The following is a 72,089-nucleotide window of genomic DNA, read 5'->3' on the forward strand; positions in this document are numbered from 1 at the left end:
TCTCATAATTTGACCAAGTCCTTGTACCCAGGAACGAAAAATATTTTAACATGCGCGCTGTGAAGTATTAAAGAAACGGCAATTAAATTATCACTGACAAAATGATCTCTCTCTTGTTTATAGCTATTAGCAGTATTATTTATGTATGTAGTATTTACTTACAGAAACAATCAAAGGTACATAAATGTTTTGCAGCACAGCAAATTCAGTCTTTGCTTTGAATGTCCATAAGAGACATGTCCATAAGATTTATATCTTGGCACAGAGAATGACTTGCTAAAGGCTACAAAAGAAATCTCAGAGCAGGGAATTAGCCCCTGGCTTCTGTATCCCAAACTTATTTTTTTTATTACCTTATTTTTGATAGCATTTGCTAATTTCCAGTATCTGTAAATTAATAACAACTTAGAGACTCATCTTTGCCAATCTGAGTAGTCGAACTGTATTTTTCATTAGGTGTGAGTGTGATCAGAAAAATATTGCTACAAAATATAAGGCTACAGGTTTTATCTTATGAAGTCTAACAACTTTCATAAAACTTGATGATTTTGTCACCTGGTGGGCAAGCAACCCTTATATATTAGACAAAACATTAATCACTATTAAATAACTCCTTAAAACTGAACTCTACAGCACAGTGCTCATCTTTAAATAAAATTTGAACTGTTGCAAAAAACATTATATTGATTTTCCTAGCGTAATTTAAAACTACAAAGATATAAAATAAAGCTTATTTTGAGGCTTTGAGACCACAAATGTCACCAATGATGCAATTAGAGACAGCACAGTGTACTAGATGATACCTGCCATATCCTAAGTCCACCTAGTTTGTCTAAAGGATGGTTGGTTAACCACATAGCCCTATGGTTTTACTCACTGATAGGACTGAAGACGAACTTGTTCCACTTTATCACCCAGACAGCTAAACACCGATTTCTATTTACTTTTCTCTTCTCTTATTTCACGGGAATTTTTTTATTTATTTTTTTTTTCCCTTCTGTTCTAGTGATATTGATGGCAGTCCAGATACACATAAAGGACACTACTGCTCAGAAAGATGTCCTTGGACAACATTAGATTATACAACTAGAACTAGGTATCATGCAATAATAATATTTCTGATTATTGTATTCTTACTAATGATAAAATTTTTTGAATTATCCATGGTAAGCAACCATGTTACTGATAATGTAATATCTTTCAAATCATACACTGGGAAAAATTCCCAATTGCTCAGTAGCCAACCTTTTACTTACAGATTATTTCTATTTAAAGGATGCTGTTCTGTAGTACACCTTTATATCATAGAATCATAGAATCAGGAAGGTTGGAAGGGACCTCTGGAGATCATCTAGTCCAACCCCCCTAGCTCAGCAGGGTCAACTAGAGCATGGCAGACAGGGTTGCATCCAGGCAGGCCTTGAATATCTCCAGAGAAGGAGATGCCACAACCTCTCTGGGCCACCTGGTCCACTGCTCCGTCGCTCTCACAGGGAAGAAATTCCCCCTCACGGTCAGGCAGAACTTCCTGTGGGTCAGTTTCTGCCCACTGCCTCCTGTCCTGTCACAGGGGACAACTGAAAAGAGTTTGTCCCCGTCCCCCTGACACCCTCCCTTCAGGTACTTGCACACACTGATAAGATCCCCCCTCAGTCTTCTCTTCCCCAGGCTGAAGAGGCCCAGCTCTCGCAGCCGTTCCTCAGAGGGCAGGTGCTCCAGCCCTCTGATCATCCTTGCAGCCCTGCGCTGGACTCTCTCCAGCAGCTCCATGTCTCCCTTGTACTGGGGAGCCCAGACCTGGACACAGGACTCGAGAGGAGGCCTCCCCAGGGCTGAGTAGAGGGGCAGGATCACCTCCCTCCACCTGCTGGCAGCACTCTTCCTAATGCAGCCCAGGAGACCATTGGCTTTCTTGGCCACAAGGGCATAAAGCTACTTAACTCAGACTCTGTGATGTGCTTTTTATAGCAGACATCTGAAATTTCTTTGCCACACTCTGCTCTGCAGCGGTTACCTTAAGACAGGCAAATTCATTACAGAAACCCTAGGGATATCTTAAAAAGGTATAGATCTTACAATTTTCTTAAGTATCACAGAGAAGTGAAGATCCTCATACCCACAAGCAGAGGCAATCTTACGTGCATGTTTGAGAAACAGCTCTCATTTGCCAAGGGGTAACAGCAAATTATGATATTAGCAAGTATTAGAATCCTAAGTGCTCTTTAAAATTCACCTGTGAACTAAACATGTGAATCTTTACAAAGCACTGGCCCATGACTAGCCATAATTTTTGTCATACAGTTACAGTGAAGTTTACCAAAGACTATGCCTTACAGGAAAGCAATAAAGCTCAGTTTTCTTTCTATTATAAAAGTTCAATATATCAAGCACGAAGTAAATGTGTGGATTCATTTAAAGACTGAAAAATACCATTAAAAAAGGCTCTGAGTAAATAGCAGAAAGTCATTATCAGGCAGAGTCACTTAGTTTTCAAAATCAACTTGAACACGATAATACGTGTCATCTTACAAAATTTGTTTCTGGTAAAAATTTGTTTCTGGCTCACTTAAAATTGTAAGCGAGTTTCAAGTGTAATGCAAATAAGGGAGACATTTAATCTTTCATTTGTTTAAAGCGTTAAAAAGAGTAACATTTGTCAAATGACTTAGCCATGTATTTACTTAATTTCAATTTGGAGAAAATGCACAAAATATACAGACAATATACAAAATTCATTACTATGACAGACTAAATATTTCTCTGAAATTCAATTATAGAGAATTCATTTAGGCAACTTAGTATTTGACAAGCTACAAATAATTTTAATTAATGAGCTAGTTTTATCAATGAGGCTAATGCCCCATTTTGCTTTTGTCAGATCACGTTCTATCTAAGCAGTTTTACTAAGCACATCATTACTATGGTATCTGAGCACCTATTTTAGAAAGCACTTCTTAAAAGCAATGTAATTTTGCTCAATTGCTTAGAATGATAAGAATATGCACTTTTAAAATGAGAGTGATTACAAATTGCTTCCAAGCTAGCAAAGCAAATCATAGCAGCTCAGGAGCTAATCTAAAACTGCCTTCTTTACATTCACTTCAGAGATCTCTACTTCTGTACCAATTACAGAATTGTTGATTACTGAACTTTAACAAGTGCTACCTGGATCCAGCCTTGGAAATCATTCTATTTGGGAGACTTCGCAATGCATTTTGTGCTTATTTTGGAAGTTGCTGAAGTGTATTAGAGATAACAATTATAAATTGGTCAATCACTCTAAACTGTATTTTCCTCTAGCAGCTTTAAAAAAAGAAGGTGAGCTGGAGAATACAATTTGCAGAAATCATTCCTCTCAGCAATTATCACTGAAACCTAAATCCCAACAGATTAGTCATTTTTAATAAATCTGTAAACTAACTAACACCAGAGCCTTCAAAAAAATACATCTGCTGAATCTTAAATGATCAACACACTCAAGTATTCAATGTATTTCAAATATTACTTGAATTTCACAAGCATAATTCATATACATAAAGTTTCTCTAAGCTACTCCTTGCTTTACTTTTAAATGACAAAACATTGGTGAGCACTACTCCATTTCTAGATGTTTTCCTTCAATCTTCTTCTCCACAATGTGCAACCCCACTCAAGACCATATCATTGCAAATAAAACAGAGGGCTGAATTGTTGTGGGAGTTACAGAGAGGTACAAAGAAGATAAAAGAGAGATTAACTGAGAGGTTTAAGAATTGCTACTTTAATTTTTGAATGTGTCTATGATAACTGAGTAGCTCTAGGCTGCAAGTTTTGGTTTACAAAAATATTTGCAGACCAAAAATTTCAATATTTTCAATGTTTTGAAAGGGCATGCTTTAAAACATACTAACAATATCCACTTCAAGGGGAAAAAAAAAAAAAGATCCAGAAATATTTGTTGCTGATGATGAAATCCTATTTGTTGATGATACCATGTAATTCTAGCAGTTCTCTTCCCTTCTAAGGTTCTAAATACATCTATATAACATTATAGATGATTTTCTGTTAGCCAAGAGTGCCAAGAAAAGAAATTCTGACTCTGTATTCAGCTATGTGAAGCAGAAAAAAATTTTTGTTTTAAAATATTTTAAAGCCTCTTTTTTTAAAAAAAAAAAAGTGATTCTTTTTCTATTCATAAAATGGAGCTTTTGAAACAGATAACACATTATGAAATATCAAATATATAGAATAATTCTGGAAGTCTCAATCTACATCACACAAAATATGATATAAATACATAGTTGGGAGCAGTCTCTTAAAACTGTAAATTTTCACAGTGGGGCAAGTTTAGAGTGTTACTGCCTTTGCCTACGCAGCTGGTTCCAGATCAGGATTTGGGAAGACCCCACAGTCCTCATGTCCCTTTGAACTGTGCAGTTTCATTCCTTCCAGGTTCTTTGTCAGGTCCCATGCGGGAATTTTTAGGGGAAAGCCTGAAACGTTCATGCATTTTCACTGAAGAGAGCTATGGCAGCTGTGATCCTCTGATGTTTCTTCTCTTTACATGTGGGATTCAGGGCCTATACAAACTATTTAACCTGAAAGATCATCTTGTGAGATGATTCCTCCCTTGCTTACCTCTCTAGTGACAACAAAATTAATAATATAAAACTGTTTTTTCTTCTGTTATAAGATGTTCACGTGTATCTGCAGGGAGCATGGAAACATGCTTGTTCTCTTTCAACTGGCTAAAAAATTTCTTGTCATACCTCAAAAGATAACAGAGGAGGGATTACAGACCTATGAGATTCTCAGAATTTCAGAGCTGACCTAATTATACTCATTAAAATCAGTTTTAGAACTGACTTCCAAGAAGTTTATGGTAAGTAATTTTGAATTTACCCCCTCAGAAACACATGACATCTTTTTCTATTTGCTTCCTTTGGGAGGAGAAGAAACTGTGCCAAACCAAATTTTAGCACCCTTATCTAGACATAATTTCCAGTGATTTAAGAGGAAGCTGTGTCTGAATATAATAAAGGAATTGAGGAAGGATCTCAAGATTTCATCCTCTGATTGAAGAAAAAGAAGAAGAAAAGTCATTTCTTTGGTATTTTCAATCATTTCATTTCCATCCTAAAACTACAGATGGAAACAAGCAGGTGTCACAAAAGTGTCTGAAGACATGTTATGTAATTAAAAATATATTCATATTATAACATTAAAAATATGTTCATATTTTTAAGTTCATGCTTTTAAGATTTGCACACAATTACCCCTAAAATCCTTCATCTACCTGGCCCATACTCCCTAAAACATAAAATGGCCTGTGGAAACTATAATTATTTTTATAACTGAAAATTAACAACTAGAATACAGAGATAGAAAATTACCAGGGAGATCATTTCATAGATTCAATTTGTGGAATCCACAAAATTCTTTTTAAATATAGATACCCTTTCACTGGTAGTACTAAATGACATCCTTTTTCTTAGAGCTGCCAAAAACACATATGGAGCAGCGTAAATGTCTAGGAAACTGTAATTAACCAAGGCATTTAAAGTCAAAGCCATTAGGCTCTGACAACTTTTTTTTTTTTCTTGACATATAAGAAGTCTGAATAAAACCACTATGAGGTTAAAATGTAGATCAAGAAAACAGGGCTGCCTGGGTAGAATTACTGAAATAGAAGAGTACCACAATATTGCATCTACTAACACTCTATGTTAGAAGAAAATATTCCAAATTATAATTAGCTGATTTTGTGTTTAATATATTTAAGTTTTCAGTTGCATAGGGATGGGCATAGCACAAGCTCTTCTTTATGTGGAAGTGAATGAACATACTGAGTTCAGTAGCTGAGCTACTAAGCATCATTTCGTGATTTTAACTTATTTTTTGGCTGTGAAATACTGATGTTTCAACATGTCATTTTTTCTGATGTCAACAAGCTGCTATATGTGAAGATATCGTAAATGAAATACTATGAAATACTTAAACTCCATACACCTCGAATCTAAGAGTGCTGCGGGAAGCACTGAAGAGAAGTGCCCTCTTTCGTATCACAGGCAGTCTAAGGCATTACACACTGCTGACAACAGTAAAGGAGAACATTTTGCCAAATTATTACACAACATGCCATAAAGTATTTTCGTCTTTTTTTATTATCTCTGTTCTTCAGAGTGATTCTGCTTAGAGCAGAATTCTTTTTTCAGAGTTGCAGACAAATATGTGTCTAATAGTTGGGCCTTTTTATGTGCAGTGACTTAAGGAATCTTCTATTGATTTCATATCTGCACTTAAAGATTTCAGTCTTTTATGTGAATCTGAGAAGATTTCTTCATTATATGCTGTTCAAATGGGGCTTTCTTTTTAAGTGTAGCAATCCATGCATGATGTCTGTAGACAGGTGGCCTCAGAAATTTGTGTTTATTTACAGTCAAACTACTACTTATGGATCACTTGTTAAGTATAGAGAAAGATCAAACATAAGATGATTGAATGTACAGTTTAGAGGAAGAAAGAACCACAAAAGATCAACTCTCTTCTCTACAGGTGTCTACAGTCCATTACAAGCAAAACATTCTGCTATTCTTTAACAGTATTTAGCAGAGCAAGAGCAGCAATATGCATCCTCAAATGAAGGTACAATATTAAGCTGCTCTTCGGTAGGACTGAAAGGTCAGTACTAACCTGGCTAACTATTAGTTTCAGCCACTGAAAGGACACACATCCTGCCTGTCAAGGATGCTCCTTTGGCTCATCCTATAGCAAATTAATCTTGTTGCATGAGGAAGCGGGCTAGCAGCCATTAATCAGTGAACCATGACATTTCTGTACTCTGCATGTAAAATAACTCACTCAACAGAAGCCTGTAATGCAAAATTTGTAGCAGCCACAGGGCCTGCACTGAGCAGATTACCAAGCTTCTACCTTCCAACAGAGTTAGGAGAACATGATTCCCTGAAGGAACTGGGAGAAAGCAGGCAACCAGCACTCGAGCTGCTACGATGCCTAATCTTCAGGAGGTGTAACAGCTGTGCGCTTGTCTATCTGGAAACTTCAGGTGGTCACCTCCTTTTAGGAGGAGACTTGTACCTATTCAGGTGACATCAACAGTCCCAAATTAGCATGTCACACTGAAATTTCTATATTCAGTCAATCTTCAACTTTTCTATCTTCTTAAGAATTACAGATTACAAAGGGTGTCAAAGTTGTATCTTTAATTAGGTGTGGCTGACCTGCAGCTATGAGAAACTGCTGTATTTTCACTTGCACACTGGTAATAGTAAAAACTATTTTGATTTATCAGTTATGAGCTGTTCTACTGTGAGCAGTTTTTTAGTTCTATGGCATGGCATCTGCAAAATGTAAATGGTATGAGAGTGAGTCTTACTCCTACCCTGAATTATATAGGGGAAAAAAGCATTATTTCACGACTCTCAAAATACAAGAGGAGCAACACTGGAGGGTGAAACAGGTGAGGAGGGAAGACTGCAGACATCTTTATTTTAGTATTTTTTAAATTTTAAATTTGTAACCATTCTTTAACACTATATTTTATAGGAAGCACTACATAATTCATTGTTCCATTAATACCAAATGTACCATGCAATTCATAATAATATTTAATAACATAAAAACGCATACCTTATCTAGTTGTGTCTGATAGCACGCAATTTAAATCTTCCTGGCTCTCCCATGGAGTAATCTAAGCAGAAAATATGAAATATGTAAATGAGATAATTAAACTGGAGATGAGACAATTGAGGCAGATGTACATCTATGCATAGAGATTTTGGGGGCAAGGAAAAGGCCATGAAGTACTTTTCCTTAAGCCTCTAAGAGCTGCACTACAGATTTATTAAATAGGAAGAGGCTTTCAAAACAATGGCTTCATTGCAAAGTCATTAAAATTTGCATTACACTGACTTAAGTTTTGAATAGCCATCAGACCTACAGATGATTCTTCAGACCTTAACACCATAATGCATGCAAAGTATATTTGTATGACTGCATGAAAAAACGTACACCACAATGTGCTATGGGATACAAACACAGCAGATATATATTGAAATATATTGAATACAGCTCAAATTTTACCTTCAAAATCTATGTCTAACTTATGCGCTTAGATGTGTTTTACTCTTTAAGTGTGTTTATATGTGGGTTACAAACTGGATCAATTTATCACAAAACAATAATAGACCAATAGCATAACAATAATGACATCAGAGCTTCTAAATGCTGGATTTGGCCTATTATTACAAAAATGGAGTCCAGACTTGCCAAGTCTCCCTATCAATTTAATTATGCTGCCGCTGAGATAAGGGAGTGATTTCAGCGGTGCTTACCAGCAGCCGTTGGCTGCTGCGTCAGCCCGGCGCCTGCGCCCGCCCGCAGCGCTGCCCGGGAGCCCGTGGGATCGGGACCGTGGTGCCAGGCTCAGCTCAGCACCCACGCGAACACGGCACTGTCAGGGCAGCAGCTCGGCAGCTCGGCCTCAGGCACTACCAAACACGCTGGCAAAAGGCAGCGTTGGCTTTAGGGTCTTATTCCCCACTGGTGAGAGTCTGACATGAAGTATTAGAGAAAATCGCTGTCATACATTCTCTTGCCTTAGCCTGAGCTGTGGCTGCTTACAACAATATAATAATTAAGATAAGCTGTTAAGTAGGCTCAAATTAAAACACAAATCCACTACTGATTCAATTTAGACTTTTCAGTTTGAGTTTTTCACTTGTTTGTTGCCACTTTTGTGCTGGGTTTCCTCCAGGCTGAACTCTGTGGAACAAAGGCATTCCCACAACATTACAACGCGTTTCTTACACCACAGATTGTACTTTGCCTTTAACTCAGGTTTTAGAGCCGATTATGTTTCGCCGTGTGGCTTGCTGCAATAAGGGAACACCAGGAAGCTTTCCTTTTCCCAGCTATTTTACCCGTATTCAGAACATGCGATGAAAGTGTGTCCCACCGTGCCTCAAGATCAGTGAGAGATTACTGCTTTCTGAACTTAAAGGCCTTTGGTTTTCACTGCTGCTGGTTCTCAACAAGGGAGATTTAGAAGCTTCTTTGAGCTGTATTTTCCATAACAAATACACACTTCCACAGACCAGCTGCAATCTGATCCACTGTCTTGATTTACAGTTTGTACATTTAAAATACTAAGCCAAAATTTCAGCTGGCACAAAGCAATGTCACATAACTGACAGAGGAAACTCTGTGCTAATGCAATAGGAAGAGCAATGAATGTTTTTGCTGGATTATTATAAACACAAGAATTACAGAGCAAGCTGAGTATGAAAGAGAAGTGTAACAGTATAAATGGTTCCGCTGATCATTTAAACAGTAAAAAGCAAAATAATACCAGAGAGCAGTGTGAAGCTAGAGCCTGTCCACCACACACGACTGTTAGAAAAGCATCTAGTAACCCACAGTCAATGCCTCACAGCTGGAGATAAGAGACGAGGTGTAGGAATCAGATCAGTATTTCATTGGGAATGCACAAGGCTGCCAGCAAACGTGCCTCTATTACTCAGGGTTAGTCCATTTTCTGCTGCCTCCCTGATAAAAATCTACAGCAGTGTAATGTAATGCTATGTGTGCATCATTAACTACCGCCGGTGCACCTGCAAAAGCACGACAGAATTGCTTTCCAAGAAAGACAAACAGTTAATTCCAATGATGGTAGGCCATGTGGTGTAACTTACAGTCTCTCTGTACAGCACCTTTAATACCATACCACTCTCACACGTTATCATTACAGCCAAGCCACCTTTTTATCATCATTTGGCAGTTCTGAATGTATTTATAAAGGAAGAATTTAGCTAAAAAAATCTAAACCACAAAAAACTACAAAAATCAAGCTAGAGTTCTCCAGAGTTTTCAAGCTTGCATCCTTCTACCATTATCTGACCACAGTGAGCTGAGGCTTATACATGTATCATCATTTGTCACTGTTACGAATGAAGACAGTGATTTGAATAGTCAGTTCTTCCACAGAAAAGTTCAAATCAAATGAGAAAACTTCATTCAGGAGCTTTCTCTATCATCATGTATTCATTTCTCAGATATTTTTCAGTTCTTAGAAACCATCATTGCCTACTATCCTCATTCTAGGGAGAAAACACACAGTCAGCAATATTCAGCAGCATCAACTGTGCCCCAAATGTTTCTTTTCTTAGCAGAGTCTTTTTAATCACCAGAGATGTATTTCTGCAATATCCTTTGATCCAGATTGCATCACCGAGCCAAGACTAATGAATTATTTCTTTTCATTTTCCTTTTATTTTTCCCTAGTTCCCACCACATGCTTTCCGCCATTATTAACAATTTACACTTGCTTACATTTTCTTATTCCTTTCCCCTGATTTCCTGCTCAAGATAGACTGGCCCCTCCACTCAGCTGGAGACTGCCTGCTCTGAAAATAAAATCTGAAAGGGACGTCACAGCACAAACCAGAATGGTTCCTGCAAATTAAGCTGGCATTCCTAGAAACACACGAATGGAGAACGTTAATACCGATAACAGTAGGTTTGGGTGGCTGTGGAAGCAATGGGAGCTAAAACCATGAACACATAAGTGGCTTCAGCACCTATTTTCTTAGCTTTCATACTTAGAGATGGTGCATAGTTGAATTTACAACGCTGGTAAAATCATATATAGTTACCATGGTCTAAATATCACCGTAGTCACAGCCTCTGTGTTCCTTTTATTACATACTTAACAGATCAGAAACATTAACTTTGGGAGACCTTGGACAGGTGTGTGATTTTAAGTTACTTAATACTGGTGTTTAAACCCAGCAGAGAAATCTGCCTCCTGATGTGACATTGCTTCACCTAGATCCAATTTTCATCACTGTACCGTGTATTCTTGATGTATGCAAAATGGATTAGTTGTGCAACGCTACCATCCTTTCTTGTTGCCGCTTCGCAAATAGGTCATGCTCCCTCTGCACAGGGGTTAATGACTATGCTGAATAAAATGGGGCGAAAGGAGAATCAGAGAAAATAACTTGATGAGGAATTTCATGATCTGAAGTTATGTCAAAGTGCAAACCACGAATGCTCACAGCAAAATACTAAATACTACAATTGTCTGCTCTAAAGTCTGCCCTCAGCTGCAGTTCCCACGCTCTCAGGGTGGTATCTTTGACGTAATTTGGTCTCAAACAAGATATTGCTAACTTTAATCTCCCGGTAATACAATGTAACAGTTACAATGTTATGAATTACAAAGTAATACACTGTGGCAGTTATTAACACTCCCTATCTCCTTTTTAAAAAACAGGTTCTACGCATGTAGCAGTGGCAGAGCACTACGAAACAGCGGTGTACACTGCTCCGAACACAGAAGACCAAACGTGCCTTCCTGCCTGCGTAACTCCCAGCCTCAAATTGCATCGCATCTGACCGCCAGCTCCCAGAGACCGTTTCACAGAAGCGGCTGTTCCCCCGCGATGAGGAACTTAGGTGCCTCGGTCACCTGCTAAGCCAAGCTTCTCCCATTTGAAACCTCTTAGCAACATTGCCTTCATTCTGGAGGTCTAAAACATATATTTTAACTGACACATTTAGGAGACAGTCATCTCATTCAAATATGTGTGGTTTGTGCCTGACTGTCTATATGCATAGTGTGCAATGTGTATAGTAAGCAAAGAAAATGGTGACCTGCAAAACGTAGACCGTGATACACAGTAATACTCCCTTTCCAACTGCCAAGCTGGAGACGGTGCACACCACTCTAATGGATCTAGTCTCCACTCCATATTAAACTGAAAACTGAGTTATAACTGCTCATTTTGGAAAATGTTACAGTTATATTGCAAAGATTCTTAAGGCTTTCTTTTGGACACAAATTTACAATTACAATGAGGCCTCATGTCTGATTAAAGAGTGCATTTTACTCGATTTTAAAAGCCTGGGGGAGAACAGCATGGAAAATTTATTGTGAGTGCAAAGAAATGACCATATTATTCTTCCTTTTAGCTACAGGCATGAATACTTCCAAAGCTGCTGAAAAGTTTTAATGATACTAAAATACATGTCAGAAAATTAAAAAAAAATATAATCATAAATAAGGCAAGAACTCATTATTTGCCTGGTAAAATAACACACAAGTATGTTTAGATAATTTATGAGACTGAACACACAGAATGTGCATCATTTGATGATACCAAAAGGGAAGACTAGCTTTAAATGGGGAAGAGAGATTATTAATTAAAGTTGGTACCAATTAGAAGGTTTTCTCCTTGGAGGAGACAGAGAGGATTCTGGAAATCCTAGTGATAATGAAACCCCACGAGTGCGTCAGTTATCAGAGAAGCAACGCAGCAAGGCGCCCAGCAGTCACCCACGGAGCAGAGCCGAGCCGCTGCCGCAGGCGCAGGGATGGGACCGCCAGCGAGCTCTTACTTCGCCGCTATGAACTGCGCAAGCAGCCGAAGCGAGTGGGCATCAGCTGCCACCAGAGCGGCTCCGCTCATGGCCCCGAGCGCAGCGCCCCGAAACCGTCCCCCACGCCGCGGCCGGGGCCGGCCCGGGACGCATGGACTGCCTGCCGCAGTGCTCGCTGCACTGCACAGGCTGAAGTCAGGCGAGCTTAAAGCGTTAGAAGTTACGTTGCGATTAGATGATAACGATGACGAAAACGATGATGAAAACTCTGAGTAACCACGGTTTGGATTGGAGTTCCTTGGTCTTTAGTTTGCAAAGGGCACAATCCTACGCAAATACGTGCAGAACTAAAATAATTGCTTTTTTATTGTAAAAATACCATTTCTCACTCAAAAGCACAGGACTGAACTCACACAGTAGGTATAAACCCAGTCCTGAGGAGTTTATTAATCCAGTGTTTTAGTTCTGTTGAAAGAAACTCTGTATTTTTGCTCCTTCTTAATTACCCTTAGTCCCAGCTTGCAGCTTATCATAAGCGAAATGGGCAAACTGATTTGTCATAAATATGTCCGGTTCGTCATCTATGTATGTGCGCACACATGTGCACAAACACATACGCACAATGGGTAATTTTAAGCCCCTTGTATGCTTCTGAATACAAACGAATGTTAGGTCACCGTACCCCACGACCGACGAAAACCTCGCAATTAATACAAAAGGATATGAAATAGTTTTTACAGTTGGCCTCTAACCTTGAGTTTCTACATGCACTCATAAGATAAATACAGTATCTCCCACTTTTCCCTTTAAGATCCTTTACAAAAAGTAAATGAAGAATTCCTGCAAGTAGATGAATCCCACAAACTTAAGAAAAGTAAAAGAAAGAAAATAAGTAATTCTTCCTATTTTTATATACTTCTGAGATAGTCAATTGCCGAATGGATGGGAGCAGAAACTCTCCATTTCTCTTTAGTGGATCAATACCTCAGTATTACGCTTCATAACACAAATATATTTATTTGTTATTTATACACTTAACATGTTCTAAGTACATTCACATCAATTGGAAAATAAGTAATTTTTTTTAAATTTGTTTGGTTAATATTTATCAATTAAGATTTAAAAAATAACAATGTGAGATTGAAATAATAAAACTATTACATTTTCAATTACTAGAGACTTACACTGACCATCTCAGTATTAGTATTCACTAATATTCATTCACAATCTTACAGTAATATGTAGTGACTTTACCAGAAAGAGACCTCATTACTTTAGGCAGAGACCGCATGTGCAACAAGAAAGCAACTGTGCTCTAGAGAGGGAGCACACGGAGCATTTGCATTAAGTATTCAGCAATACCAGTCATAAAACTAGCAAAATAAGAACTATCTTTTGAAATAATGGGGTCAGACATAAGGGGAGAGAGAGAATGATATAAACTCAGCTATTGCACTGAGATGTCTGTGTTCACCCTTAGCTTATCTCATGGGTCATTATTTTTTCTGATTTAATAATCTTTATATATGTAAGTACTTCTCTCAAACATATTAATAAAGATGTCATGCCAAAATACATCCTAGAATTATGCACTTGGATAAGGATCAGGAATCTTTTACAAGATTGTCTAATGTAAGTGATTAATATCACCAGAAGACTCTTCTTATCTTGATTACATAGTATCTTTTCAAAATTAAAGAGCAGCAGGAAGAAAGAACAATAACACTTTGGGAATAATTTAATAATAGAAGCTTTTCAGACCTAAAGCAACAATGATCCAGCTAATTTATTTTATTTTCCCTCTCAGTTTGCTGGGTTTGATTGTTTTGACAGCCCTGGCCTTGTCCCTCTCTCTCCCCCTCCCCTTGAAAAGTGAATCTGATACAGAAGCATCCCCAGGAACTTCTCTGAATCCATCATTTTCCACCATCCCATTCGTCTTCCAATAAAATAGACAACAATATAACTAAAGAACTTAATGCTATTTATTACTCATTCCTCCCCACAATTACTCCTTCCCATGACAAAATGGCAACATCTTTCAGCAAAGATGCTGTTTTGCCTTGTTACATTCCTCTTCCCCTGAAGATAAATAGCTGCACTCAAAGCACAAAACACAGCACAGAAGCACATTTCAATGCTGCTTTAATTCCTGCTGCCTCTGTTTAGATGAGAAAGTTCCCATACCGTCTAATCTTCAAAATGCATCTCTGCAGTGTATGCACAAAGCATTTTTGCTAGGGTGCAGTCAAAGGGACTAGACAGTGTAAGCCGAGAAAAGTCGAAGTTTAACTCCCAGCTTCATAAAAGGAAAATGACCTTTCTAACATCACATCAGCTTCGTGGAGCTTTAAATTGGGCTTTAACTTCAGGAATAGTTATGAATTGCTCTTTCACAGATTTGGAAGATGCTACAAGACATCATAAAATCTTTAATTATGATGTTCATATGCTGTCTCACTGTCTCTATTTCCTTTCCTCTTATTTATTGACCTCCATTTTCATTCATGGAATTTAGCACAGTTTGAGCTACGTACCATGACATTCTGCAGTCTAAAGCATCTACATTCTCAGATTTTTTCCTGTAAAATGGTTTTTCCCTTTAACCATAGCAAAACCACTGTATCATTGGAAAATTTACCTGTTCCTTCTCTTATCCAACTGCTGGTTTTGCTAATATTGGTAAAGTTTCTTTCCATGTATTTTTTTCGAATATGTTCAAATATATTTATCTTCTTGTATGCTTAAAAGTCAATGTAGAAAGAAAAAGAAACTATGCTATTTTATGAAAACCATGGGAAAATGTAGAAAAGTAACGTCAATTGATTGTCTTAAGTATGTGTGATCCAAATACAATAATTAGGTGCTATTTTTTAAAAATAGCATTATCTATTTCTCTGTGGAAAAAAATTTCTCTGCCCTTTTGATAGACATATATGTATTTTTTCACTGTATACAGTGAAACCTTGCCACCTTCTAAACCCTACCGCTCAAGGACTAGCGTCTGTCAGAGGATGTGCATGTCTCTCCTTGCCTCTTTATTCCATGGCCCACGCCAAGCATTGGGCAGCTTCCCAGTACTCTGAACTCAATGTGAACATGTCCATTGACTTCAGTAGCAGGGGTCTGGCCCTTAATATATAACCTTATTTTCTGCCTAACACGTAAAATGTTGGCAACATTAGCAAAGGATGCTAAGCTAATCAATTCTATTCCACTTGTAAATTTGATTTATTGGCAACTATAACCTTGAAGAATACCTTAAGTCAATACAATACTGCAAAGTAGACTTTAGAAATTTAAAATAAATGCATTAGAATCTCTAAAAATGCAAATGTGTACAGTATAGTTCCATATATATTTTTAAAGGAGTCTGTAAGTTTTAACTCTTCTGAAGAGTTGAAATTCTGCACACTTTTCAAAACAATACAACTGACTAAATCTGAAGACACCAGAAAAGAGCAGAGATTTTTTTTTAACTTGAATTAAATGAAATTTTCATTAGCTAAGAACCTGGAAATTTTAAGAAAAAAATTCTTGACCTAGGTACATACATTGAGATGTAAATCTTCAGGAACTTTTTCCTAACTCATTAAAGTTAATTCATGCTTCACCTACATAAAAACCATGAGGCTAGTACCCAGCTAATCAAGAGGGCAACCTGCGATACCAGTGGAGGTCACCAACCAGCTGGGCAGTTTTGCACAAACGGTAGCGCCTCCAGAGCTGCGGTCATACGTGGTGTAAAGAGCCTTCCCTTTACGCTGCAAAACACTGACCTCTCTGCCCTGTGCAGGTGGTGGTTCAGAGTCCCGCAGTAGCATTTATTCAACTTGAGCTGTCAGATAGAAAGGGCAAATGTACCAGCAGGTAAGTGAATTAACCACTGTTCAGTAGTTAGCAATATCTAATTACTCCTGACACATTTGTCATATGCTGTTAAGAGACATTAAAAATGCTAATGTCTTACCACTCTATTCAGTAATACATCAGCTGAGAAACATATCCACAGTAGGTGTGTAATCACGATTAGGTGATTACTTTTCTGCTTTCTTCTCCTCACAGAAAGCATATTTCATAAATTTATTTCTTTCCGAGTGGACTGTAGCTTCCTTTACTAAAATGTAACAACTAAACCTCAGACAGAAAAAAAAGCAGAATAATCAGTGTTTTGAAAAATCCAGGGTTGCTTCAAGGACCAATCTAATAATGCACTCTAATGTCTGCTACTTGTAATCCAGTCAGTGTTAGACCACTGCTCTGTACCTTTTCAAAGCCACACATGGTAGGCATTTTCATTTTTGTTATTGCCTATTATTTAGCATTCTTTCTGAATATTAAACTAGACTTCTGCTAAATTCCTATAAAACAAACAATCATGATTCCATTACTGTAAATGAGATGAAAGTTTCTCACATCTGTATGAAATTAAACAGTAAGAGGAAGAAGATATACAGGTTAGACTTGCAGAACCCAGCCCTGAAATGCTTAGCTTTGGAAATGACCCTGATAAGAGCCTAAAATACCTGCAATAGCATATGGTATTTCATTTCTAGAAATGAGCAAGTTTAAATAACTTATGCTGCTTTTCACACTTCAGTGGTAACAAAAGGATCTCGAAGGCAAAGCTGTTTTGATCTGAAATGAAAGCGCAAATATTTCTGAGGCTGTCTCTGACCTCCCTAGGGAAAGGACTAGAACATCTGTAGAGAGCTGACCTAGTGCCAACCGATACAGCTACAGTACTACAGAGTTACAGATGGAGCTTATGGTCACCACTAGCTCTACTTTTAATTTGAATATATTTATGAACGCCTTCAGTACAAGGATTGTTTTAGTAATTTAATAGTACTGATATGTGCCTGCAAATATAATACATCCTATATGCCCTTATCAGGTACATACAAAAGAGGGTTCTCTCTTCCTCCTGGCAGTTAAGTGTCAAGCCCAAACAACTCAATCATACAGATCTTTGCTGAACTCTCTAGAGTTCTTTTGACTTAACAAGTCTAATCAAATACTAACTGAACTCACGTCAATGGGAATACAGATGCTGAACGCCTCTGGCTGCCGTACCACCACACCCATGAGCGCGGCTCGCAGGACCCGCCGAAGCAGCCGGTATCTCACCCTGCTCAGACAAGGCTCAGTCCTGGGGGTACTGACTGATCACAGTCAACTGCACTTGCCTTAGAGCAAGCAAATGGCTTTTGAGTTTAGGCTTGAAAAATGCAACTCATCTAAGGAGTGCACACTACTTCGAGTACATATTTACCCTAAAGAAACTCCTGTACACTGTTGCAGTCTCCATCCTCCTCTGTTTTCCAAACCCCGAGGAGCCTGGTGTGAGCTCACAGCTGACCTTGCTTTGAGAATGGGTTGGACAAGAAACTTCCCAAGGTCCAACCCGAATTCCAACCTGAATTATCCTATGGCTGCTGCAGCTTTTCAGGATTTCGGAAGCATAGGAGTAGAGAGGGGAGATATATTTCCCTATAAAAAAATCACTTAACATGCTAACTGCTGAAAAAAAAGAAAAAACACATGTCAATTGATTCTTCCACAGCATAGACTCTACAGTGAAACTTTAGACAATATTGCAAAATATTAAGTCCTTTGTAAGGAGAAGACTGATTTTTTTTTTTAATACTGCAACTAAGCACTCAAGAATACAAGCATCTTTGATGCTCATGCACACACAACCCCCTTTAATATTAATGAAGATTATACATCCAGACTAAAGTAGAGGTTACTTTCAGTCTCAGCATTGCATTAAATCAGGTTCTCTTTAAATAAATCTCTTGAATATGACTGTTCATAGATTTTCCCGAATAGTTAATTCAGTTAAATGGAATTTGTTGTATACCATAACATCAGGAACATTTCTTTACAAATTCTCCAACATTACCCCACAACAGAACTCTACTTTTCTGAGTTTATTTACTTGAACTTTTTCAACAAAGCAGAATAGAGTTTCTTTTGAAGTTCTGTGATTCAAATTTAGAACTGTTAAATCTTAGAAAATGTATCCTGAAATGGACTCTACAAATGGATTTTTTTCTACATGCGAACTAAGAAGGAAAGGGGTGTGTGTGAAAAGGACGTACTATGAAAACAGTGTAATTCAATAAAACTAAATGCAAAAATTTGAAGTTGCTGCAAATAATGACACAATATATGAAAAAAACAGTATCAGTAACAACATTACAGAATCTCTATATTTAAAGAATAGGCAAAAATACATATTCATCAATATGAATGTCTGTTAAGAAGATACACTTTAAGCAAAATCTTGCAAGTCTGCAAGTCAAAGTTGGACACAGCTCAACTGTGCTTACAAAATATAATGTAATACAACGTCTTGTGAGTCATTTCTATTCACCATGAGCCATTCTCTTGCTACAACAGGGCAAAGGCTTCATCTGTACTTGCCCTGTCCATCCTGCTGCACAGTTTGGCCAGAGCCCCAGCATGTTGGCAATAACCAGTTGGCAAGATCATGACACTGTCATTTAAATCTGTCTCCTTGGTGACCTTACCGCCAGCACTGTGCCTGACAGTCATAGCTGTCCCCAAAGAAATCAGAGACTGCTCTTTGACTGAGCTATTTGTTGTCAGAATACAGATAGACTCAGTCGGTTTTTGAAGCTATCGTTCTGCAGAAAGCTACTCACGGTATTCTAAGCTTGTCCGTGATCGTAACGTATCAGGCAGATGCAGCCACAATGTGAATGAGCGGGATGGAGGCAGAGGAGAAGGGAGACTAGACAGCACTCTACAGCCATCCTGTGCGATCAGATGTGCCACATCTGATGGAAGGAAAAGAGGACTAGACTCTGTGAAACCCTCCCTCTCAGTATAAACACACATTATTACCTATAAAACACATAGATATATTCACCTTTAGACCATATGAAAATTTCCCATCTACAATTTTCTAAAATTGATCAACAGAATTTTTTTTTCATTGCTGAGTCTTGCAAGCCATAAGCAATCTCAAAACATAAGGAAAAACATAAGCAAAATAAAATATAAGCAAAATAAAAAACAAAAGAATGAGATTAGAAAGCACTGTCAGACCTCAAAGAACAATAAAAATTTATATCTTAGCTCTGAAGGATTTATTGTACTTTGATTACTATTCACACTGAGGCCTACCTTCTCATTTTCAGAGGTCTAGAATAGTCTTTCAGCTCTACTGGATACTCTCAAGAATTTTTCCAAGCAAAGTTACAATATAATATTAAAAGCTCTAAATGCATTGATTAAAATTTTCTCACGGCTTGCACGCGTGTTTAAACAGGTCCAAGTACTGATCTTTATTTCACTATAAAGTGTATTATTACAGGGTCTTTGAGATACCATTCTACTGTGCAATATCTAGGTGCACTAAGTACTAATTCCTGCTGCCATATGATCTAATTAAATGATACCAAGAGTAAGAGGAAAATCACAGTGACAAGTAAGTGTAGTCACATAGTAAATCACTGGCAGAGATGCAACTAAAGTATTGATATCTTCACTGTTAGTTGAGTAACTCATTCCTACAGGAAACTGATATTCTTATTATTCTCAATGTGATATCATAAAAAAAAAGTCTCACTCATTTTACTTTTTAACGGTAATACCACATGATTTCCTAGGCCAGAATGAAAAAGCAGCAAAACAAACTCTTCAGAGCCTTGCAAGCAATGACTCACCTGACCCACCTGCTCATTACACTTCTCCCTTTCATCTCACCCTCCTCTTTGCTTCAGTCTTTGCTTTACTTCACAATTCCACATTCTTCAGCATTTAATAGCACACGATTAGACAAAGGGAAGAAAATCATCCCTCCTCCTCTGTAAAGGCGAGAATTTTGTCCCTGAGTCCACAAACAGCTGAGCTTTAAAAAACAGGCCAATATTCTGTCACTCCAGCCATAAAAGGTGAAAACATTCAGCTTCTGACCCTGTGTAGCCTTGTAACTCAGTAAATACAGTGTTACCTTTGCTTGTAATAGACTACAGGTTTTCTGTTACCAGCACAGGCCTTCAGGCTTTGACTGGACTAGCTTTTGCCTGCCTTAAGTTTTGCTTAATCTCATTTAGTTGTAACACCAATTATATAACAACCAGCTGACTACTATTTGATTTGTTTAAATTTCTGCTTACTTCATACAACTATGTTGGGCAACGCTTACTGCTACAGAATTGCCCAGAATGAAAATCCAGCACAGAGGCATCCAGGCATAAGGTGATAGCAGAGGCCTTGAAAAGTATGGACACACGAGGCCCCATAGCTGTAAACAACTCACTCATGATTAGATATTGTCACCAAAGGATTGCAGCCTTAACAGCGGGGGAGGAAGTTTTAGAGGAAATAAAGAGAACAAAACCCAACTATCTAACATAGGTAGAACATCACATATAGTAAATTCAGATATAATGTAGGAATGCAGATCATTGAAGAAAGAACTTAGTGTAGACAACGTTAACAAACATATGAAAATAACTCCATGTGGACATAAGACTGAGAAGGAAGAAACCATCAACATCACAGGAAGACAGAACTGCTGAGGCTGGAAGGTACCTCTGGAGATCATCCAGTCCAACCCCCCTGCTCAAAGCAGGGCCAGCTACAGCAGGTTGTTCAGGTTTTGAACGTCTCCAAGGATGGAGACTCCACCTTCCATTTTCCTTTCTGGTCTAAATGTTTTCTTATGCTTAAACGGAATTTCCCTTTATTCTAATTTGCACCCTTTGCCTCTCATCCTGTCATTGGGTGCCTTTGGAGAACAGAGTCTGGCTCCATCGTCTTTACTCTTCCCACCACCAGGTATCTATACAAATTCGTAAGATCCCCTTAAGCCTTCCACAGGCTGAACAGCCTCAGTTCTCCCAGCCTCTCCTTGCATGGGAGATGCTTCAATCCCTTAATCATTTTTGTGGTCCTTTGCTGCACTCACTGCAATATGTTTTAGTCTCACTTGTACTGGGCAGCCCAGTGCTGGACCCCACACTCCAGATGTGGCTTCACCAGTGCTGAGCAGAGGAGAAGGATCACCTCCCCTGACCTGTTGACAACAATCTGCCTAATACAGCCCAGGATGCCACTGGCCTTCTTTGCTACAAGGGCACATTGCTGGCTCATATTCAACTCATCCACCGGGATCCCCTGGTCTTCTGCAAAGCTGCTTTCCAGTCAGTTGGCCTGCAGTCTGTACTGGTGCCTGAGATTATCCCTCCCCAGGGGCAGGAACTGGGACTTCCCTTTGCTGAACTTCACGAGGTTCCTCTCTGCCCGTTTCTTCAGCCTGTTGAGGCCCTGTTGACTGGCAGCACACCCCTCTGAGGTACCCACCACTCCTCCCAGTGTTGTATCATCTGCAAACTTGCTGAGGATTCTCCTCCCAGCAAAGGACTCCATTTGCTGACAACTCACTGTAACCCCCCTTCCATCAGACTGGAACCTCTGATCTTACGATCCGGAGGGATAGTGGGAGGGTGAGCATAACACCAGAGAAAGAGGTAGACACTGCAAAGTCTGTGTAGTTAGCGCTTTAACTGCATGTAACTTGAACTGTGTTAGTATCCCTGTAACTGTCCTAACAGTAATTCTTTGATTAGACTAATGGTCTAATCAAAGAACCAGTTAGACATCAGTTGGGCTAACAATAAATTCTTGGCTTTGCATATACAGTGTGTTCCTTTTGCCCATATATGACTTTCTGTGTAACAAGTAACCTATCTGGTAATTTCTGAAATGAAAAACTGGTAATTCCTGAAAGTTCTGATATATTGGAAGTACAAAACTAAGTAATTAGATGTTGATATAAATTATTAGTTACAGTTTTCTAATGTAGTATTTACCTCCTGGAATTTGCAAGGTTTGACCCTTCATAAATAACAGTATGTGGCCTCATTAAAATAAGCTCAATAAAGTAAAAATCTCTGGAACATATTATATTGCCGATATTCTTCTTTGTGTTGATCTTAAGCTACAAGAGGTTTTGCTTAGCAGGATTATTTCTACTTCAACAGCTGTTACCTATAACAATTAAAATTATCAAATTTTCTATGAAGCATGTGATAAATCTAGATTACCCAATAATTTAGGATAAATATTTGATCAGTTCTTACAAATAATTTCAAATAGCTTTGGATATAGTCTGCATTGTCTGCTGTCCTATACCCCCACCAGCTATAGGTTCTTTTCGTAACAGGAAATGCATGCACATAATCTTACAGTTACTGTGTTTACAGCATGCTATCTTTTGTGAATGTTTCGTATGTATATCATACATACTCTCTCATGTTTGTGTTATATATTTATAACCACTATTTATAACTATTTATTTTTAACTACTGGCCAAAGAACGAGGATTTCTGAGAAAGTTAGTATTCTCTAAAACAATTTTTTAGATATCACAGTGGAAAATTTAAATAGAAAAAAAAATTCCTTTCTTGTCTTTCTGCTTAAGAACCACTAACCAAATGTTTCATTTGCTGTGACATACAGAGCTTTTTGTACCAAAAGAAAAAAAGTAACCAAACAAACTCTGGTTTCCTGATAACCTATTGTTAGTGTGATTGTCTGGTTAATGGCTTGAACAAAACGTTCCCCTGCTCCATTTGATGCTTGGTGAAATGAAGCAACTTTGTCATACTTCACTGCACATTTAGACCTAACAACATGTCAAATTCTTCTGAAATAACCTGTGGACCATTGGCTGAGACAATTTCCTCTGGCAAACCATATGCAGTGAACAATTCCCTTACGATTTTATTTATTTATTTTATAGCAGTTTGGTCTATATTGCACTACTGCAGCTGCTGTGAAGCTGCTGAGCTTTGAAATGCAAGGTATAAAGACCAGTCTTAAATGCCATTGAGGTAACTTTCTAGTTGTCTTCTTTGTAACAACTATATGGAGTGCCCAATGAACTTTGACTACTGCTTTCCTATTTTGTGGCATTCTTGAATCACTGAATAACTTCATATCCTTCCCTTTAAATGAGGATAAGCCTTTGCATGAAATCACAGCATCTCCTTTTTTTCTTCTTTATATCCAATAGCACAGTCTGTTGAACTGCTATGTGTTCTGCATTCTATTTTATTTCTTACAACATTTCTTAGTATGACAGCAACAAAACTGGCTCTAAATGAACACCCAGATGCTCACAATTTATAGTATAGTTTGTGGGAATTCATACTCATAGAACAGATTCAATGTCTTCCAGCAGTGACTTGTAAATCTGAATGTATTTTTTAAAAAACCCAAAATTCAGGACATATGCAATTTAGTTTTTTTTTTTTTTTTTTTTTAAAAAAAGAAAACCTAAATACTGTCAGTTGTCAAGTCTTCCAAGTTACTGTCTTTGCACCTCTTTTCCAGTCTCAAAGCTAGTCAATAAATTTACTTCGGGGTAAATAATTATGCAGGTAGATTAATATGCAAGTGTAAAGTGGTTTATAGATTTAACTATCATTTTCAAGAAACTTCATCTCTTAGGAACTTAATTTTCATTACAATTAAATAAAATGTGGCTTCTAAGTTCTCCAGCTAGGAACTTTAGACTTCATTTTCTAAAACACAAAGCTTAAATTCACGGATGCATGCGCTTGATATTCGGTATGTTTATCAAAGCTTAAACCCACTGGATTCCTGCACATATTTCAGTTGCTCTTCTCCCTTTGGTCTTCCAGAAAGTTGCCTGTCTTAAACCTGTCTTAAAAATACACAAAATCACATCATGAAATGGAAAGAAATAAGTTCAATCCTACTGATTGTATCCCATTTTATGTAAAATGTCAATGTTCCTGTTAACTTTCTTTTCTTCGTTTACTTGTTGTGAAACTTTTGCTGTTTACTTATCCTGTTGGTACTAAAAGAACAAATAGTAGTTCTAAATAAAGGAAGGAATACTATCAAAGAACATGGGTTTCTCACAATTCCCAGCAACAGGACTAGTAAGAATCAGGGTTTATCAAGTTGCCCCAATTGCATGCTTCCAAAGATTTTTCTTCCTGTTGTGATGTACTTGATGCATCAAGAAAAGAGAGATTTGGCTTATTCAAGACCGAAGAAAAGCAAAGTTCCTGCATTCAGTCCATCAGGGACTAAAAAAGCCAGATGGACCAGAATTAAAGCCTTGCACAGCTCCCACACAAGGAGATGCTGAAGATGCTGCTGCTCACCGACAAACAAAGAACTCCAACACTTAGTACTGTACCCAACACCTTTAAAGAAAGTGACAGGCTCCAAAGGGCAAGGGAGAAGACTGAGCAGAGTAATGATGCTGCCTCATCACTTCACAACTATTGGTTTACGTTTTTATAGCTTTCCCTGACAGTGTGTATATAATTGGTTTATTTGTAGGGATGTGTTTGGGAAATGGTATTCTTCCCTGATTTCTGTGACACTGCCTGAGGGTCAGTATACATCTGGCACTCTTCCACTGAGATGTTTGCCTAGTAGATCTATGCAGCCCAGGTAAATGATTTCAGCTCTACTCTGCCTCAGTTACTCACCTATTGCACAGAGAACTCCTTGCAGCACAGGACCTTTGTTCTTAGCAAAAATAGCCCCATCTGATAAGATCTTTGCATCCTTTATTCACCTTCAATACCAGTTACCCTGATTTTCAGCTTGATTTTATTTTATCAAGTAGCTGTTGCAGTAGTTCTGATGTTTAATACAACCGACAGCTGTGTGTTAGTTCCTTGTAGCTTCAGTGCTATTTACAAGGGTACAGAATGTAAAAGTTCCGGACTCCATTCTGCAGATCTTTGTTAAATTCCCTTTGTTCATATAGACTGCAGTAAGCTTTATGGTATACTAACCTTTGTCTTTACTGACCTCTTTATTATAGCTTCATGTTTAGGTCTGCAGCACACTTACTCCCTTTTCAGGAATAAACTCAATAAATTATTTTTTATTTCTTTTAAAGCATATTTAAGCTCTTAGTTTCTTCCCCTTCAATACAGAACTTCCTTTATCTCTTAGCAGAATCAGTTTGGGAACCTGATCTCAACTTATACAACAGTATTTGCTTTTGCTCTGCTTAACAATTCAGTGTTTTCATGAATATAGAGTAGGTCTTTACCACACACTTAGCAGGTTGCAACTGCATAAGCATCTGTTCCTACCTTGCCTTTTGAATCTCAATGGCAGACTCCTTCCCGACATACAGTAACCAAGAGTGCCTTTATCGTTTCTAAAATATATTTGCTTTCCACAGCAACGTGGTTTAGTTTATTTGGGCCTGGCAGAATTAAATTCTGAACTGAAAAAGTTGCTCAGTTGTCACAGATTTTCCTTTCTTAGATGTGCCATAGGAACTTTGCCTGACTGATTATTATGGTCAGCTTCTTAGAAAAACGCAGTCCCATGCGTAGCACAATCTGGTTATCCTGCTGTGTGAACTGCAGCTTCCCATTAAAGTTAATAGAAATCCATGGGACAGTAGCAGGACTACTGCAGTACTAGTACAGTTGATAAGCATGTTGCACATTGACCTTGCTTTTCAAAAACCTGATGTTATGTTTAAAACACACAGTAAATAGTCAGTATTCTTCATATTGACATACTGCTGTCACACTTCATCACAGAATCATAAAGGGACCATAATTACTGTTTGATTCTGTGAATTACTGTTAATAAGTCTTATAAAATTCCCATTTACATAGCTCATTCTATCAAAGACTGTTCATTGCATTTTTAAAGGTTCATTAACACCTTCTTGAAGCAATGAGGCTATTGTTTCAGCCACTACAGAATACCCTTACCTCTAAAGTAGGGCTGAAAAGCAGCTTTTTAACAGCATTACTTGTCAGGCTAGGAAGTGAACAACATGCACAGTTTTGCTGCAATTCAACATCTCACTAAATTTCCACTGACAAGGCTGGGCACTGAACAGACTGAATATAGTTCTTCAAGTACTTATACCGTATTTCCCAAAATGGAATTTTATTTCTGCAGAAGAACATAAAATTTCCCACTATTTCCATATCAAAAGTTTCACCTAATGAGTTAGATTAAATGGGGCAGGTTCCAAAAGCTGCTCCCTAGAAATACTGCACTGGTTCCTGGCATATCTGCCCAAAATATTTTATATACCCGGTCAAACTGTTCAGTTTAATCATACTGCTCTCAGAGTCCTTTGCATCAGTTTCAGTCTTTCGTATTAAAATCTCAGAAATATGGTTTGAATTTTCTGGCTTATGGTGCAGCTACAACTCAATATGTTCACCTTCAGTGCCTATTGCCTATTATAAGCTTATTATCATTATTACTCAGGAACATGTTTTTTCTTAATTTTGTAGCTCTTCAGAAGTCTGAAGAGACTCTTGCTTATCTCAGTCCTTACATGATGGGATGGAACAGGCTAGAATACTTTAGTATAAAATAATAATTTATGTCACCACTTTGTAGAAGTGATTTGGAGCTAACAAAAGTTATTTATAAACCTGCTTGAGAAAAGTCAGAGCTATGTGTTGATGTTCTAGTCCACCACTTCCTCATTTTTTATGATGGTCTCCAATTGCCCTAATGCTGCTAATGAACGCATATCCTAGTGCATCTCTCTTTTTGCAGCCTCGTAACTAGTGTCAGTCCATTCCTCCAGCAGTCTTCTGTCTCACTTTTGATATCATGCAACTTATGGCAATCTCTTAATTTTGCAAAACTGGTCTTGACTATACAAACCATTTCTAGACAAAGGAAAATCTTTATCAGAAGGCAAAAATAATTATAATAATTATTGCTTTTATTCAGAATGAAAACATTAATCAAATTCATTTAAAAATGAAACTGAAAAAACTCTACAGCTGAAAACACACACATTTCTGAAGCTATTCTCTCAAATACCTGTACTCTTGCAATACATGAACTCCACACTACATATTCTAATTCTCTCTCTTGAAATCAACATTAGTCAGGGAAATTATAAGAGATCAGACCAGCGCTATAAACGAAGGCAGACTGACTCAAGAATAAAACAGGAACAAGCCAATCCCTCCTCTATTCTCCCCACTGAGAATATCAGAGTATCAGTTTTTCTAACAGATGGCTTTGTACAACTCTCAAAACTCACTCTGTCAACAGCAGGAAGCAGAACACTGGCTGAAATAGCAATTCTAAGGATATCTTTCTTGGATTTTGGAAACTCTGGTGAGGGAAACAGTGGTATCATATGGGCTGCTTCAAGTAAGTGAAAAGCGTAAGGTGATCTTACATTAATCTTTAAAATTACTGCAAAGAAAATCCCATTTCAGATAGATTTACACACTGTGAGGTGCAATTTCCAAAACAAGAAGGGTCAGATCAGTAGCTAAATTTGCAACAACGACTTGTGCTGAAAAGTCAGAGTGCAATTTTTGAGATCAAGGACTGCCTGGCCTCCACAGCCCCTCCACCTTTGGCTCTTCTAGCTAGAGGGAGAAGAGCTGGCAAAACCTTACACGAGCGTTGATTCCCTCTTCTTGTAGGGGCAAGAGATGGCACAGAGATCAGTCAAGTAAATAGCTGCTGAATTAACGCAAGAGAAGAATTCAGAGTTCTATTTTTCAATGTTTAAAATACCCTTTCCCCGCATAGCTTGCAAAATCCTATGTCGAAAGCATTTGTTATTTTTCTGAGTACGGGGCTTAATTCATCCCTGGAGTAGTTCCACTGAAGTCAGTGGAGTTGCCTGAGGGATAAACGTAGGGATGTTCAGATGACTGCAAGTGATCAAATTAGTGCACTTTATGATATTACGCTCTCGCCAGAGATGCTCTAACAGATTGTGTGTGTTTCTAACTCAATTGAAAAGAACCAACTAACTTAATTGAAAGGAACAAGTTTGGCTCTGCAGCCTGCATTCACCCTCATTTTACCGGTCTAGCAGCAGACCCTGAGCACCTCCCCAGCACGCCCACCCACTCACAGGTCCTCCTGGGGAGAGGGCCACCGTAAGCCTCAGCAGCGGTGGCCATTCGCAGGCAATGCTTTCTCAAGAAGCAAGCTTGTGCACTTATGATTGCGTGAACGCACATCAGTCAGAAACTGCTTTCAGCCTGACTAGCATGAATTCAGAATACATCTCTCTTGTACTTAGTATCCTGGCACCGCTCCTGTTAACAAGACAATCTTGAAAAATACATTTAGCTTTCTCTCTTATTCTAATAACATGGTTGTAATTCTCCTGTAGCTAATAACATTTCATAATTCCTTGTATGTGTATACATAACACAGATTAGATTTGGTCACAGACATGCAATGCACAGACACAAATCTTTCTTAATATTGTTTCAGTTGGTTTGAGAAGGCATTTCAAAGAAGTATACCCTAGGCATTAGGAAGACAAAAGCTAAATTCCCTGCATGGAATACAGAAACACAAAGTTTGGTGTGTTTGTTTGCAGTCATATTTTCTGTGGTCAGTCCAGGAGACTCTTGGAGCTTTCCTTGGACTTCCAGCTACAGCTGCCCAGTAGTTTCACAGAGTTTTCTTTGTGCTTTAGCAATTGAAGATGAATGCCAGACAGATGTCTTTGCAACAACGCAAGGAGAAAGGTCATTACATTTTTAAACAGTACTGTTTTCATCAACTGTCTGCAATCAGAAAATTCTTCCTGTAGGCTTTCCTAGCTTTTTGTGTATGTGACAAACAGCACAATATCTGTGAGGGATAATATTTTAAGCAGGAGTATACCCTCAGGGAAAGAATGTAAATCTATCTTCTTACTTGTAATAGAACATCTAACAGTAGAAAAATGATTTGTATATTCAGAATAAGTAGATCCACACTGGGTGGGAATAACCTGCATTGCTTTATGTAATTATGTAGATTAACGAATATAATTTTTGAAACCTCACATGTCATAATTTAAAAGAACGATTTCCTTAGCTTCCATATACAAAACTTTCCTGATTTTCACTGTGCATATTTACCAGGTCTCTGAAATAAGAGAGTCTATTAAAGACTATTCAGCTAATTTATTATTTTTTTTATCCACTCCTATCTAATATATTTTCCCCTGTGGATTAATAAAGTAAGTCTCAGACGTCAGATAGTGACAAAGCATGAGTCAGTTAGGATGATTTATATTTCAGCTGAGGGTGCTAACCCAGATTTAGATAAATATGCCAATCAGTGTAAAGCTGTCTCCTAACGATGACAGTGAATGTTACTGATAGCTTCTCAAGCAAGAGCTGCTGGCATCCAAGAGTTAATAATGGCAGAAAAACACAGTCAAGGGCTCACAACTCAGTAGCTCTTGGAGGGTTTTATATTTGCATCTAAAAGAACATGACTAGAAAGAGGGAAGTAGGAATATGAAGTGTTGTATCATCTTGTTTTTCAATTCAGAGAAGCATTCATCAGAACAAATGCTTCTTAATATTCTTGGTTGTTCTATAGTTCAGGAGTATGGAACTCCTTTCAAACAGAAATACTTAAAATAATTCTGTAAGATGCACAAATAGTGTTTGAGTGGAAAAAGGACTTTAGAAATAGTTAATGCCTTCAGGAAATTCACCTATAAACAGAAAGCCACAGTCAAGATCTAAAATACTTAAGGATGTGACTCAAAACAAAGTATGTTAAAAACAAGTATCTACAGAGAATATGACTTAATGCAGTATTAACAAATACTCACTAAGGAGCCACATTCGATGGAAAAGATTTATGGCCTTTTGGGTGCGACAGCTCTCCCCAGCAGAAGTTTATTTGCAGAGGGGCATCAAGCCACAGGGACAAGACAGCGCTCCATGGGAGGAGGAGAGGTCTCCATGGATGGTGCTGAGGGGACCTGAGCTGGTGACCTGCCCCTGCCACAGCTTCTGGCCCTGGGTACTGCTGTTGTGTCCAATTTGCCTCCAGGTAGAAAGTAATGGCCCAGGACAACACCGTTTACACAATAATAAATTAGAGTGCTTTGGACTATTATTTTAGAACATTAGAACATTTTTATACCGATCTGAAGCTCTGTTTCGTGTCCCTGATGTAGGCTCACAGAGTGCCCCTAGCTATAGCTATGGAGGGGGATGCGGGCAGGATTGCTTTTTGCGTCTAATTACTACCCTTTTGCTGAGACAGACTATTTTGGGGACATGATTGGTGACTTCTGGGGCAAAAATCTGGGGGAAAAGACAGGTATTTTAAGATCATACATTGAGTAGGAAGCATTTAGCTCCACTGATGCACTAATGAGCAAGATAACTTTTCGTTTAAGGACATTTCTGTGAAACAAAACAAAAACCTTGCATCCTTAATGACAAGAACTATAGTAAATACGAAAAAGTGGCTTGTAAATACTTCTGTGGTACTCCCTTAATTTGATAGACCGATAGACCTAAGTTTAGAGTCAATTTTTTTATTGTATCCCCAGGAACTTACAGAAGTTTTATTTCACCGTATGTTTCGAGTTCAAAAATCTGTTCCGTCACTACTTTTTAGAGAATATAGATTTTTACGTAAATCCTATCAGCTTCAAAGATATTCAAACGAGACCTGTAACAGTTATTGTATCACATTTGATTTCACAAATAATATTCATTTTGTAAGCACTTTATAGAGTTTTCAATTCACGTAGCCTTGAAAATCATCTGATTACCTGATTAAAAGATAGTGCTTCAAGGATTTGAGAGCCTAAACTTATACATTCACTTCAATGGGATGTCTCTAACCTGCTGTATTGAAAGCATGCTGGTGACATCTGAAATTATTCTATTTGAAAGCTTGCTTTTATTTAAATTGATTTTAGAAGATACATATGTGCACCAAAATTAGCACCTACACAGCACACAGTAATGAAAGTCTGATCAGTAATGGGCAACAACGACTGAACGTCCCCACCACATGCTGACTAAAGGACTGATCACTGCACCCTTATGCCTTCATTGGGAGCAGGAGTACATTTGGGTACAAACCTGTTTCGGCAGGAGCTCATGAACTCTTGCAGCCTCAGCCGTACAGTATCTGTTCTTGCCTATTTTACTTAAAATGTTCAAGTCTTCTATGGAACAGCTCTAGCCGCAATTTTGTCTGTCCTGGGCTGCTCAATGCCTAGAACTAGGGAAGTACAGAAAATGTTTTTTACTTTAATCACCATTAGCTGCTGAATATTAGCAAAGAGGATTTTTTTTGTTTGTTTGTTCATTTTGTTTTCTTAAATACTAGTTTACTATTGGCAGGGCAAAAGCAGGGATTTATCCAGAATGGAAAATGAACAGATGCTAAGGCTTAAGTTTAATTATTCTCTCATAAGCACTGGTGAGGACAGCACGCGCAGGCCACTGCTACATGGCTGCACAGCTCCTGTTGCTCCGTCATATTCGGCCTCCCTACAATGCCTGAAGTCTCAAGATGACGCCTAAGTTTTGCTTCTACAGCAGAAGAGGGCTGCTTGGCTTGCTTCATTTGTCCTCCATTCTGTACCTAGAATCCAACACTCCAAAGCTTAATGCTTGATTCTAGTTATACTTTCTAAGTATGCAGGTGCAATAATTACATAAAACTCTTTTGCTCGATCTGGCTAGGTAAACTACATATTCCTTAACGTTTTCTTGCTTAAAAAAAATGAATTACAGCAGCTAATAATAATGTCAGCTTTAATAAAAATTCATCTATTATTTGACTACATCCACACCCTGAGTCACTCACATTCTTTATCTTGCATTCTTTATCTTTTGTATAACAGTAATTTGTGTTTCTTACAAAGGTGCACATTTAAGTGTAGAGGGAATGGCAGCAATCACTACAATCAAAATTACAGTACTAGTTTTATTTTCAATTGCTTAAAATTTTGAATAAAAGGTATGATATTTTCTGAGGTTAGTCTGAGCTTGAAGGTGAATATTTTAACAGTTAATCAACTTACTGAGAAAAATGTACATTTTCTATTTTCTATTATAAAATTCCACTTGTGTTTTTTTTTGTTTGTTTGTTTTTTGAAGAGCATTATAGCTGAAGCAGAAAATAATTTAAAGCTGAAGTTTACCATGGCAATAATTTTTCAGTTGAGAATAGTTTCTTTTTTCTGAAGGATATTGGTTTGAATTTGACTAAGTTACAAGTATAAGGCTTTGCAAATCAGGTGCTATTTCCAAAGACTGTAAATCATGCAGTTAAAGCCCGATCCAAAAACCCAGTAGGAGAGATCTTTCTACTACCTTCAGCTGACCTTGGATCAAGCATCTAAAGAGTGATTTGTTATGCATGTGTTTGGAATGAGTTAGCTGTATAGTACGTATCAAGAAATAGAAAAAAATCAGTGGTTACACTGGATTGTAAGGATATGAATAAGTAAAAATTTTAACATGAAAAAGGGCTAAAATTTGTCCTTTGTATCTTTCCCTTGCCAACCAATCAAGCTGCATGCCCGCCAGGAAACCACCTCTTGGCAGAGATGCCACAGGGGTGTCTTTGCATCGCAAAGATTCCTTCCCTACAGCAAACCCACAGGTTATGACTTTGCCTCCAACTGCAATATTTCAGTGAAGAAAAAAAAAAAAAAAGTAAATGGTTGTCTTTTGTCTTTAAATCTAGGGGTGAATATCCCAGATTAAAACAAATAAACAACAAAAAAAGAATCTTTTGTGAATGATACATTTCAGCTTTTCAGGCTTTCTGACATCAACTTACGTTCAGGATTCAGCAAGTCTATGACAATACCACATCAACTATTGATTTCTCTTTTTTAAAAAGAACAAGTATTTACATTTATCAGTTTAAGTGTACCCTTCTAAAGTTCATTAAATCCTTCTTCTGTTCTAGAAATTGAGATCAATGGTACATAAAAATTATTACCTTTTCTATAGCATTACTTGTTTTTATACATGTTTTATCCTCTGCTGTTTTTTTTTCCCACAAAAGTAAGTACTTTCAATCTTTTCAATCCCCTTCATATGGAACACTTTCCTTATCTCTAATCATTTAATCATCTGAATGTGAATCTCCTCTATTCATGTTTAGGAAAGGGTTTACTGTGAATCCTTGGACTTTGGATTGCTATAAGCTATGCTCTCTGCCTCTGCTTAAGAAGTCTGTAAATCCTTGCTTCTCAGAAGAGCATGGTATGTCAGACTGAATTTTCTAACATTTCATATTTTTGGGTTTTACCAAGGAAGGGGAATGTCAAGGGCACTGCTGTTCCCAGAGCCAAAGAAGTCAATGAAGACCAGGAAGGAGCTAGGCAGTGTTCTTTTCCAAGCAGAGAATGTTAATAGTTTGTAAAGGGTTATTTCAGGGTTTTGTGAAACACTTTATCAGGATGTACACAATTTAATCAAGGGTAATTACAAAAATTGTTTACAGAGAGAAAACTGAATTGGCTAGTAAAGCTGCCTGTACAGAGGAGAAGCTATAATGTTTTGTTTGCCCTGGTTAAAAGCAAGCTCCGCTCTCTGGTCACTGCATGGAGGATCTGCACATTTTGCACAAGCACATTTCATGACTGCTGTAAGGTTCAAAGGCCAGTATTAACTGCATCATGGGCAGATGTTATCATAGCAACCTGCAAAAAATGCAGTTTAATGCACATGCTTGTTGTTTTACAAAATAAGTTACTTCTGGCAATAGTAAAATTAGATTCTGTCTGCATTATAATTAACAGGTTTAGTAAAGCATTCCTTGTGTGTCTTCTGAAATAGTCTACTCTGTTCATATTTGTAACAGTGTATAGATTTGTTCCATTATCATTCCAGCTTGAGATATATTTAGCGTTCAGTCAATTCCAACATCCTTGATAGTACTACAATTTGCAACACAGCTCTCGCTATAAGTGGAATGCACAAGCTTTCCAAAATCCACTGGTTGATAATAAACATTTATTAGCCAAACTAGTGGTACGTGATCTTCGAAAATTGCTTTCATTTTGCCCTCACCACACTGCTTTTTGCAGATTTGAACCCCAGCTACCGGTTTAGCTGGAAAATGAACTTCACACATTTGAATTCATGCATGTACTAGAGTCACGGCTAACGCGATGCTCTTGTAACTAAACCTCAGAAGCTGGGAAGGTCAGTTTCTATAGCCACAAGCTCTATGATAACAGAAGCTTGTTAACAATGACAGTGAATAACTGGCACATATAAGAGTCTCTCATAAGCATTTATTTTACTGTTCTTCAAAACTGTTCCAGAAGATAGCAAACTACATCACTTCATTAAATAGAGGAACCAAAATAATGCTGCTTTTCAAACCTAGCTGTCTAACACAAAGCCAAGAGTGACTATCACCTTTCTGGAAGTCAAGGTGTTTATTTTAGTGACCAAATGCAGGTATTTGTATCTAAATTTAAGGCTCTGACTCAGAAAATCTGGACTTTCATAAGCTGCCCTGAAGCTGGTGACAGAACAAGACGTTCTACTACAGCAGCCCAGACTCCAACCAAACACAGCTCTGAGGTCAGCTGTACGCCGGCAACGCACAACGCATTGTACTGGACAGGTAACCAATGGTTTGGTTTTGGTGGTACCTCTGCAAGTATAATTTACCATCCTGCCACAGCCAGACTATTTCTCATTAGAAACTCACTTAACACTAGCTCTGTTATATCTCCAGTACACCACAACGCAGACATACCCTCAGATGTTAGATCACATCGGTCCATTTTTCAAAATGATCTGCCCAGGCAGATACCTGCATTTACACAGCTCAAAGGACAGCACCAACACCTTTCTTCCTATCTGCTTAAACTTTATTTGCTATCCATTCTGTTTAAATATACAGCACAAATATGAGGTGAAGTTAATAGCGGTCACTGTAGCTTTATGCTGCAGTGTATAAAAACCTCCCTAATGAAAAGTTACTGTAAACCCTCCAATTATTTCCTTCCACTGCCTTTTACACATAACTCTCATTGATATCAGAGCACAGAGCAGGAGAGGACCTTCTCTAGTAAATTCATCTTTGCTTTTGGCATGTTACTTTAAAAACTACTCACTCATTTGTTAAATATTTCCTTCAATACTGAGAGACATATAAAATACATATTTCTTATATATAATGTCTTCCATTCTTCCCTTTCGTTAACTCGGTCTGTAAACACAGAGACTGTTCTGACTTCTCCGCTATGCCATCTCATGTCACTGCAGTTTGGATCTTTATTTCCGCACAGAATTCAGTTCCCTAATGACAGCTTAATGAATCCAGCCTCCTCCCCTCCCCGATGATAGCTCTACAGCAAAGGTGAAGTTTGTTGTGTATAAATAAAAGGCTATTAAAATGTCTGGCTCCTGCAGCCATTGCCATTCAGTTCCTTGTAACATTTTTTGCAGTACTACACCTGCACACTTTGACTGAGGTATTTACAACATAGAACCAAGTTTCCCCAAAAGGCCTCTTTTTTGTTCTTGCTATTAATCTTGTTTTTTTATCAAAATTTGAAGAACAGATTAGAAAAGTTGCGTATCATATAGTTGCAAGTAAAAACACACACATATTTCTGAATATTAAAAGTTGTCAACAACATTTACAAAGTTGGGTATACAACTTTAAAAATTACTTAGATGTCCTTCTGAACAGTCAGCATATAATCTACATATCTGAAGCAAAGACAAAAAAGAGGAAAACTACAAGACACATTTTTTGGCTAATCAGTCTGAGTCATACATTCTATTTGGAAATTATACTACAAGCTGTTTTTTTTTTTTTTCAAGTGGGACAGATACGAGTTTGTTTAAGAGAGTATCTCTTACAGATAATGCCTATGCAACCACTAACATGCTGTCTCTACTGCTGCAGCTTGATTGACCAATTATCTTTTATAAAACAAAAAGCTCAGCTTGCTTTCATCTTAAAATTGAAATAAACATCAGACCTCAGGTTGATGCTTGTACTTGGACACTTCAGTCACAATCTGTTGAATATCTTTGCCTCTTTGCAGCTAGATATCTGTTGTAGTGCTTAGTTTACATTCCTGACATGAAATGTTCTTCCATTCTTAATAAATCATAAAGAGTAATTTTAGTGACACAGTTATTAAAGCAGATAGTGTTTAATTCAATACATTAAAAACCTATCATATTCCTGCATCATAAAGGGATAATAATTGCTTTATTATTAAAACATGCCTTTCATTCTGACAGTACTTTAATGCCTTTTCCAAAATCAGTGCAGCACAATAATATTGACAGGAAAGCTAAAGGTTATATGGAAAGCAAAATGTTATGTGCTAGTATTACAGAGCATACAAAAGATACCCAGTTATAGATTTAACAACTGGATTTTTGTTCAAAATACCTAATCTGTCCTCTTTATTTGAGGATCCTGTGTTGAGAATCCTTCATTATCTTTAGGAAGATTTGAGCTGTGTAATGCGCTGCCATTCAGTCAACATTATTTTAGCTTTCCTTGAAATAGTTCATCAAAAACCGAATTCAAAATGATGAGTTTTCATTTTTTTTTCTTTTTCCTTTCTACCAGTGCCTTTCTTAGATTAAAAGTCTGACCAGTAATATATCCCATACTTAAATTGCCTTTGTACATAGACAAAACTGTCAACCTGTAATCATCCAGGAAGTAGAGGTTTTAGTTTTTCTACATGTTTCAAATACATTCATGATAAATATCCTACCATTCATTTACAAGTGAAGAACAGTAAGAATGTGAGCAAGGTGACTGATTCTCCTAACAAAATGAGCCTTAAATAAAAAAGCATTTTTGAGGTCACAGTGTTTTTCTAAAGAAAGGTTTTTGTCCAGCTAGGTGACTGCAGGCATTCTTCTATGACCTTATTGCCTGTTGAGTAGTACAAAATAAAGAGACTTGACGCAAAGCTACATTTATATCCTTCCACAAACTAGTGTTTCAAGAAGGATGAATTAGAGCTTATTTTGTAAATAAAGAAGATGAAGGTAGCTTATTTTTAGCATTTTTTTGAGAAATGGTATCATATCAGCCTACCAAGTATAAATAACCCTAGCAAATAACATTTGCAAGTGGCAAGCAAGAAGATTAAGGGGAGAATCAGAAGGTCCGCTCACTAACCTTGTCCTCATATCCAGCCAGGGCCAGTCAGCAAAGTGCCACTGATTCTTGTGGAGGTACGCCGGTTATACAGCTGAGGATTTGACCTACCATAGTTACATTTTAATTTAGTTGAAAATGACTCTGTCATACATCTGAAATATAAAATCACTAATTTGGTATTACAAAGTCTAAATAGCACAAACACATGCACAATACAGGACAGCTTAGATAGACCATGGCAAGCAATTTTCAAAATAAGTACACAGAAAGTGGATTAACAGGTAAAATTACCAAGTGTCTTAGTGAACCAGGAGACTAAACTCACTTCAAAAATTGCATGGATGATTAACTTAAATCCTGCTGGCTGCCAATGTGATTTAGGTCTTTGTTACTTTTAAAAATGCTTTTTTCTACTTATGAGTTATATGCAAAAATAGAATGAAGGTACTGGAATATTGAGCTCAGATGGGCAGATATGTCCTTGCTGTCTATTGCAGCCCACAATCTCACTCTACTTATCCATATTCAGAAAAAATGAACAGGAAATTATATGCCTACAAATAGCTGAATGATCTTGAAAGCCAGAACATTTGAGCACCACTGTTTTAGTTTACAGAGTAATTCTCTCCAGCAGTGGCTCACAGGCCACTCTGAAATCATGAAAAGGTTCACAGGACATCATACAACTATAAGTCAAAATGTCCGTCTTTGAAATGCTCCCTTGCCTGAGATTTCAGAAAGTTTCAAAAAGACCTCTGACATTTCAAGAGCAGGTAAGTGAAGCATATTCCCTGGAATACCTAAAAGACCTGATGAATCCTGAATACAGCCTTTGACCGCTGCATTGTATTTCATTGTGCTCTTTTTGAAAAGGCTCATACAGTGCCCAGCTGCTCAGAGAGCAAGCGGAGATATAAATGTCGATTAATACAGGCTCTAGAGCTCTCTTTCTCAGGGGTTACTTAGGATCTCACACCACAGGCTGGTAATCGCCCTAGAAGCTAAAACATATAATAACCACAATCTTCCTCAGAGGCACCTTTCCCCATTCCAGTTTGTGACCAGTTCGTAGTGAAGACTTGACACAGGCACTTACAACTCTAGCCACGTGAATCTAGTCTATATCCGAAATGTGAGCAGGGGTTAAGTCCAGCCTGGTGGTTGAAGGTATTTTCCCCTTCAATTAATGACTTCAAATTCTAACTAATGTTACAGACACACGATACTTACAGACAAAGGGAATGTCAGATCAGGCCACGGATGTGATTTTCACATACCAGTAGTAATGTTCTGTTCTTAATATATTACTAGGAGAAGTATTTTTCTTTTGTTTTGATAGTTTTGATACCTTTCAGCTCTAGGACAACTTGCCTTCCTTTTCTGATGAATTAAATAGTCTGCTTAGAAATAAAACTACAAGTTGACATTCACATTTCAAGAGGAAATATAATCTCATTTAAAGGAAGCGTGTTATCACTTCCTCGTCTCCATTTTACTCAGATCTAAAAATATATATATTTCCAATACCAAGATAAAGACCACATAAAGCATTATTTATGCAAAGGACTTCCTAATCAAAGTTGACCAACCAAAATGCATTTCATAATGATCAGAAAGAAAATATTCTAGACTGCAAAATATTTTCCATCAAAATCATTGGAGCGATGTTACAACAAAACGCTCTCAGAATGGTTGTTGGCATGTTCTCAGAGCACTTTCTTCCATGTGGAAGTGGAGAATTTTTGATGCACTGTAGGCATCTCTTTTTGTGGTTTTTTTTTTTTTTTTTTTTTTTTTGCTGCTTGGGTCTAGGACTATTTAGAAATTCAGAGAAGAGACTGTACAGTCAGCATCTATGGCAGGAAACGTGCTCATGCTCCGGGTTCATCTACATGAATTTCTTGAATTTCTTCATAAGCTACAGCACAGACAGATGAGAATAGAGTGCTGGCATTCTAATATGTACACATACTGGGTGAATGCTTGTTAGAAATTTAGGAGTATTGCTTTGAAGTTAATGTAAAATTTGGGCTTTAAAGGACACACATGATTCTAAGAAAGCCTTTAAGTGAGTAAAATCAATTTAACTCACTTACTTTTACTAATATTCAATATTTTTATTCCGATTTAGTATTTGGAATTATTGCTCTTTTTATGAGAAACTGATTGCAAGATCTTAGCATATTCCCTCAAGAACAAAAGCCTACATTCTAGTTTCAGCTACCCTCATGTCTTGAAGTTTTCAAAAAGGATCAAGCTCATATTAACTTCAAGCCTACTAATTGTCTTTCTCTTTTTCAAGGTAGCTCCTGTAGCCAGATACAGAGAGAGAATTGTGAACGATTCTGTACTTGTGTCCATCCTGTACCTTTTCAGTTGCAGCTAACTTCAATTGTAAAACATGACTAGCATTTAAGACTCTCAAGGAATAAAAATGAAAGCAAATTAGTGAGAACTGAGCAGTCTTGGCTCTAACATGATCTTGAACAAGTGCCTGAAACACTACTTTAGTTTCCCGCTCTCCAAACAATTTAGAAGACAACCAGTGAAAATACACTAACATACTTTAAGATGCTCACATAAAAGATGCTAATTAATAAAAAAATGTTTAGTGCTGCTATTATAGTTGTTGTGCAGGCAACAACAGATACAGACAAAGTTCAAGGTGGCAAAAACAACAAGAAAAAAACCAAACTATATGCACTCAAGAGGTTTAAGCTGAAATTTCTTATATATTGAAACTCAAAGGTTGCTATGAGACTGATGGCAGAATTAGGTGCTCAGTATGCTGCAAATTTTCCATTTTTCTTTTCTGCCAACCTTGGCTATCCCAAGAGTCTCTCTGGAGATACATGCTGAACTTGTAACCGATAAACTTTACTCACTAGAGGACAGTGTTGCACTGGCACAGACACTGTCACCGTACAGCAATAATGAACACTAATTAATCCCCCTACCACACAGAGATGGAGGCAGGAGGCTGATACTCATTTTGTAAAAGATCAGGAAACACTGATGGCACATGAGTTTTCAGAACAATTAATACAGAAAATGGAGAGGAAAAAACCAACAACCCTTACAAGTATCAAGAAGCTCTGCTAACAGTCACATTATTTCAAAAGCCACATGACATAGCTCCACTGCAGAATGAGGACAAATTCACAGGTAGAGGAAAAACATACAAGTTGCAAGACAGTTTGCAAGGCAGGCAATTAGAGATGATGGGGCCTATGTGACATGGTTTTATCAACCAGAGAAAATTGCAAATAAGGAAAGTATCATTTATACAGGAAGAGCTTTACTTTCTGACTGTACCACACCTGGAACATTTGTTTCTGATAAATTTTCTTCTCAAGAACCTATTTACTATTTTTTTTCAGTGACTTGGGGAAAAAAAATTATTATGTTATAGGTGAAGGGAACAAAAAAGTTTTCCTTGGTTATTTCTGCCATATCCAACTTATGACTTGGAATATGCTGCCACAGAGTCATCAAAGCTAGCTGAGTTATACTGAACTTTTTTTCCCCCTATCGTTATTTGTTTTCATTTGTTTGAGAATCTAGCCTGAGGTACTCTCTAATGTTTTGCGATTTTTAATACTGTTTATGTCATTGTTTCATAAACATAATCTACTATTTTTCTGCACTAAGCCTGTGTAAATTTGTATCTTCTTACTCTTCAGGAAACAGTGAAAGATATTTCAGTTGCTGATGCCTGTTAGAAACTTCAGCTAAATTTCACCTGTTTGCCTCAGGTGACTTCACTGTATCTTTTACTTTTGAGACCCATTGGCATTAATGGAATGGAAAACATTATTTCAATAATTTCTTTCATATCATTACTGATGTTCAAGAAGTGGTTATTGCTATCTCTAAAAGACCCTGAGGCCTTATAGGATACATAATTTCTATCATATATTTAATTCTAAAAAGACTGTATTTGGAATTGCTATTTAGCTAAGCTTTTAACACGCTGTTAATTCATCTTCACGCAGGTTTCACTAGCTTAACATGTCCAACCTAATGTCTTCCAAGAAGGATCCCATCAGCAGGTAAGTCACCCCTTTAAACAGCAATGAGAAAGCTTTTCATTGATCATACGCTGCTCAAGAAAGAGATCCACTCCTGGCAAGAGTTTACATGAACAGCTGATACAACTTTCCCAAAAGGGATAACAAGGTAAGTTGGTAAACTTCCCTGATGGAAACAGGAAACCTTATGAAACCAAAGGTGGGTGTGCTGTAAGTGCTAATGAGACAGTTCAAGGCCCTAAAGAGTCGGAATATTTTTGATGATGTACAATTCTATAGATTTTCCTGCCTTTGAAACCAGTTAATGCTTTATATTTATTCTGCTTCCTCAGTCCATTTTAAGGCCTCTGAAAATCTTGGGAAACCTAACTGAACCTAACTGTTGTTAAGTTTTAAAATGTATGTTTTCCAAGTATGTCTGTACATACTAAAGAGTGTAATTTTGTTTTTAGTAAATATTAAAAAGAAAGCCCCAAGATTTCATTTCATTTTCTTCAAATAATTATCATTTGTCCCCTAAACACAGGTTTTCTTCTGTGTTTTAATCTCTTAGACACTCTTCCTTTAAAGTATTCCTTGGTCCTTGGTTTATGTCTCTTTTTTTTCCCACGTATTACTTTTCCACTTTTATTGGAATGTATTGGGGGGGGGGGGAAATCCTTCACTGCCTTTTTTTCCACTTTCATAAATGCTCTTTTTTCCTTTTCCTCTTCTTATCTGTACAAGAAGCAATTCATTTATTCTGTACAACATACTCCCCTCGTACAAAATAATGATGCTCTGGATATTATTTGTACCTATGATTAGCATAAGGCTTTGACTTCTACTGAAGAATTTTACTGTATACTTGTTCATTTGCTGAGTTCGTGGACTCCAAACTCTTACAATAGTAAACAATGGCTATATGAGATTCTTATAATGCATTTCCTAAAGACAGCTTAATTTAGAAAGCAGAGATTAGGGTCATGGCCAAAATAATCTTTTTGTTATTATTGTTTTTATTATTTTGTTAATTATTCGTTAAATTATTTATTTTGTTATTGTATTTGTATACAATAACAAGGTCTATATTCTATGCTTTTAGTTATTATTTTATTTTTATTACTATTTTATGCTTTTAATCTCTGTATTATACACACAAACTAGTAGTTCTAAGATTTCAAGAAACTTGAACTTCTGAATTATTTTTTTAACAATAATTCTCCATTGTCTTCACTGTGTTTTATAATCTGTCAGAAGATTCAAAGTTTATCAAGATGCCTGGAATACAATCTTGATCCTCTTTTAACAGCATTTGGTTTTATTCTATATAGCTACAACCTCTGTCTCTGGTTCCTGTCTTCTTACCCTCTTCAGGTTTGCTAACTATATACAAGCATATATAGCTATAAGATTGCACAGACCAACTGAGACTTAAAGCAGAAGACTCCATTTGTTAAGACACGTTTAAGAGCATTATAGGTAAAAGCAGACATGACTGATCATCGTTTTCTGTCCTCAAACTCAGGATCAACATTTGAACAAGCTCTAAGAAACTATCAGGATAATGATATGGATCAAGTGTTAGAAAAACCTGGAACGTACCATAAGAAGATGTCCTTAAAGCAAAGTAGAACTACATTGTATCTAATCATCTATTGGAGAGAACACCACATAGCTAGACAAGTCATTGGTCTGAATCTAGGTTCAAGTCTATATTGTGCCATTGACTTCCCGCATTTTCTTGAATAAACTGCTTAAACCACTTATTCTAACTGAAATACATATAAATAGATATCCACTATACATAAGTCATTTTTAAACTTTCATACTGAAGTCCTATTTTTTATGGAAACATTAATTCCCCCTTCTGAAAGTCCTGCTGTCAGAAAATCAGGATTGTATTCTGTTTCCATATATGAAATATATGAAATACCTCAAACATGACTTTTAAATCACTCTATGTTCACAAAGACACTCTATTATGAGTAACAAAAGACATTAAATAGACAATATTCCATAAGAAAAGTATCCCTGATTGTTCTTTTCTGCTAACAGAAAAACAGATTTTTTTGAAATCAATTAAAGTTTATGCATTCATCTGAGAAGGATATTTTGTTGAATATTTCACATATTCACAATAAATCCATTTACAGTAATTGACTAGATTTTTGTGAAAAAGGAAAAAAGTGTTTGAAAACATGCTGCAGGTCATTAACGACTACATCAATGTAACGAGCTACAGCTGTTTGTTGACAGCAATGCAGAATACACTATGAAGTGATTTGTTATGTCTGTGAGTAGCAAAGTCCTGTTTTATACCTTTGATTACTATAGAAGGTTATATATTTGTTAGTGGAACAATTTATTTAGTTTATTATCTAAGAATTTCAGCAACTCTGACAAAGGAAGTGTCTTTGATTATTTAGCTCAATTCAAGACCAGCTTTCATTGCTTCAGAACCAATTTCTCCTTTCACAGTGCTAGTTAATTTTAGAGATCACGCAAAACAAGAACAGCTCTGAAGGATTTGTGAGGTCCAATACAAAAGTTGATTGAGATAATTCTCCTTTTGCAGAAAAGACTATGAAAGAGGGTTTTAAAGAGCCAACATCATCGCATGGTGGTCATTTGACAACTTGCAGGAGTGCAGGACCATCAGTTTCAGACTTTGACCTAACATCAGCAGTAGTCTTTAAAATATTCTTGGCATCAGTTGTTACTCTGAAAACAAGTGCTTTTCTAAAAATAAGTACATGAAAATGATTATGCCTGCCAGGACATTTTTTTTTCTTTCAAAATGGGCAGCTCTGTTCTGTTGGTTCCTTTAAAAAAATTAAACCTCAGAAACCACCTAAACTCCACTCGTGACCCTTCCTGGGAGGGAATTCTTTACCAAGAGAATCTCCCACTTTCTGATTCATTATTGTCCCTAACACACACGAATGCACTCACCCTCCAAAAGAAAATAGTACGTGATTGCTCACAAGAAAGCAAGATTTTTTTCCCCCGGTTAGTAACATCAATCTTCAAAGATGTTTGGGCACCTATGACTGATATGAAACTACCAGTGTTCTCAGCGGTACCTACAGAGATTAAGCTCCTGTCTCCCACTTGGAAGTTGAACGAGTTATGCAATAAAAATACATTTTGGCATAACTTATGCAAATCTGTCACATGCTCTTTTCAAGTCACAGCTGTAAAATACATTGTATTTGTCCAACAGTTATTGCTCTGAATCATTGAAAATCTCTTAATCCAGGGCCTTAGCTTGACTGAGGTCAGCACTTAGAAACTTGCTGCTCTCCAGTTGATTTAGTCTTTCTACAGATATTTCTCCTGTATTATTATTGTCATATGATTTTAATGAATACTTTTACAAACCAGTAATATTTTTTCCAGAGCTGATAGGTCATGAAAACCCTGAAGCTGTCATTAAAATTCACAAACATATTTTCTCATGAACTATTTTACCCTATATATATATATATATATATATATATATATATATATATATATATATGTTGCTGCAGGGTGGCTCAAAAAATGACAGGTACAAAACCAACAATATATCTGAGGTGCATTTTAATCTTGTCTTTCTCATATTCACATTTCAAAAGACTTTTTTTTTTCTCTACAAAGCCATTTCTAATAACAACATGACAAAAACAGTATTCTCGGAACAGTCTCAAACGCTCTGAGAGCTATAAATAGTTACTAATCCTTATCAAGGTCATAATGGACTTGTTTTCCTTTGAGGTATACCTGTCTGCAAAGGGTTTTTCCTTTTCCAAAATGTATTTTCATCTTAATACATTGTGCCTAATGCCTTTCTGAGAAAGGGGGTTTAGGATTTTATTCAAAGAGTATTCCTGAAATACTTGTCTACACAAAACATGTTCTTTATATTGGAAAGAATATGGCAGAGGTTGGCTCTAAAGCCCACTGGAGTTGAAAAGAACCTGCCTGCTGATTATTGTAATCTTAATGTCTCAGGAAAATGCCTCCTCCCCTTGTAATACTAACAAAGTCCTACTCTTGATTATTCTTGGCTTTGCTTTTTAATTTTCCTTTACCTCTGTTGTAAGAGGCTGGAGACTAGATTTTACACTTGGAGACTGTGTTCTACTCCAGTATCAGGGGTGAAAACCTAACACAAAAATACTGACGCATTCAAATAATAAAATTCTCATTGATTTTAATAAGGTCAAAGTTTGACCCTTTGTATGTTCAGTTCTTTTCATTAAATTAATGAGACTCTAGATTTGAACAGTTATACATACATACCTATTAAGCCTATCAGTTTAAGTATTATACAATGCCTTTAACAGTCAAAATCTGTTCTAGGAGCCCTCAGTTCCCCGACCTGGATCAGTAATTCAAACCCACACTTCTGAAAATGGAGACAACCCACCTGTCTAATAGCAATAACCTTCTCTTATAACTATCAGTGGTAACATCATACTCCACTGGAGCTCAAGATCTCAGAAAGCTTTCTATAAATTCAAAATTAACCCTTACTCCAAGCCATACTCTACTGCTTTATTAATTATATGGAGTTTTACACTCTGCTTGTGCCTGAACGGCTAAAACTACAAAGAACTGGGAGCACAGGAGGCAGCCTGCTTCAGGGAGTATGTCACAGTGACTCACGTGCATCCGACCTAAGGAACGGGCCACAAGAGCCTAAGGCACTGCTCAGTGAAATCCCTACGAGGAGTATTTTCATAGACTTTAGCAGACAGTGAATCAAATCAGGGGATATACAATTCATTTTCATGATCTTAAATACACTACCCTACCAGAGAACTGTCCCTGTCTCACAAGGCCGCAAAATTCAGTGTGCAACAGTTCTTGGGACCGAAGAAATTTTACTAGTCTCTAAACTTACACTTTGTGCTGTTTCTTTAGATAAAGGACAGAAAGGACAAAATCAGTGCAAGTGTAGAATAATACACATTTTCAATTACCAAATTTAAATCCCATTTCTAAAGCGATGTGTTGTAGCTATATGCTATTATTTTTCTTCAGCTATCCATTTCAATCCTGTATTCAATAGATGAATACCATAATTAAAGAGATGATCTTACAGTCTGAAAGAGCTTATAAAGTAGGCTTTCTGTTTTTGATAATTAAATCAAAAAATAAGATGTACACTTCAGATAGTAGCAAAATGGATTCTCACAACATCAAATATAGATCACTATTGCAGAGGAATGTTAACAGTAAAACTCACCAAACTAGAGACAAAGTGGTCAAAAAGAATCAAAAAGTCATGAGAAATGGACTAATTAAATTCCAAACAAGATATTCAAAATTAAAAAATTTGAATCGGCTCAAAGAACAGCAATCTGGATATCTGTTTCCTCAAGTGGTCTGTTTTAAGTAGATTAATACAGCCATAACGTTTCAAAGCAAAATAGATAAACCAACTTAGTGAAGTGCTTAGACTCTTTCTCAATACTGGAAGATGTGTCAAAAATACAGAACTCCTTAAGTAATACTGGCTGTCCTAAAGGAGCAAATCCAAAGGAGAAAAAGACTCTCCTTCCCTACTAGATGTCCTTGCTATCTGAAACACTTCAATTCGCTTGCAGAAAAATATTTGGCATGTTTTTCTCATTGTATTTTCTAAACTTCACTTGGCATTTTTTCTGTCACCTATAGTGATCAAGGTCCAATCTTCTGCAAATTAGCAAGGAAAAAGTTCATTATGCAAACACACATACTCACATCTCAGTTTGAACACTATATAGTACTGTTAAAGGGACAGCCAGAGTTGGAAAAGACTTTTGAGGAAAAAACACGCAAAAAGGAAAATCACCCTTAATTTACCAGTTCTGAGGTTGATCAGTGACTGTAGCACAGTAAGTACATACGGGTATTTGTCAGCTAGTGTTGTCTACAGAAACTACTGCACATCTGTCTTGCACAGCGCATGTATTCACAAAGCTTTATTACCTACACAACATTTGGAGAGGTGTACAAAGTACCCCTGGTGAAGATGGAATCACTCATTTTTCTATTTTAAAAAACATACCAATTGAGAACTGCTACATGAAATTATTCTTTCATGGAATCTGACAAGGAGATACAAGAGGCTGAAATCCCCGTGTCAGGAGATACATACTGCACCACAGACACTTCCACTGTGGACAGAACCAATAAATTCTCAGAGAAATTCTGAAATGAAATACCTTAATGAGGGTTCTAAATGCCACTAATTAAAAACTCTTATGTTAACTCACTATTTGAAATAACGTTTAATTAAACTGAAGAAACTTAATTATTTTGCCTCACCGGTCAATTTAATGAAGCTTTATTTCCATTGTAAATAGAACAACAAAAATAAATAATATTTTGTTTGGTTGGTTGGTTGGTTTTTTTAACAGACAGAAATAACATACAATAACTGGAGAGGAACTGATCCTGATTCCTCTTCTGTAGTGAGTTCTGCACACCCAAATCTATTTTAAATTTTAATATAAAATCCAGGTTAATACTGCCCAAAACTGGTAAGTCCTCAATACTCAAACAAACGGTCACTGGCAGTTTACACACAGCAATGTTGGATGCACCCTGTATTGTGCAGATGGAAACTGTATCAGACATGCATCAAATGTATGGATGATTCTCAGGAATTTCATATTTGGTCCCCAGAGCTATTAGACATCTGGAAATCCAAGAAGATCACTACTTAAAGCTAAAAGCTAAAACCTTCATTTACAAGGTAAAACAACAAAAATAGGAGCTTTCTTAAACAAAAGACAGTAAGGACTAGTAAAGTGCTTAACTGGAAAAAAAAAAATCCACAATTTTAAAACAGTGGCAAGAGAATTTCTTTTTTCCAAACAGTTCAGACCTCAGTTCAGAAGTCAGGTGCAAGTGACTCTTCTTTTGACCTACGCATCAGATTGATGCCAATAAGCCTGAAGGGAAAGGATTTTTCAGCTTAGAAAGGGGTTGTTTCCATTCTCAGGGGAGAAAGCATCAGTTAGCAAGAGCCTGAACTTAAAGAAAGCAGGGAACACTACAGAAGGTAAGCACCCTTGCCTCTCAGTGATGTCCAGACACAAGCAGTTCACTCTGTATCTAGCAAAAATCTGTCTCATCACAAATCGTAAGACAGTACCAGATGTTTAGTTGAGATTTCTTGGGTTTTTTCAACTTCGATTTTGCAGACTGGCTTATTTCTAAATAAAGTAGGTGTAAATCAAAGACAAAACATAAATCCATTTCATCTTGTCAGAAAGTGCCATAGAGACTGGAAATCTGAAAGAATTAAAGAACACAGCATATTTTGTCTACATTTTTTTCCCCCTAAATATATCTGTATTTTGGAAAATGATGATCAAAGGAACACAAGTATGGATCTACAGGGTAGAGAAAACACGGAAGGGTCTAATTTCAGGCAATGGGTACCACCACCTCTTAGTCCGCCTTGCCTGGATTCCCAAGAGCCAGAGGGAAGTCCGCAGTGCTGAGCCCAGTCCTGTTCGGTTCCAGCAGCATTCCTCTCTGGCTGAAGCTAAGCGACCAGCTTTGTGACTGCTCTTGGTTTTGTTACTTACTTCCCCAGCGAGGAACTAGGCTTCTTTCTGACTATGCTTACCCAATTACAAGCAGAGCAGACAGAACATTCAAGCAACGAATGGAATGTGTAATTCAAGAGACGCTTTAAATTCAAAAATTATTGAAAATAACTAAAGAAAAAGGACAATGCACTGCAATTCAGAGGTATCATCACTATAGACATCTAAAGTATATTTAAGAGATTTCCAGGGCTGCCAAGGGAAGCTGAATGCCTAGATTTGGTGAATCTCAATGTGATTTACTTGTCTAGGTATCAGCCTAAGAGAATAAGGAGTCTAAATAAAGACTTACACCTGTAATTAGCCATAATCGTGCTTCAATCAAACCAAGTTGCATACTGCACTTCATGACACGTTTATTGCTGAAACAAACTTATATTGTCATAGCAGCTAGGAATTTTAGTCTAAGAACAGGGTCTTAATGTGAAAAACACTGAATAAATGAAGAAAAAAGATGTTCCTTGATCACAAGACCTTTAATATGCACTGACAAATTCTGATTGCTTGCACATCTAATACTAACTGCAGACTCCAGTGATATCCCTGGACTATTCCCCATTTTGCCCCACTTCAGTTCAACCACCTTGTGAAGGAGAGCCAGTTCTTTAGCTGCATTACATGAGAATACTGGCAAGACAACAGACATCAGATATACAGTATTTGCCCTTACTGAAGATCCAGCTCCAAACAGCTCCTTCCCTGCACAAAACTTGAGAATATATGAGAAAATACTTCTGATATATGAGAAAACACTTTTTTCCAGGCTTGCCTGGTGATCAAAACTGATTGAAAAGGAGTAAAATGCTAAGGAAAGAAAGAGCAGTGCAGAAAGTTTCACTTACTGGCAGCTTGCCCCTGAAACAGTAGCTGGCAGTTACATAAAACGGGCACTCTACATAAAACAGCACTGCCAGTTTTCTACGCTTGGCTGTAATGCCCATGGACACTGTACTGCCTGTAAAGTTCCTGGGTTAGAAAATATATCTGGAGAAAACATGTTCCTCAGTGCACACCGCAGTTTGAAACCACCCCTGTTCATTTTGATGTGCATTCGTAAGGGCATATATGATACTTCAGATGCACTTGTTGACAAACCTGAGAGTTTTAAAAAACCTTTACTGAGAGAAGTAGCATATTCAAGCAGTGAGAAAATATTCCAGAGTTTACTAAGGGCCTGAGTGCTAAATAACAGAAAAAAAAACCCTGAAATTAGAAGCACGTTCACTGGATTTTCCAGTGAATATAACATGAGAAAATGGGCTTTAAACTCAACTTTTGATCAAAACTATAGAAAGCTGATAAAGTACCCACTGAATGGTAAAATATTTCACCAGGAACGCTAAACAGAAGTTGATCCCACTACCAAATCATGTTATAACACTAAAATTTGGCAGACTTTTAGCAGTGACACTTACTAGCATTAACAGTTTATCAGCTGAAATCACAATCAAGTGGTATGAATAACATTTAAAAGCCTGGCCTTGCTTACAGCATGCAAGTACCCAAGATGTCACTGACAACTAAGCAATGGGTGTGTTTTGATAGTAACTAGTATTACACAGACACAACTCATTTCATGGCAATACTTCCTCCCATCCCACATCAACTTGACTGATCTCTGTAAGATCATAAACACAAAATGAAATATTCAAATACAAAGTTACAAGGACATTTCAAACCAAACTGATAGAAGTTTGATTTTTCTTTTTTTTTTTTTTTTTTTTTTTTACTGTTACATCAAAAACTGATGGATAATTTCCCACCTTTTTATCAGAACCAGCATTTGTATCACTCAGCAAAGGCAGTTTTCTTCAAATGGATTTACAAAACCAGAAGTCAGCCAAGAGGAAGACTTGCTAAATGGTCAGGCCAGGCCAAGAACACATCCTTGCTTTCCGTGAACTCTGGACCGGTTTCTTCAGGTATACTGCTTTTCATGAGCAGGCTTGGTGTTGGCTTGGTTGCTGTATAAACCAACCTGGTACTGTGCATCATAAAACATACTATACGGTTTTCCAAGTATACTCTAACATCTGGCAGCACCTGAAGCTTTCATTGAGTTTGAACGTGCTTTTCAGAAACAGCCTTTGATAAGTGAATAATCCAAGCAATATTACAAAAGATAAATTATATTTCATTTTGTTTGAACAGTTTAGCTCTAGCCTACAGTCCTCAGGGTTCTACAGTACAGAAGCACCAGCCTTTAGAAGCAGGTCTCCTCTTTAAAGCTCAGCTTTTTTTGTCCTAACTTTTTCTATGTAACCTTGACTGAGATTGCCTCTTCCTGAGACAAAATTGCCACTCCCTTTTTATCTCAGGGACTGAAATACGAATTGGCTTTAACTTAATCCCTTGATCAATATATAGTATCTCAAATATAGGAGATAGATGTGCTTTGGAAACTGAGCCATCAATGTACAATACACTGGACACCTAAATGCAGGTAACACAAATTCTCATCTTTTACTGCCAAGTGTTCTTCCAAGAAATGTTTTATGTTTACAGCTTTGTATCTTATAGGTTATGACTGCAAAGCAACTCTACAGAAAAATATAATGGATCCAGGTAGAAAGAATAAACTTTTTATGGAAATTCTTAGAACTTGAATGACATTCTCCAAAGACCTCTTTATTAAATAAGGTGAGCAAGGTATATATATTAAAAATAATTACAAGGTAATAAAAATTGGTGCTGCTGAAAAACTACATTAATCTGAAAACTGCATAGGCCATAAAACTACTTTATAAGCACTAACAAAAATCCCATGTTGTCTATTAAAAATTTATCATCATCTCTCTAAATTTATTTCTTCTACAGCATAAAGTATAATTGAAAGGAATAAACACAGAGGAGATAAGTTAATAGTGCACAGCTATAGAACAAACTTTAAGGATTGTGAAAGAGAGGATAATGAAAATGCGTTAAATCATGCTGCACAATAGGAATTTACTCAAAAAGAGACACTGGAAAAGTATTGCAAGAAAAATGATAATACTTAATAAACCAATTTTTAATCTTCCAGGTGCTTTTTATAGATAAGTTTTTTTTTTTTTTTTTTTTTTTTTTTTTTTTTTTTAACTGCCTGTGCTGTATGTTTTTTATATTGATTCCACAGTTAGGATAATGATTTTAACTCTCACCTAACTTTTTCTTACTTAGAGAATGGAGAAAATCCTTTATCCTGAAAACTACATTAGGGAAGTTTCCCCTCTAAATCTCAGCATTTTATGAAGAAGTTGTATGTGAATTATTTGACAGCTACACAATGAATTTTATTTCATACCCAAACAGGAACTGAAATGCCTTTGAAGCAAAGCATGTGGGCAGAAACTCAACTCAACATACTAGCCAGCTGTTAGGCCAGCATAAAAAAAAAATGTTAAAATGACAAAGGTAGAGAACTGATATTCACAGATCTAATGTGATCTAGGAAGCATACTGTCTTGTTGTCTAAAACAACAAGATTAGATTATATTTAGATATTAGATTATAATTATGTAAGAAAGATATTTTACAGAAGATACTGTTGTTAATTAAGGTATCTCTTTAGCTTAAAGAGAAAAATTGACTTCTAAAACCCAGAATCTGTCAATTTCTTTACTGTATAGTAACAGAACACAATTTATTGTATAGTTTCAGCCATAAAGGAAAATCTGAAAAACGTACACATTGTTGTAAAACAACATCCAGCAACACCAGAATTAGTATTTTGCTGCTGTAGGATTAAATTATATCCTAAAACACAAACACGGACGTGAATCATTTCAGCTAAACAACTCAGACTCAAGGCAACTGCCCTGTCAGCAGCCAGACAGATGCCTGAGGAGGGGAGCGGAGGCACGCCACAGCTACGTTGCACATCCTTGCCGAACCTTACGCACTCACGGGATCCAGGACAACTTTTCAGGGTCGGGAGGTGGTCGTTATTGGGGAATATTCTGGGGAGAAGCATGCCAAAGGATCCTGGTGAAGCACCCCTTTTCACTCATTTCCACTACACTTCCGATACACGCAGGGGTAGGCAGCCCCCTCGGCTACGTGCTGCCAAGCCCAGGATCGGCCCTTCTCTGCTGAGGGCCGACGGAGGCTCGCGTGCACAAGCCGCGCGCGCGGGGGGTGCTCGAACCGCCCCTGCCCACCACGGTGGGGGCTGCGCTGTGCGGGGTGCTGCCTACACCTGCTTGTGCAGCACCTAAGCTGGGACCTTCTCAGCACCTGAATGGCCACTGCCACAGGTGCCCGTGCCTTGAGATGTTGTAGAAGCTACTGAACTTGATGATCACACCATCTTTCTAACATGTGAATGACCATAAATCTCTTTTATGATTATTCTTAATTGCAATGATTCCTCTCTCTCTGATCTACGAGGCTCAACTGACAGTAACAAAAACGCCTTACTTTCTAGAGGCTAAAGGTCTACAACAAATCACACCAATAAAAATATTTCACAGGCCTCCAAAACAACTCTAAAACACACCTGTTGTGGTGGGCAGAATAAAAGCTTTATGGGATCTAATTTAGGGTAACTATCGATTTTACCTCTTGTGACTATGCAGCCATTCAAATGCATGCCAAAATACTTCTGCGCCACAGCTGGGTGCCACAGCAACTTGTGCCTGGGTTAATAAACAACACTGTACAAAAGCCAAAGTATTTTTCTTTCAAAAACAAATCATGAGTGTTAAGAGGAAGGGAAAAAACTCTCACGTACATGAAGTGAATTTACATGAAGGTTGGTGCAGAGTAAATTTACTTTATTCAAATGCAAAGCAGTTTTCTAGAGATGAAATGTACTTCTCAAGAAACAAAGAGTTTTCTAGTTACACGGACTGTACTGAGATCTAATGACTCTTCAAAACATCTGTGAAGAAAATGGGACAGTTCCTATTGGCTCCAAAGCGCTTTGGGCTGAACACGAGGGAAGACGGTGGAGTACGAGAGTGAAAGGCACTCACCAGACAGAGACCCTCTCCTGCAGAGCCCACGGAAGCGCCCTGGATTTTTAAGGGGTGAGCACAGTGAAAGGAACCTTCTCTGCAACAGCTGGGCAGCCCAGAGGAGGTGTTAGCAAATGACAGAAGATCCTGGCAGAACTGTAGATTACAGATAAAGAATAAGGTACAGAGAAACACAAAGCTATTTTGAGTAGTAGGAAATAGAATTTGGTAATTTATAGCAGTCCTGATTACAATTTTAGAATGACTTTTATCCTGAGCCAGAAGGGGAAGGAATATAAAGTATCAATTATCCATGTGATCTGAATCAAACTTTCATGTTGAATTCCCTAGTGCATGCTGGCTTGTCCTACTTATTTCAAAGTAATTTAAAATGTGTTCTCTTAAATTCATTTTATCTTAAAAATCTGAGCTGCTTCTTTAGATTTTATATTTGCAGTATCACACAAGCCACATCTCACTTACTGTCTCATCTCTCACAGTAAAGTGCAACACAAGATCAAAGCTAAACATACAGAAACCTAACTGCCTGTTACCTGAAATAGCCCGTGTTTCAAATGGATCCCATTTCAAGGTAAATAAAGGCCCATTTAGCAAATATGGCATTTGTTTAGCTTTACAATTTACTTCTCTGCAGGTTATATCTTTTAAGTTATAGTAAAATGATAGCTTGCATAGGCCATTTTCTGCTTAATACAGTGTATTATGTTGAGCAAAGATAAAGCTGCCTCATCTTCAAGATGTCTAGCAACTGCAAAGGATATCATTAACGCACGACACAACACGGCTCTCAGAGCAGAGCGGTCCCACAGACGTGCACCACAGTCCTGCTGCTGCAGAGGCCAGCAAACACACCTGGCTGTCACACACTCCTTCTGGGTCAAGGAGGCAAAATACAGCGCTGCGGGGAAAGTTTGGATGTATTCCTTAGCGACTAAGGCAATGGGTCAGAAACGGTCGTCTTCAATTTGTTTTCTAGTTTTGCCACGAGTTTGTTCTGAAACGTCAGGAAAATCACTTTCATATGCTCGGGGCTGGGAGGAGTGTCTCCTCCTCCACCTGGGCTGCAGCTGACAGGAGGACGCAGGCCAAGGAATACTACTGAATAATTTACCTTTGAGTTGCCCAAGCTGTACCACAGTAACGCAAACTTACTCATGGGACGCAGACTTCCGAAGGACGGGATTCCTCCCCTCAGCCACAGAATACCAGCTTCTGATTTCATGAAAAATGGTTTCTGTGCAGCCAGTAAACCATTCAGAAAGTTGTCGGCAGTAGCACCTGGTGAGGCCTAGCAATATCTACTAAATGCCAAAAAGACACAACAGGAGTGGGAATGCTCAGTAACCAGGGCAAAGCACGAGGGTGTTTGTCACTAGCTCTACATAGCCTTCAGCCCTCAGGTGCTTTTTCTGTGCCAGGTGAACATGCCAACCCTGATCTGACTGCTGGTCTACCAACATAATAGAGCATCAAGAATAAATAAGCAGGTTGTGCCTATCTGAGGAATTCGGTTTAGAGAGGTACTGCAGTTTAGAGTGTCTTCATATACCACATGCTGGATCCACTCTCACAGCAGCTTTGGTGCATGCAACGGGATTCCTTTCAGAGCAAGCCAAATCACAAGCTTTCCTTTTGCGAGAAACTAAACCAGAAGCTTTCCTTCCAAAGCACTCCAGCACGCGGACCACGCTACCACAAGGTCATCCAGTGTGCACCTCACACCTCTTCCCTTCAGAAAGCTTCACACCATATGCGTAATGACGGCATTTAGACCAAAGGACCACGAAGAAACTCATGAACCACATCACGGAGGCATGAGTAGCCCCAGCAATAATCATGGCAATACTGATCTGATTGCACTGAAATACTTGCTAATGTAGACACAGCCATAATTTAACTTACAGTGAAGTTTGCTAGAAGACAAATTTCAAAATTTGCTACCACTGGAGTATTAAAAATGATTAAGAGTATTAAGTCGTTCAAAGATGAATGCAAAATTCCCATTTGAGTTAAATGTTGGGGATGGGGTCATACTTTGTTTGAACATGTTTCCTTTACGATGATGACATTTTCTACTCAGCAGAACCAGTTTTAGACTGAAATAACACTATTACTATAAACTTCTAAGTTTAAATCACGATATGAGCAGACAACCAGGCCTCATGCCTTTCTCTCCTGAACCTTTTTTCAAGGTTTAATAGCAGTATTTTACCAAGTAAGTAAAATACATTCTGTACTAATACAAAAGTCTCTGGCTGAACATCCCAGATCCACCTATCTGTACTTGCAGTGTAAGAAAAGAAAAAATAAAATTAATATCATTTCTTAAAAGCACAGAACCAATATTTGTTTGAAAATGTGAATTTCCTTATTGCATAGTTATAACACTGTATCAGGAATATTTCCAGTTTGTTATTGCACTCAAAATCAGTGATAGCAATTCCACTGCTCGAAGATGTTCAATTGCCATAGACTTCCAAGAACATTTTCCTAAATTACATTTATGAATATCTAAAACTACATTATTTATGCATTTTGTATTTACAGTTCATAATACAAAAAAATTATGCAAATAACGAATTCTCAGAGTTGATAGACTCTATCATTTCATAAGATATCTATTAGCTGATTGCAGTCCCCTCTGCCTGCAATATTCCTTTATGTGAATGCAAAGCAAGTGAACAAGCAGCAGCTTTTTAATGAGACAAGACTACAAAAATTTTTCCTTCAAGAATAAAGATCTTGTCCTGGAACCACTACGCTTACAAGACAGAATATTTCCTATGGGTTTGCTTTTCTATATTTTAGAACTATTACATTTTGAAGGAAGTAGGAAATGATTCATATAATGTCATTCAAAACAAAGAATGAGAGTGACCTACACAAGAAGAGAAGCTTGCCCCCTAACTCAGGGTAGTTCAGCGAAATACAGACCCTAACGTGGTGAGGATGGCATAGTAACTGCACGTTCCCATCCCTATTCTGATGCACAGCAATAGGGCGATAGAGAACTCTTATCCAGGATATTCTTCAGGAACATGGGATATGACAGAAAAGTAGCTCCATCAGCTCTCCAATGAGAAAAAATGTTCTCCCTGATTCCCAAATACATGCATCAACTAAACTGTGTAAAAGTAAAATCCTAGTAATTCCCAAAGTTAATGTATTAGCATTGAAATGCTAATCTGGACATTAATTAATGTTAAATTAGTTACAGTGGAATAAAATTACATCAACATAAAAAATCAAAAGGGCTAAGCATAATTTGCCACTTAAGATAAGTATTTCTGCTTTACATGGGATTTGAAACAAATGATTTTTATGTCAAGTTAATTGATGCCAAACAGTGAAATTCCCTTGAAAGTGAATATCACATTCACATTATTTCCAAGAAAAAAAAGTTAATTGCATTGTATGCTGTTAACATGAAAAAAGATGCCTACAGTCTGCTCTTTGAAACCAATATATTATTGTACCATACATTTAGGATAAACTAACACAACACATAGTACCCATCTTATGAGGGAGGATTTCTTCTCAGTGATCAATAGATATGTCGTAAACTATTTGAAAATAGCTTTTTAAAAAAGCAAACTAACCCAAATAGGTAGTAGGCCAAACTGATATCTCAACGATCTGGCATTTTGCTTTCTTCAAGTGATGATTATCAAAAACAATTTTTAAGTAATATCATTTCTTCATTGCAGTAAAAAAACCCTGGGGTTTAGTTTTCCATCTAATAACTTTTATGAGTTCTAGGTGATTTTTAAACAGCCCCAAGCACAAGAAAGATTGCAAGGAAGTTAGGCAAACATTTTGTAATAGTGTAGATCCTGAAAGACATAAATACCACCTGTCTTACAAACAATATATATATCTTATATTCCCTAAAACGCCTTGGAAAATTCTGGCTCATAGTCCTATCAACTTCAATGAACATGAGCGACAGTCTTAATGTTCAGGAGGAAAAACAGAATTACTCAGTAATAGGTCAATACATCAATCATCAAATGTATTTTCATTGCTTGCATGAGTTTAAGGTTGTTTAAGGGAAACGACACTCACCTAAAAATACAACGCATTGTGTGCAAAAACATTCTCCTCCCCTTCCTACTCCAGATGTTACATTTATTTTGCCATTATATCTGCAACAATGAAGAACTAATCCTCCAGAACCCTTCAAGAATATGTTATGGTTTAATGATAAAGTTTCCTGCTCTTTTTCTTGGAAATATGAAATATCCAATACACGACATAAAGATCAACAGAAGATTAAACTATATTTATCATATGATACACTGAATGAGACACCGGCAGTCACTTATTTTCCCTTTATTTTTATTCTATTTACTAGATTTTTCCTTTTTAGTACCTCCTCTTACTTGGCCATGAAACATAAGAGCTAAAAATAGATCTAATTCGAAGGTTTTCAAAAAACACTCTCATAATGAACAGAAACACATTCTTTCCTATTAAGCTAAAGAAGCTGTTTATCACCTTTACATGTGCCTACAGTAGACTGACATCTTTTCATTTTTTAGAATGAACCTCACTGGTGCATGTCTTCATCTCAGCATAAACATTCTCTTTATACTGTTTTATAATTCAATTTCCTTTAAAAACAAACCTAATATTTTAATTATGCAAACATATCACATCTCTTTTATCATGGGGCTTTCTCTTCTCACTCCATGTTATTGACTTTCATCATTTAAACTACAATGGACTAGAAGAACTACAATATGAGTTACATTTTTCAAGGGTTTAAGATACTATAATGTGTCTGTGCACCTGCATATAAAATAAGAGTGGATTGTGCACATACTGAATAGTTTCAAAAGAAAACACAAGCAGGGTCTTGTGTATTACTTGACAATACAACCACATAAATTCCCACATAATTGCATATTATTTTAAATTTTCTGCAAAACAGTGCTTGAAGACATAGACTTTCATTTATAAACAAAACTGAGGGCCAGTTTTATTAGCTTGCTCCTGCTACTTCACATCATTCTAGAGATGCAAAACAACCACAAACTGAGATTAACAGGTTGGTTAGACAGGTTTATAGTTACTTCGCATCCCTGTGATGGTAGGTATCATGCAAAATATAGGCAAATTTGAGCCTAAGGCTCTAAACATTATACTGAATATAGAGCTAACCTTTTAAATGTGGCATGTATAGGATGTCTGCCTAAGGCTGCAGACAGCTTTAAACAGTCACAAGTTAGATAGTAGCCCCTTCATCTCAATGAAGTGTTAACACCTAAATCCAGGCTGGATATTAATGCTGTTAACTGCTTCAGTGCTGATTATTATTTATTATTTTATTATTTTCTGGTTTATTTCTCTACAGAAAAGTAAAGAGGAATATCTTTTTAACTAGCTTCAATACCTAGTCAGAACATCAGGTGTATAGTCCTATTCTTAATCCATAATATGAACTAGGTGCTGTAGCATGGTTTTGTGCCGTATCAACGCAAATGCTTTGGAAGAATTATTTTGGGAAGTGAAAAACAAAGCTTAGGAAGCTCCACAAAACAAGGCTATTCCACAGATATTTCAGATTCAGAAAAACTTATTAAACCCAGCAGCTTGCAACATCCTTGGAACATGGGAAATGTCATACTGTAATTACACCTGTTGCACCCACTGAGAAGTATAAGTTAGTCTCTAATTTGTACAGACAACAGAATAAAACCTCATATTTGTATAAATTGGGTTTGAATTAACACCTTATTGACTAGGGACACAGGCTAGCATCCAGAAAGGATACTTCAGGCTGCAAAGTAGGCACATTCAGGCTGAATGAAGTGCTAACATATCTTCACATCAGAACAGGTCTGCACAGTATATCCTACAGACAGTGTCTCTAATTATCAGGTTATATAAAACAGGATGGTTCCAACTGATATCAAAGTGTTCGTTCTAGGTAACTATAATTCGGGGAAGAAAACTGGGAGAAAGATCAGGCATTAGCTTGGGGCATATTCCTGCTTAGGATTCATAGATGACTCACCACCCGTCTACTTTGACACCATGCAGTTGTTTACCTAACACCACTGCAGATCTCATGGATACCAGCAGGGACGATACTTACTGAATTTTGCCTTTGAAAATCCAAGTCTATAAACGCTGATGGAAACCACTGTATTTGCTGGTATGTTTGCTCATCAGCAGGAGCTTGCACATGAAAAAAGAGACTAAGAAGTAACATTTGGAAGGACGGGAAGCAAATTCGCTCCCTTCAGCTGTCCAAACAACATTCACCTATGGCGCTCTCACCTCTCCTCCTGACTTAGAATCAAACTGGATTAAAAATAACATTATCCAGATTGTTAATAAAAAAATGTTCTCATTAAACTTCTTGTAGACTGCTTGTTTAGGAACAAGCTAAGAGGTATTAATATGAAAATATTCCAATAAAGAGGAAACATCAGAGGGAGCTCAAACGCTCTGAGCTGAGAGAAACCTCAGAGTTCAATAAAGGCAAGTGCAAAGTCCTGCTTAGGGGATGAAAGTAATGCCCTGCAACAGTACAACCTGGGCATCAACTGGCTGCAGTGTAGCTTTGCAGAAAAGGAGTTCAGAGTCCTGGAGGACAGCAAGCTGAACACACATCAGCAGCATGTCCTTGCAGCAAAGAAAGCCAACAGCATCCCACGATGTACTAGCAAAAGCACAGCCAACATGTTAAGAAAAGTTATTATTCCTCTCTAGTCCACATTTGAAATAATCTCATCTGCAATAGCATCCAGTTTTGGGCTCCCAAGTATAAGAAAATAAATGGCATACTGAAATGAGTATGGCAGAGGGCCCCTAAGATGATTAGGGGGCTGGGCCACATGACATTTGAGGAGAGGCTGAGAGAAAAGGGTTCGTTCAGCCTTAGAAAGAGAAGGTTATGAGGAGATCCTATCCCTGTCTTTGGCCTTCTAATGGGAGATTACAGAGAAGACTGAGTCTGACTTTTCATGAAGCTTCAAAGGCAACGAGGTTTAGAGGCAACAGGCACAAGTTGCATCAGGGCAGATTCTGATTAGATATTAGGAGAAAAATTATCTGCCCAAGGAAAGCAGGCACCGCAACAGGAGGTATGGAGGTATCCCACCTGGCTGCTGCTCACAACATGGCTTTAAAGGACCCTATGCAACCTGATCTCCCTACCTTGAGATAGGGATTGGACCAGGTGATGTCCAGAGATACTTTCCAAATTCAATTACCTCATGATTCTGTTTCTTCTACACCTCTGATCTTCTACTGCTCTATTATTTATTAAAAATCAATGGGAGATTACTTGCTAAATGTATCTCTAATACCAGTTTTGCCTACATATGATATTAAATATTTGTTGCATTTTTGTTTATCTTCCTTTTCTTATTTAATGTTAAGCACTTCAGGAGGGAACACAGATGCTGAGCGCACCTTAATATGAGATTGAGCTCAGAATCACTGCTGAGTTAGAAATATAAATGCTTGCTGATTAATTATGACAATATATTTTCCTAAAATGTGGAACTAAAAGCAGCTAAATAAACAGTTATCTTTAATATGATCAAAGATTATTTTTAAATCAAAATTTGATGAAAAAGATATTTTAAATAAGCTCACAAATTATGCCACTAGAAAATTTTAGGTATGACTTTTAGTATTTTATTTCTTTTTATCACTGAGAGAAATCGAAAAACTTATTTGCCTCTACAAGAGCATACAAAGATGATGTAAAGACAAATTTTATTTGCTCTTAATGTTCTTCCAAAGCAGAGAATTAATAACCGTCTACGAATATATCAGGCAGACTATTTTTATATGCACAAGAACATTTTGAAAATACATATCTTCAGGCAAAGAGAACTTGGGAGGATAGATCAGATTAATTTTCAAGTTTTCTGTCTATTATAAAGGAAACTCTTAATTCATCTTGCATCTTCTATTTCATTTCTGTCGCTGAAGCTAGAAAGCTGTGAAACGTATGAGTCATCAATGTATCCTGGGAGATTAGCAAATGCACTCCTGTTTTATGCTTGAAAACACCCATGCTATTCTGTATTCATGGCATGATGCTTCAATTCCAAACACTTGATTTTAACAGGTAGACTAAATATGTGGATGACATTAATTTTTTTCTATTGTCAAGTCAAAACCTCCAATCTGCAAAATACATGCTTGACTCGTTGTAAGTACTATGAAGAACAAGACTGTCTTTTGTTTTTCTTCTGAACTTACCAGAAAAGTGCTTGGGAGGATCATTTTGCTATTACAGCTGACCCAAGACTAACGATACAGGATGTAATATTGTTCTCTCTCTCTTGTTCAAAAGCAAGCAAATCATTTTCAGTCACTGATCCTACAAATAAGACTGCTAAGTACAGATGGATTATTTTGACTTATCTTATTTTAGGACAATCTTTCTCAAGTTATTTATGTGTCAAAGTCAAAGTACTTCATAATGGTTTTGGAAAACCTGTGGGCTACCACTTTAAATCACATTCAATATAAATCTGAGACAACTTTTGCTGAAGATCAGCCTTTTGAATGAGTGCATTCTGATCATTTTCTTCCATTTTAAAGTTGTTTTTTTTTTAATCAAAACACTTCAAGTTTTTTTAACTGTTTTTATGTGTCAAATCTGAAGTGCATCAATGCAAATAAAATTAAGCAAAATGCAAAGAAACATTAACTCTAATGTTTCTTTAACTAATGTTAAACTCAGTGGCTGTGCATTTAGCACAACACACTGATCACTCTTTAAGAGTTTAACAGGTAAAAAGTTATACAGGGGGTAGACGTGAAGGTCATGCTCTGAAAATCAATTCTAAATCAAACTACTAACCTTTGAAGGAACCTAGATCCACTGTTTTTCAGATTTTCTATCAAGTCAACACTAATAAGTGTTCGCTACTTGCAGCTCTTATCTTAAATCAGAAGATTCTCATGCCATTCAGAGATTAATCTCTATTTTGCAGGACCAGGCTCTAAACGGTATTTGATTCAATGATCATCCTCTACCGAGAAAACTGTTTATGCACAGCAGAAAGCCAGCCATGATTAAATCTGGGCTTTGCATCACTGATTACATTTAAATAAGTCTTTTTTGCACATTCATACAATGCAGTGCTGTTGATATATTTCCAAAATAAAAATTGCTAAAACTTTGCAGCTGTAGAATTCATTTAAAAAACTACTGCTCCAAGAATTGTTGCCAGATTTCCAACTACACTTTCTGGGTAGAATTTTGTTGGATAAGTAAAAAATAAAAATGGTCATGTAGCATCCGAAAGAAAGTGTTAGTGCCTCTGAAAAGTTTTGCTCTAGTGAAGTACTTAGGATGAGACCTAAAAAACCGATCGTAGGTATCTTGCAATGCATTCTAATAAGATTTTAGATGCCCTCAATCTAAAAGTGATCCTCAAAACCTAAGACTTAACTACTTAGTAAATTTTGGCAGAAAATTTAGCCAGGAACCCAAAGTTCAGTTCCTGCTTACATTCTGAGACACCACTGTTGTAGCTGAGTACCAAGCAGAGAGATGCAACTCACAAACAAGCGGCCTTTGAAGAGATCCTGTCTAACAGTGAACTCGTGAAGATTGTTTTCGTCTCCAGTGTTCGCTGAGGACCAATTTGGTTGTCACCTAATTGTCATCAGCAAGCTCATTCCTGTGCATCTAGGTTAACAGGTGTTCACACTGGTCCATTTTACAACCACAGAGAGTAAAAGGTATTGAGATATGGGCCATGCCAGACTTCCTAGGGTTTACCTACAACTCTGCTATAATGAAGTATACAGACGGGAGAATAAACTTAGAAAATGCACAGGACCATTTTCCTTACCAAACCACTAGAATATTGTAATATACTACGTATTGAATTCAAGCTCCTATACTCCATTGAGTCACATCTACCCGCTTCAAAAATACGTTCTTTGGGGATTAAAATAAACTTCTAGGCGCATCTTTAAAAGTGTCTCTCTGCTGTCTTGTCCCCACTAAACTACTGTCTACCCTAGCAGTGTCTACAATATGTATTCACTGAATTTTTAAAAATCTTTAAAATTTTAATAACCTCCCATGTCCGCAAATTTTGATTCTGTGAATGTACAGAGAAGTCCCAGTTTTGGCAGGTTTCATTCAGCATTTCAGTGTCCAATTCATGTCTAAACCAAGTAAAAGTTCACATACTACCCCTTCTCAGGGCGTAACCAAATCACTTCTACAGAATTAGGCATAAATGCAGCTTGTCTAACCTAACCTTTAAGAAGTGAAAAAACAATTCCCAATTCTTTTGTGCAGTTATCTGGGTTTTTTTTTTTTTGCAACATTGTAAAGGAAACCAAAGTGCCTATCTACTTACTTAGTACCTGAGGTTGCTCAAATTCTTGTTTCCCAAGAGAGGACTCTGACCAAATGTTTTAGGGCTAATTTAAACAGAGAGAGGAGAAGAAAGGTTTTCTCCAGCCCTCATGTTGAGGCTGTGCTACTGTGAAGAAAAGATTTCAGGGTAGGAAAACTGAGCATGAGAGAGACAGAGAAATGACAGGACAGTCGCTTAACGTTTACAGAATTGTGCACCTTATTTTTAGATCTGTGCGCCTTTGAGACATGGTTATAATATGCTCAAATTTTTCACAAGAGTATGGCATTAAACTGATATCTGATTTTGAATTTCAGAATACAAAGTAGTATTCAGTATACAAAGTGCAGTAGATGCACTCTCAGGTGCTTCTGGGCCTCACTGCAAATGCAAGGTCATGTCTTACTGTGTGACCACTACTTAATGTGTGCTAGCAAAGTGCTGAACACTTGGATAGTACTCAAAATTAGTAATGATATTTAGTACAAAAAAGGCTCACAGTCAAAAATCAGGACGAAACAGAATGATATGTAAGGCACAAATCACAAAAGCACTAAGAACACATGCATAAGATGATCGCTAGCTAGAATTCCCAAAGAAATACTTCCCAGGGTCATATCATATCATCACTATGAAGAGAGCTCGAATCTTTCTCTGAAATATCTGGAGATAAGATGCCCAACAAGGCCAACTTTTATTCTGCAGTATGATTCTTAGGAACTGGATATGGAATCTTCCAGAGATGATGTGGGAGGTACCCACTAATATGTAGGCACCAGATATCCCATCATATAATTTAGTAAATATCATTTGCAATGCATTTTATATCATGTAAACAAAACTAAATTAAAATACAATATAACAAGCAGAGAAAGCTCATTTGGTAAACAAGATCCTTTAAAAGACAGCATTTGCAGTGCTCAGAAAGAGCATACCAATTTGAAGCAGATAAGGACTATTATCAAAGGGATAATAACCATCTCATTTATGCATGCAGCATAATGAACAGAAAAGCACAATAAGGCAGATACGTTATATTAGCATAATTTTATTCCAGTATTCAAATGTATAAGTTGGAAATGGGTTTTGTTTCAATTACTGCTTTTCTCCATGGGTTTTAAACATTTTATTCAAAATCCAGGCTCTGTTTTATTTTGATTTTAGTCCATTATCTGCAATTACCATTTACCTTGTCTTTGCTTTACCAATGGATACAGCTTTTCAATCTATCCTAACTTAGCAGCACATTAGGTTGCTACTGAAATTATCTAGTAGTATCTTCATAGTATTTCAGAGAGATTTTTTAAAGATACTTCACTAATTTCTTTATTTGGTTATATATTTTTCTTTCTTTGACTAAACATTGCCCCATCAGAAATACAGTATCCATAGCATTTATTATTTTTTTGAATATTTTAACATCTAGACACATCTCCTCCAACAATGCACCTCCAATGCATTATATAATTACATTCTAATTTAAAAGCACAGATCAGAAAGTAATTATCATTCCTGAAAGTCTATACAGTAAGCTTAGTGTGTGTGAAAGTCTACTACGTTGTATTCTTTTACCTGCATACAGCCCAATAACTTGTTCCTGAAGGACAGTAACCCTCCAGACACATGCAGCTTAAGTTTTCATCAAAAGTAAAGGCAGCAGTTTCCTTAGATTTGTCAATGGTTGTTAATGGTTCATCAACATTACTAAAAATAAATATATACAAGCCTTTTTATTTCAACTACTGACAATCGTGCCATTTTAAATGAACTTACCCTATACTATTCCCACGTCCATTTCTCACAAACTGAAAAGACAGATCCTGTCCAAAAGGTATGTTGTACCTAAGGCACTTCACCTATCTCTAAAGTAACTCCTAAGAGCACTTTCCTGGACTCCCTGTTTTTTCTGTACCTTGCCTAAAGCACACCAGCACTCTTCCATCATAAGCCTAAGCAACGTCATCTGTAGAAATAAAATTACCTCCATAATCTCTTGCGCTCATGATCTGTTTTTACAGATAAGGCTGAGACTCTCCGTTTTCGCCATGATACTACTCTGAGAGTTTGCATTTAACACACTAGCATTTCTTTCTGCAGATTTCTCTTGCACCTATGTAAGAAGCACACAAAGTAGAGACTCATTTTAGCCTCTTTTTGAACCCAAACATGGGCACAATCTAGCATAACTTTGTAAACAATTTTCTAGTTAGCGGCCACGTGAAAGCAGTAACAGGCCAGAGGCTTTGTGCCAGCTCTGCCTTATGCTAACTGTACAAGACCCCAGTCCCGGCCTGCCAGGCTCGTTACTGACTTGTTAGAAGAACCTGCTGTGTGAATTGGAGCTTGAGGGATTTCTTGTTATGATGTACAGTCTACGTGGGAGAGAACAGCAAAGGTCTTTAAAATTTTGGCATATGCTGAAAATAGAGGCCCTAGAATTATAATTGGACTAATGGTCAACCACTGGCCACTGAAGAAATGCAATCTCAAAAGCTAGAAAAAGACTACTTTTGCTCTAAAGAGCAATGAAACCTTAGCTGTTTAGAAGCAAATCTACAGAATAAAGGTTTTTGTATATCAGGACAGAAAATTTACCCTGACTGTATTTTACCAGGAACCAGTCAACTGTGATTTGCTATAATGAGCTGCTATATTTTATCAGAGTACAAATAAAAACTGTTAAAAACAGAGTTACAATAAGGAGGCTAGGATAATAATATGCATTTGTATCTGATATGATAGGGTGCAATTCTCTGAGAAACAGTAAATAGGGCTAAAATAAGAAACAATAATTCTTATCTGTATACTTGGGACAGCTAAAAGTGCAACTACTTTGTACTCATCTTTCCAGAATGGAAACCAATTTACCACTGTATATGGATAATAAACAAAGGTACTAGAAGGGAATAAATTAATGTAAAACATTAAATAATTCCCTGTTACCTTTCAGCTGGAAGGCTGCCTATGAATAAAATGTTCAGCTCTACTAATCTAATTACTTATTGAAATCACTTCCAATAATGTAAAATAACTAGGTAGTCAGGGAGTATTAAAACTATTAAGCCAATAAACTGAAAAGCAAATAAAACTGCAATTATTCTGATCATACACTGGCGTATTTCTCTAGATTATAATGTTATAGTTGCATCTAATGTAGTGCCTTCAGACTGGCTTCCTTCTAGGCACTAAGAGATAATATTGCCAGCATTATTTCTCAAGGCAGTCAAAAACGTACGACATAAGAACAGAAATAGTCATTTGTTTACCATGCTAATTAAGATTTCTCACACCTAAGTTTTCTGTTTCACAACACAGTTGCATGGCTTCTCATCAGGTTGCTGTTAGTGACTGGGGATGTTTGGTCTGGTACAGTTTGTACTCACTGCAACTTCTTCCTATAAAACCAAAGTCATTCTTCATCGTCTATTTTTGCTTTTGCTTCATTTCACAACTTGATATGCTGTCAGATAGTATTTATGCCATATTGTAAATCAAGTTATTTTCTTTAGCACAAAGACAGTCCTTTCCTATAAGGAGGTCTGTCTGGAAACATAAGAATAATGAAATAAGGAGAGCATGTATTATTGCACAGTATAGAATCATCTTAATTTATTAATATATTGTGACTTGCCTAAAGAAGCCTCTTTGTTGGTTAGCTCAAAAACAATCAAGCAAAACCCCCCAAATGATATAAACAGCCACCATCATATCTGTGTGTATAAAGATATCAATTCAATACTCTGATTTCTAGAAACAAAATACAAGTAAATAGTCCACAAAATTATGTAAAATGTAAACCCTACTCAGAAGACTTAGATAATGATTTTCTCAAGGTTAAACAGATCCAAGAAATCAACTCTGTTTTTCTATTCTGGTTACCATTATGTTAAAGCAAGGCTGGATTCTGCACAACACTGAAATCCCATGCAATTCGCTAAGAACAGAGAAATATGTCAAGTCTAAATACCACTGGAAAATCCAGCTGATCAAGAAGGACTTCCCCACTGATCTCCCAGATATGTCTGTGGAATAAAACATAGTAGAGAACAGTATCTTTCTCCACTTAAACCTATACCGTCAATTCAGTATTTTTATGCAGCTGAGCACTTCACTTAGGAGGCCTTGGCTAGGTCCTTATATTATCTAGGTAACTGTCGTATCTATAAATTCACTGTTCACCCATTTATTCACTTCCCTCAGTAAACTGGCAATGTAACTGTGACTGGGTGGTGGGTTCCAGTCGAAATACTCCAGAAGTGAAGTTGCTGTGCAATTCAGTAATGACAAAAGCCGATGTACCCCTGCAGCATTCAGAACGGTCAGGGTTTATGTATGCTTATGCTTACCCCACTGTATTTCATCTTTGTATTAACACTTCATGAGATATGAAAAAGAAACTTTAAAGTATGTACATCTATTAATATATTAATATTATTAATATTAATTATTAATTATTATTAATATTATTAATATATTAATAATATTAATATATTATTAATTACATTATTAATATACATATATGCACATGGTAGCACATAATTTAATAATAATAATTGAAATTTAATTCTTAATTAGAACCGCAATGAAGGACCCATTAAAACTCATGGCAGTTTTATATCCCCCTTTGAACAGCATCTCCATATAAAATTGTGAAAACACTGTTGTGAATAACTTTGGCATTATCCCCTCAATTGTAGGGCAATGTTTTTGGTGACACTAACAGCAAGGTTTGTTGTGGATTTATTTTTATTCTAAGAAGGCAGGTAATGTAATTCTGCAGAAAAGAAACGTAAGACACAAAAAGCCATATGTTTTTTCTATTTGTTTGTTTGTTGAAACCAGTGCCAAGTTATACATAGTGATTTCTGGTCTCTGTCATACTCACTAGTAATTTTGCTGCTAATTTAACAGTGTAAGATGTCAATCATACTGTGCAAGGACTTAAATTTACAAACTCTTTCTTCTGGAAATAGAGATTACTGATCTTAACACTCATACTGAAGTCTGCTCACTTCCAAACAAATTTTAAAATACCACTATTTATATGGTATGAGTGTTGACTAAAACTGTTTTGGTTAAGTAAAATAATCTCCTAAGTCACAGCAAATGCTTACAGGATTGGGTGGAATAATTAATCTTTCTAGAAATTACAAGACTAAAAACCTACACTAGTGAGTAGTCCTAGGGGAATGGATCACAGCACTTTGCTTCAAAAAGTGTAAGAACTTCAAAGTCTGGATCTAAGATCTGATGTTACTGAAGTCTTTGGAAAAAAACCTCCGACCTGTCCTTCACCTACGAAACAACTTAGGAAGTCAGCACCCCAACCCTGCCATAATCATTTTGCAACCCTTTTAAACAAGTGCCAGCACTAGAAGTCAGAGTGTAGCCAGACACGGATAGTACAATGAAACACAGTAGAGTAACAAACCTCCCTCTAACACCACGTGCCGATTCTATTGTCTAGCATACGTGGAGACTCGCAAGAATATAATTTTAAAATCAGCTTTGACCCAAGTCATTATTATATATTTCTGCAGGTGTTTTTATTTATATAACTCTATACTAGCCATCAGCAGGGGAAATAATAGCACAGTATTAAAATCCTTTTGAAGTGATTCATATAAACCAGCCTACAGGATGCTGGTGTCCAGATGAGCAATTTAAAGTCTATACCTTTCACATGATTCATGAAATAGGTCATTCATAGCTTACATAAAAATATCTGTCAATTTTTAACGGTGTGGACAGCTAGCTGTTTAAATAAAAGTGAATCTCAGCTATTTGACCAAAATATTTGTGTAGCTCTGTTAACCTCAATAGCTCCTCTTAATCAACTTGGACCAGGATGGGTATTTAAATCATTTATTAAAGACAGAGGTAAAAGAAAACTTGGTCACACTATCTTGCTTGAAAGGCCTACTACACTTGTTAGTATTCTGAAGAAATAATTTGACAGATCTTTCTTATTACAGGTCCAAATCTTTCCTGTTCTATCTGATAGCATATACACAGCCATATATTCCCCTAACATTAAATCCCATAAATCCACAGTGAAATATCAAATTCCCTAAAATCTTCCTTTCTTAGAAGTGTTCAGAAAAAGAGATCACTTAAGTTGGTTTCCTTTGCATGATCTTTGGATGGCGAGTAGCATGCCTGCCATGGCAGCTATTCTAGCTTAATTAACATCTACATGCAGCATGTTTTTAAAGGTAAGTCACAGTCTCTCAAAAAACAATGCTTGCTGTAAGTTCTTTGATCTTAGAAACTTCACCTAAAACACAGTTGTTTGTAAAGGCAATTAAAAGACCATTGGTACTTTTGGTACTTGATGATGCAAACCTGTACGTTCACATGAAAATATCAGTTTCATGTTAAAGAGTCAATTTTTGCTGACCACATCATGTTGAAACCAACACAGGTCGCTAGCTTTTCAATTCCGGAAACTATTTCCTTGCAGATATCCCCACTGAGAGAGCTGTTGGCAGGATATTTAAGCTAACTCATTTTATACCTCTGCTTTCCTGAATATCTCAAAGCTTGCAGGTACTGAAACTTGAAGCTTGCAGCTACTGAAACGAGCAGTTACTGAAACTAAAAGCTTTTTTTTATCCACAACTAATTAACAATGTTGTTTTTCTTTGCTAAACTGGACAATCATCTGATCTTTAGGTTAGCTGACAGTTTAGCTGCCACAGAGAGGACTCTCATGAAAGCCTAGATCTGCTGATAAATTGTTAAGCTATACAGTGCATTTACTACAGCTGCCAAAATATTTTGCTTATATTAGAACTAAGAGCAAGGCCAAATAGCATTCAACCTTGTTTAATAGCAGAGTCTATGGCAGCTTATACAAGGTTACGTTTAATTATGCATGCTCTCCTTTATTTTAAAGCCTCAAAAAGGAGAATTACTTTTGCTGGAATACTGTAAGATACACTCAAGTGAATAGCAAGAGAGTCTGACCAATTGTTCCTCAACATCCAAGAAATTTGTGTCTTGCTTGTACTGATATAGGAAGGAGGCATTTTTTATATTAAAAAAACACAGTTTGAGCAGTCATCGAGGAAATGGAAAGGCTCAGACACTTTAAATCCACAATTTCCTCCCCTAACGAACTTCAAATTATTTTCAGAGAGACTGTACTACATTTGTCCTGTGAAAGCTGCCCTGTGGAGTAAGAAAATACAGCAACCAAGCAGACAGGGCACTTAGCAGATGTGAAACTCCACTTGTTGACCTTGTTCCTCAGATTATTTCTGATTTTATCTAATGAACGTTAAGACAAAATGTAGAATTTCATGGCTCTGGGTGGTCTCTGTAAAATAGACACTGCAAGCTGGAACACGTGGGGTTTTTTTTAAATGTAGTCTGTGATTCCCTTCCATCAAGCTTTCTTTATGAGATGAACTTTAATTGTATATACCATATGGCACCACAAAAAATTACAGAGATGATTCCAGGGCAGTAGGAATTTTAGGATGAAAAAGAATATGGGACTGAACGCCTACTTTACGAAAGTACTCTGGATTATATAAAATGAAGAATGCCATCTACTTCTCACTGATGCTCTCTGCTCAGTAAGTGACTCAAACATCTGCTTACTGTTAATCACTTCCTTAAGCATTACAAAGTAACTGAATGCTGATCTGGCACCTTGAAGCGTAGGTGAGAGGAGGGCTCCTGGAACTGCTGTTTATCTCATACAAATCTGTGCTTAGCAACTGCAAACACAGGAATGCCTTCCTGGCAGATACCAAGGCAGAAGCCTGCTCTTGGCAACAGACAATATAAGGATATGGAATAGAATAAGGATATGGAATAATAAGAATATTGACAAATATGAATAACAAT

Source organism: Rhea pennata, chromosome 8 (genome assembly GCF_028389875.1).
Source record: "Rhea pennata isolate bPtePen1 chromosome 8, bPtePen1.pri, whole genome shotgun sequence".
Lineage (NCBI taxonomy): Eukaryota > Metazoa > Chordata > Aves > Rheiformes > Rheidae > Rhea > Rhea pennata.